At 39.3% G+C, this 72089-nt stretch overlaps 3 protein-coding genes and 1 long non-coding RNA gene across 4 annotated transcripts in view; 3 read left to right on the top strand and 1 right to left on the bottom strand.

Moving 5' to 3' along the window:
- The window catches only part of LOC124269181, a gene marked incomplete at its 5' end in the record, with an annotated part of 8433 nt that extends 3364 nt beyond the window's left edge, over positions 1–5069 (top strand). Inside the window, 3 exons of the mRNA XM_046704192.1 lie at positions 1352–1480; positions 4012–4203; positions 4870–5069. Coding sequence (XP_046560148.1) covers positions 1352–1480; positions 4012–4203; positions 4870–5069 — 521 coding nt within the window. The remainder of the gene's footprint in view (positions 1–1351; positions 1481–4011; positions 4204–4869) is intronic.
- Positions 5070–12301: 7232 nt separating this feature from the next.
- On the top strand, positions 12302–15390 carry LOC124269180 (multiple epidermal growth factor-like domains protein 10). Its single transcript, XM_046704191.1, has 6 exons — positions 12302–12307; positions 12469–12601; positions 12961–13098; positions 13279–13404; positions 14178–14292; positions 14483–15390. Exons 1-6 carry the CDS (start codon positions 12302–12304, stop codon positions 14745–14747), a joined length of 783 nt encoding a protein of 260 aa, XP_046560147.1. The 3' UTR covers positions 14748–15390.
- A 20615-nt stretch (positions 15391–36005) lies between these two features.
- Positions 36006–47311, top strand: LOC124269179 (platelet endothelial aggregation receptor 1-like). Its single transcript, XM_046704190.1, has 5 exons — positions 36006–36252; positions 39992–40189; positions 43922–44053; positions 44154–44300; positions 47097–47311. The coding sequence occupies exons 1-5, from the start codon at positions 36006–36008 to the stop codon at positions 47309–47311; spliced, it is 939 nt and encodes a 312-aa protein (XP_046560146.1).
- Positions 47312–54197: 6886 nt separating this feature from the next.
- On the bottom strand, positions 54198–55284 carry LOC124269178. Its single transcript, XR_006896451.1, has 2 exons — positions 54817–55284; positions 54198–54447 (listed from the first exon to the last, which is right to left on the bottom strand). It is a non-coding gene; the product is annotated as an uncharacterized LOC124269178 (long non-coding RNA).
- Between the last annotated feature and the right edge of the window lie 16805 nt (positions 55285–72089).

Here is a 72089-nt window from a genome sequence, read left to right as displayed (position 1 = left end):
GATCAAACAGATAACATCTTTACATTCTCCGTGTGAATATGAACACCTACATCACGTACTAGGACATTATACCTTGAACAAATTTAAGCACCCGTGGAAATGTTTACAAGTTGTATGGTTCGGCTAACATCAATGGTGTGCACCTACAGTAGGTTACCGTGCTTTTCATAACATTTACTATGGTTAACTTTGCATCCATTTCAGTTTACTGGACACAGTTGTCGGTAAATATAGCTTAAGGTTGTACATCACGACAGTTTATAGCTTTGTAATTATTCTGCTATGTATAGGAACATCGTAATCCATAACATGACATCTCCTGGATGTCGCTTGAACCACATACATCCTGGTTTAACTGGATTAGCACATCGTGATACATTATTGACTTAATAATGGATCCGGAAGGGTGTCGATAAACGCGGTTCACAGAGATTGTACCTTGGAAATGTAATACCTTTACCTCACACACCTGACTCTCTCTCTCTCTCTCTCTCGAGGAATTTCACTTCTTTGTTGTCAAAATGGCGGTTGGGAAGACACTGCTTGTATTAACAGTCGTGGGAGAGTTTTGGATACAGGTTATATTTGGTGAGTTGATAGTTTACTCAATTACTAATTACAAATGTGGTATGTAGTCTTCTTGCATTGTGTAAATTTATGTAACAAGATTGTTTTTGATCAAATGTCAAGAACAGAACCAGTTAATTGTGATGGCGATGTTTAAGCATTTTGAGCGTCATATTTTCACAGTCAGATCGGAAACCCACTAAAACTGAACTTCCTATGAGATTTTCAACTCTCTGTCACTGATTCATAGCAATGCGATATATGATACTATATTTCTGAAAAGTGACTTTTTCAAAATATATCCACTGTTCCTCAACACGAGCTTGTTGTTAAATTTGACTTCCTTGAGTGTGAATGATTCATGGTTTGGTTGTATGAAGGTATGTTTGTTTGCTGCAGCGTCAGGCGACAATCAAATAATTGTATTTAGGTGTACACTTTCTCAGCAGAGTGACGATTTTGGAACCAGTTGTCCGACTTCCATATTTGTGGTGGCTGGGTACAAAAGTTTTAGAATCTGTACAAAATTCTGCAGAAACAAACGAAGGTTTGACATAATATCATAATAAGGTTGAGGTATCTTAGTGATCTCATATCGTTCAATAATGGACAAATAATGTAATTGCTTCCAAGTCCGGTCCATAAATCTATTCAATTGAACCCTAATCTGGTTTGAAATATTGTATAACATTGTAGAAAAACACTTATTGACCATGAATGGAGTCGTCTCTCCTCTTTTTCACTCTTATATTGCCTTTATGCCTCTTCTCAGGGTTCTGTCCAGCAGGGAAGTTCGGAGATTCGTGTAACTACTCCTGCCACTGTGGACACTCATGTAACCAGACAACTGGAGTTTGTGGAGGTGGCTGTGATAAAGGCTGGGTGGGAGGACACGGAGGAACTTGTCAAAAAGGTACAGCAAATACTCATCAATTGGAAAGAATAAAGTCATGTTTTCTAAATATTAGGCACACTGTTTCAATAACAATATCCAACATGTACACTTTCTCAGTAAATACAATTTAACCTATATATATACTCCGAGACCTTGTGGGGGACTGCTGGACCCGATTCACCACATATGTAATCTTTATCTCATTACTACTTATATTATCCATAATATTTACGATCATTGTCATGTCAAAATATCAAAACACAATTACTAGCAGCAACATCTCTAAATGTTGCGAAATCGGGTATTTGAATTCATCGCCAAAGAATAAAAACACTCAATTTTCCGCCGAACCAGAAATCAAATTGCCATAAAGGACTAAATAATGACAAATTATACTTGGATCACTGAAAATCAGTGAACGAAACCAGGTGTTCACGAAAAGGTATCACTGAGCATTTCCTGCGATGCCATAACGCAGCTTTCTTCAGTGCATAGGTTACAATTCCTGTGTCATTCTCGACATAAGGCATGTTTGGAACTATGACCAAAGCCATTTTAGTGTCAAATAATATATACCTGCATGCATGCTTATATTACTGTACAACACCGAAGATAGAGAGATCACAGTTTTAATCCTCACAAGTTCAAATATCGCGTGTGTTTGGGGAAATATGAAAATCTCTTCGTTAGACAAGACTGAAACAAACAACACCTTGTGACAGTTATTTTTGATATTCAAAAACATACGCTTGCTCTGTACAGAGTTGTGAATATATGCAATACAAACACAGATTCCATACACATCGATTTAGAATACATCCCTTAGATATTTAGAACTGATGTGTGTTACAAACAAGAATGTATTTTGTCAGTAAAGTTAAACATACCTTGAATTTGACATTCGTCATTTTTAGCTAATTTACGTTCCAGCATTCGTAGCAAAGGCACTGTAAGTCCCCATGGTCCATAGTATGTTTATCTACCTTCAGTTGGCGGTGATCTATATCCCATTTTTACACTGTATTGTCCAAAAATAGTTTTCTACTTTTATTAAAGATATATGCTAACCTTTTTACCTCATTTTGTGATAATCTGCTAATTTTACTGTCCTTTGTTGACAGGGTTTTATATATTGTATGTATGTATTATGAATCTAGAGCTAGTTTTAGTCACAATATGGCTGAAATATCGCCGATGTGACTCACTCACTCCAGCACTCGATCATGTGAAACATATTCCGACCGGAAAGAGAAGTTAGTCTTATGTTTGGCAAAAGGCCAGTAGTACATCATGTTCAAATTAAGGCGTATATTCTAAACTGAGCGCACCTTGATATATGTTATACAAGTACATAGAGAATACTACACGAGGTCTCATTACATACGAATTATACGAGACGAGTGTCCTTCCTATGGTATCTCACCGAGCGAAAGCGAGGTCAGAAACCATAGGAAGGTCACGAGTTTCGTATAATTCGTATGTAATGAGACCGAGTGTGGTATTTTATTTATAACCCACGTCTTACATGCATTAAATTGACAAAATAGTGTATTTTTGTTATTGTTATGCCCACATGGGTACAATTTGTGAAGCCCATTTCTAGTGTCCCCCGCCGTGATGTTGCTGGAATATTGCTTAAAGCGGCGTAAAACCAAATTCAGTCAGTCAGTCAGTTATTGTTATGGTGTCAAACCGAAACCGGTTTCATAAAGAGGTTGCGGAAGAATTTTGTTCTGTAGTCACTTTTGCATGACGTCACACTGTATTGACGTCACTAAAACCATTCTCGTCTGTCCCCTTGGTAACCGACGTCACGATGCATGTCAGTTGTCATCGCCTCGTACAACCTCCTACAGTAAACTACTCCGTAGCACCATTTACTTGGTTTGCAGTTGCTTCACTCGGCTAACATCACAGGTGGAACCATTGCGTTTATGTTTTTCGACTGATATATAGTCTCATTTCGACTCACAATTAAACAGTGACACGGCAACGTTCGCAATGTTTACATTCCCACCATGCATATAATTTGAATAGTTTGTTATGAATTGACAAGTAGTTCCGTCACAACGTGACCTAATTGAGAGGTCATCGGTTATCCAATCAAATCGTTAGACTCTCAGGTCAAGTCGTTACGACACAGGTCAACGCGATACGACACTCGTGTGAAGTACGAGATAAGTATGCAACTACCCATACGTTGATCACGTGGGTAATAAATAATTTTATCTCACAAACGAATGGTTTTCTTGCGAAATATATAACACACCAATAGAGATAGCATAAAAAAGAGATTATCGTCATCATTCAGATAAGGAATTTTTCATTCAATGGTCTGATTGTAAAGCCCGTTTTGGGGTATTTCATATTCAATATTTCATTCTTATATTACCATTAAACATCTTCTGTTACACGGTGCTGTGTTAGCATGTGGTAGTTTCTGTTCCAGGGAATTTTGGAAATCAGGCAACACTCAAGTGCAAATCATGACAATAGCATTTACATTTTGTCAATATTTGGAGTAAATGTGATGTTTTGTTTTCCAACAGAAAACGTTGCCTACGGGAAGCATGCCGTTTCTGAACCTGGAGATCAAACTTCCTGGTCTGCAAGCAAAGATGTGGATGGGAACTGGGACCATTACTCCTGCTTCCACTCCAAACGTCAACCAAGTGTTTGGACGGTGGACCTGGGACAGCACTACAGGATACACGACGTCAGGATATATGTGTATCCAGGACGTATGCGATATAAGATTTTACTTCACTTTATTTAAAAGTACGGTCGTTGACCCTGTATTTAAATCGTTCGTTTGTTAAGACCCAGAGTCGTTTCTCATATGGGTGTAATGTGTCCTTGATAATAATGGAATTTTGCTTAAAACGGCGTGGAATCGTGGCACTCACTCCCAGCTAATATTCTTTTCAGGGCCATTCAGTATATAGTTTAAAGGTAACGGTTACAGAACGCTGATTTCTGGAATTGAGCATGGGATCATCCTTAAATCCATACATGTTCCATACGTAGGGATGAATGGGGTTCTCTGCTGACCATCTGCTGACAATGTGAATCATCCTTAAATCTATACATGTTCCATATGGGGTTCTCTGCTGTTGATTGGCTGATTATTCCATCCAATTCGAATGCAATATAAACTGGGCGGTTAGTCTCCTCTGAACTGAACCTCGCAGGTACGAAAGAACAAAATAAGGTTTGAAAAATACTGAACAACATTAGATACGCACCACACTAACATGAACCGACGATGCTCAGATATCATGGGTACATTTCAATCTGGCCGGGGATATTTCGTATTATATGGGTGGTGCGTTTCTAATGTTGTTCGGGATATCATTTGACCCTCACGCAATACGTTTTATATTGTCATTCATGGATCATCATTTTAGGTCCTTGGGGAATGAAAACCGCTGTCCTCTCTCTGAGTAACTCCAGCAGCTCCACATCTGGCGTACCTTGCTACATCTTCCCCCAAAACACTGCAACAGGCAACTCTGTGTACGATGTGATCTGTGATGGTAGGGGGCGATACTTCACCATTACACAGAGCCGGAGTCTCTGCAAGGTTGAGATCTATGGTATGGCCTGATCGTTTGGTCTTTGTTCAGCTTTTTCGATTCCTAATACGTCTGTGTCGTCACTCTGCTCTGAATACGGCCCCTTTCCCCCCTAAAACAGAGCTGCTTGTCATTTATTCCTGTATACATGATCTTGAACCAACATGTCAATTATTGTTACCTGTGATTCATTGACTGTTCACCTGAAAAAATGATACAACATTGGAAATTGCGTCTTCCATTTTGTCATTGCTTCGCCAAATTTGTTAGGTCTCTACACATATCTACCATAACAAAGTAGTGAAATGTAGACATGAAACCTTGTACTTGCAAGAGTAATGCTCGACATAAAAGGAAAATTTACTTTGAGCAAGTTTAGGTCATCCCGTTTGTGGAGAATATTTCTGCACTCAGTATGAAACAGATGGGACGGGGTCTTCTTTTTTGTTAACAGCCGTAAGCAACCCAACAATCTGCTCAAAAATATTGATGTCTCAATTGATGTCTCTAAATGTGGAGATTCTCGTTGTCATACTTGTGAAATTATAATTGAAGAGAGTTCAATTAACATTACACCCAGTGAGATATTTGTTGTTAAACAATTGTGACATTAATTGTGACACCAGAAATGCTACTGATGTCATTACATGATCTGAATGTAATGAGAAGTATATCGGGAAAACAGAACAAAAATTAAAAAATGAACAATCCCGAAATCACACTATTCCTCTCAGTGAACACTTAGATAAGTGTGGTAATGACAAGTTCAAGGTTTTCTCGGTGTATGTTTTACTCTTGAAAGAATCATATTTTATTCATAATTGTAATATGCTTCGGTAAAGGATCATAGGCGCCGACAGTACATTACCAGACGACAATGTACACTTTTTGCAGCCTCCTACAGTAAACTACCCCGTTGCATCCCGTTTCTTGGTTTGCAGTTGCTTCACTAGGCAGTTGCAAGCGTCCTCGTGCTTTAAGTATAATAGTTTAGGGCGAAAGTGTACTTTTTAATCACGATACATGGTGGTAGAGCGATATGTATTTTCTTAAATATGCGCCAAATTGAATGGCAAAACATGATTTCGTGCACATAATACTATGCTATTGTTGCTATACGCATTATGTCGTCATAAGTTCCTATGTGATGTCATATTCCTACAGAGTGTGTCAGTTACTGCATTAAATAAACGGCCTGAAGAAGGAGATACAGAATGTACCTGCTCAAAACGTACTTTGCCAAACTTATTTCAACTTCATCTTCTTTTATATATGTGACCATAGAGTATGTACATTTCGTGGAGTCATCGCTGATTTTCACAGCTGTTTTCGATTTACGTCAAAAGTAATGTTTCAGTGGAAAGTCAAGACTGGACATTTTTTCGTACGTTTCATATTTAGTACCATAAGAATTCTCTTAAAATCATATGATTTGTTTGACTTTTCACAATCACAGAAAAGAAGTTCAATTCTGTCCAAAAGATCATTCTTGTATTTTGTGCATCATTGTCGCATGTGACACATGAAGGAAACACATCATTCCTTGACCTATGGGTCTTTTGTCACTAAAAATGTACATCTTTACATGTAGTTTCAAAGGTGCAGGGCGATTCCTCAAAAGTGAAAGCAAATTCCTGAAGTTTTCTATATTGCCCCGGACGTTTTCCTTGATGACATCCATGTATAAGTCCGGAGCTATGATATTAAGACAAAGAGTGGGCATTTCCAAGGACTCCAACTTCATATGAATCTGAACTTTGGCTCGGAATGGCAAAGCCAGTCAAGGCAGTTTGTCAAAGAATTATGAACTAAACTGTCACGTGATTTGATGTAACCACCAATAACCCACTGATTCAAAAACCTTAACTAAACTTAGATTTATTAAAAATCTTTTTCTTTTTTTGACTTGGACTTAAAATAAAAAGATGGCGTTTGACAATAGACATGTGGTTATCATGATTAGTTTTGAAGGTCGATACAAGAGGAAAATATTTTTAGTATCTATGTCCTTATCTACTTTCGATCTCAGTTGTTGTCCCGTTTTTAAAACCTTGTTCATACTACCACTAATCAATTTGTCTAGATAGTTTTGATTAAGTCAAAAACGTTTTTAGTTCAGCAAGGCGATATATTTTAACATCATCATTAGAAACTATTGTACAAACTCTTCTTGCCAAACAGTACAGTGTGTCAAAAACACTGACGTGAATCTGTTTTCTTATAGAATATATCCGTAGCTATGTTACCCCTATTTCTATTTTAACTGTAAACGTCAAGAACGTTTAAACAGTAATCATGACTTTCCATAGTAAATTTCATTGAAGGATCAACAGTTAAGATTTTCATGAATAGTTTGAAGAAAGTTATTATCATTTTTGAGGCTGAAAACAGTCATCTAAAATCGCTTGGATTTTCAACTTGCTCTTTCATGTTGATCGTAATGTCTCTCCAACTTTAGAGAAGAATAACTTTTCCAAGTTGGCGCTACTTTCTTACCAATTGCTACGCCTTTATTTTGAGAGTAAAGACATCCGTCAAAATAAAACACATTATTTTCAATGACAAGACTAAAAGCGTCAATGATAAACTCATTTGAAAATCTATCTGGTATTTCATGACAGAATTTATCAAACCAATGTTTTACTGCTTTCTGTCCGAGATCTGTATCTATATTGCTATATAGATTAACCGTATCAAAACTAACCAGTTTCGAGTCCTCGGGTATTGTTTGTGGAAGTTATATACAAGGGTATAAGGATAAGATCAGTGAAAGAATAGTCTTTGCGTGTGACTTACGGGTCCTCCAACAATAGGTCTAAAGGGGATGTCTTCTGGGTTTTTAACAGAAATAACCGCTGAATGTTCATTAGAGATTTTAATTTGAATCATTTTACTTTTGTGTATTTTCGGAAGGCCATAAAAATACGCAACCTTAGCCTCAAAGTTAGTAAGGTAGTCTTCTCGCTCAGGAACTGATATGTCAGTGGCAAATCTAAAAATTTTGTTTAAAATTGTTTTTTCTTCTCTTGCGTTGGATTTGTTTTAGTATGCCTCATTATCAAGGATAGACACTATTTTGTCTTTGTAAAAGGCCTTATCCACAATGACAGTTGTGCCTCCTTTATCCGCCTCCTTAATAACTATATCACTATCATTTCGTCATGTAAAGCTTTGGACTCACCCTTTAAGTTGAGTTTAGGTTGTTTTACTCGTATGGGTACATTTTCAATCAATATTCCTCTAAATATTTGTCAGTTCCACGAGGTGGCACAAAGTTACATTTATTCTTTAGTAAGGATTGGGATTCCCTTGCATTGTCTATTTCTTCATCTGTTACAGTGATTTCCTCTTCTTTCTGTTCAAAGAATTCAGTTTAAGTTTACGGACAAAACGTTTAATGTCCGATCTCAACCCCAGCTCATTAGATTTAGGTGTTGGGGTGAATTTCAAACCTTTCTTAAACAATTTCACTTCACCATCACTCAAATCATGCGACGAAAGGTGGAATATTTTTGGGACGTTTATGTTATCCATGGAGGCCTGAAGAAGCAGGCACAGAATGCTCTTCTTGAAAACGTGTGCCAAACTTATTTGCACTTCAATTTGTTCAAAATATATACACATATATATTTATGCAGGGCGTTGGTGGTACATTTGCTGGGGCCAACAATATATCTCTCTTTGTAAGGATTTTTCTGTGGTTTTGGAATCTGATACGAAAGAGGAAAGGTCATGTTTTCAGGTTTAAGAATCCCGTTGAAAATTTCTTCCGCACTTGACATACTGGTCTTACATGTGACGTCATTTGACATGCCATTTATACCAAGTTCTTTGATTAAACAGTCATTAAAGTGGTACTTATATAAACCATGTGGTATGCCATGTGAGCTCCTGTCAATGAGAATTTGAATAGCAGATGGTTCTTAATAAGTGATTAGATATTAACGACTACTGCAAAAACCGTGCCTATTGGTTACTACAAAAGTCTGCATGTTCTCAAAGATCTATAAACTAGAACACATTCCACGTGCACCACGCCGGAACCATGCAGATAGGTGAGTGAGTGAGTAATATTCTAGCTGGGGACACCAGGAATGGGCTTCACACATTGTACCCATGTGGGGAATCGAACCTGGGTCTTCGGCGTGACGAACTCTATAACCACTAAGCTTCCCCACCGCCCCTCCATGCAGATAAGACAAAAATAATGTTTTGTATAAAGTCTTGGACTTGGGATGCATGTTAAATTTGAATTAATTAGGGATAGCTGTCAGCAGTGGATAAACAAACTTTATTCACGTCAGTGATATGTTCTTGTAAGAGCATATCCTTTATTGTGTCACGGGTCATTCAAGAAACTAACTTACAATTTTGGCTGCTCGTTTCAGTTATTTTAAACAAACTCTTTGTAATATACGCCTGTATTTCGTACAAGTGAGTGTTCAGCCGGCAACTATGTCAGAGGTTGCTGTCCACAATGCTTCTCTTTAACATCCGCTGATCATGCAGCTTATGGCCGTTGCTTTACTCGCATATACTCTGTATTTCGTAATGACAAATGATATTTTAGTATTATTTGTACCTCTTTTATTCTATTTTAAGTCTGCAGCCAAGGAACCTTTGGTGCAAACTGCAGCCATTTCTGTCAATGTTCTGATGGGCCCTGTGACAGAGTCAGTGGGATCTGTGCTGGTGACTGTAGGCCAGGGTGGCGGGGACAAAGCTGTTCTATAGGTGAGTGATATTTAGATTTGGTGAGAAACTATTGAATAGGCTTCGATACCTATGTGTCATGACGTATTGGGTAAACCTTTTGCCTCATCTTCAAAATTATTCTGCACAACCACTGGAACCACTTATAAATTGTATAATATTATGATATCCTCCTTTCTTAGAGTGTGACGAAGACCATTACGGAGTCAACTGTAACGAGACGTGTGGCAGCAGGAACTGTGCTACTGATACATCGTCATGTGACCGGCTTTCTGGGTCATGTGACACCGGGTGTCTCCCTGGATGGACTGCAGTAGACTGTACACAAGGTACACTGTAATCATGAGCCCCATGAGGACTATTTGCAGAATTTGTCTTCAGCATCGCATTGCCTGTCATAAAAGGTTACTAAATTGGACATCCTGTTTGCTGAAAGTCACTCTCATGTGTCGGTTGGGGAAGGGATTCTTGTGGTTGAGGGCAGTGATTCCAGGAATAGCATTCCTTTACTCAATGCATTTCTTGTGGTAGACTGCACCTTATTCTGTCAATCGGCTTGTCAAGCCCTGTGCATGAAATTAAGTCATTGCAGAAGTTATGTTGTCAAATTGTCGTTTCACTTCAAGTCTTGGCCCCTTTTATTCATATAACACAACTTTGAAATTTGTCTGTTATGGAATTTGCATAGTCTTATGCGCAGAAGGCGGTGGCTCATGGACCAGTCTGGTGGATTGATTAATTTCACTTAATCTAATGCTAAAGTATACCGTCACGGAATCATTGGTGCTGCCTGTTAAAGATGCACTTCCATAAAGCACTGGATTTGTGACACGCCGTGATGGGTTCAGAGCTGGGTTGGTGAAGCTTCTCTTTCTAAGAACTAAATAAAGAGCAGCTGGTATTGGATGAATGCTTTTCATGAGGACAGTATCTCAAAGACAACTTCTTATATTTGGAGCATATTTCTAGTGTTTCTTCAAATGATGGTGAACCACTCACATTAAACGCTTCACATCAAAGAGTAATGGTGAAAATACCCATTTGCCAAACACCCAAAATCCACCAAGGCCGGATATTGTATAATCGAAGTGGAAGAATATATACCAAACCCACTTCGATGTTACAAGTGTCAAAAGTTTGGCCATGGTACCCCGTCTTGTGGGGGCGAGCTAGCTAAGGCGCCAGGCTAGTGATCCAGCGAGCATGAGGCGTCGGGATCGAGCCCACCTGTGACCGAGTGTAAAAACCTTGGAGTCAACTTTGTGTGCAGACTGGCTAGTGTAAAGCACACAACCCTGTGCACTTAAAAGAACCCACGAATCTGTTGGTATATGACCAGATGGTGGCCACATGAATACGTGCAAACACCTAGTTGCGGGTACAGCAACGTGCAGTAAACTTGGACAAAGTGCTGTGACTAGGTGTCCCAGTCCACCCAGCTGTGAATGGGTACCTCATTAGGATGGGAAAGCCACAATAACTCGGTGGGCCTAGTGGCTGCAAGCGTTGTATACTCCCCAGGGAGTTGAGATTGATAATACGATGTGCCGTTGAGATTGACATCCAATGATCGAGGGAAAATACCAGCGCCTTGAGCAAGCACTAGTTGCGTGGATATGTGCGCTACATAAATATCCTATACTAATAATCACTTACTACCGATGTGGTGAGGCTACACGTGATGGATCAATATCGTCTAATATCTCTTAAATTCAACCTCGTCTTCAACAGCAGGTATGGCATACTCTCTTACCAAATCAGTCCAGTCTCACTCACTCAACTGTAAAAGTGTCTGTTTCATTATGTATCACCAATAGTTTCAGTTCTGATGAGAAGCAAGTGGCTTTGGGCTGGAAAAAGTAGATCCCCTCTACTTCAACCACCGAAAGCATAAATAATAACTCTCCAATTCAGTGGAATTTCAGACGATTAATGAACAATTTTCATGAAATTCAATTATTGGTACAGGATTTTAAACCAGCAGCAATATGTCTTCAAGAAACATACATCAAGCAAACAGATCAATGTGACTTTACATGTTTGAGCGTTGCTTCATCATATAGATACCTGTATATATATCTTTGAAATGTATTAGATGTTCTTGGGATAAATTCTACATAATTATTTGTTTAACATTTATACAAAATTAGACTTGTGTTAGAATGGGTATACATTATTGACTGCTCAAAATAGGAATTGTTGAGAATATTCAGAGGTTATATAAGCCTTGTTAATTGTAGTGGTAATCTTTAATTTTAAAAAGCATGGCGTTTTTGTGGCATCTGTATCTACTATAGGCGCCAGAGCTGGTCAATATATCGATAAGGCGTATGAATAAATAGAACTAACATGGCGTATCATGCGGACATTTTGCATTTCAAGATTAGGGCATCACAGATCCATCATCGCAAACGTTCTCGATGTGTTGTTGATAACAGCTGGAGAGAAAAACAATGACGAAATATATGTAAAGCTCAATAGACAATATGAGAAATATTTTATGTGATATGAACTTCAGTAACTTTACATTATATGTATTGAGCCATATTCGATGTCAGTATGTTGTATACAGTATACAACAGGTTTGTACCCCCACGTGATCTGACCTGATACGTTGAGACATTTCCCATTAGCGAAACTGAAACTTACATTTCCAACAATTATTATGTTATGTTTAGAAATATTTAGCAGCATCTTACTTATGTGTTGTTAGCCTAGGGCAGCCACCACTACGGACCCAACTGTACCAAACAATGTGTCTCCAGACACTGTCTGGGGAACTCTTCCTGTAACTCAACAGGGGCATGTGACAATGGGTGTAAGACAGGATGGACACTGACTGACTGCACAGGTAACGGTGTTTGTTAAATTGTGTCGTTTATGGTGGTGAAATGCATCAGAGTTTTGGTACCAATTCTAAATAATGTTGGTTCCTAGTATGGTGATCTACCCTCAGTTGTTGGCGACCTTTAGCCCGTGTTTTATATTGCATTGTCTGCTTTAATTAAAATGTTTTAGTTCCATATATCCATATCTGTGATACTCTAGTTATTTTACAGTCCGTCGATGACTGATTATTTACCTACTTGTATTTATTGTGTATGCCCAACATTTCTCGTCACTATATGACTAAAATATAGCGGATGTGACGTAAATTGTAACTCACTCACTCACTAAATAATGTTGCTTTTACATTTATACATGTTGCAGCTTGCGAATCCCATCTATATGGTTCGGATTGTACAAAGACTTGCGCCTCCAGACACTGTAAGGGGAAATCTTCCTGTAACTCAACAGGGGGATGTGACAATGGGTGTGAGACAGGATGGACACTGACTGATTGCACAGGTAATGAAACCATTATATAATAAGAAAACATATTTTGATAATTACATGAGTTAAATGTTGGAGTCGCGTTTGGCAATCACAATATTCTGGAGCATCAAAGATGTGTGATCAACGTTTGCAGAAGCAGCTATTCAGGTATATGTCTATTTTAAACCAAATGGACGATTCTTGACCTTCTAGTGTACAGTCTGGGTCATCCTGGAACCGAATGTAAAGATGAGTGTGCTGGTAATCACACATGTGACCGGAGGTCAGGCAATTGTCGCTCTGCTTGTTTGGAAGGAAGCACGGATCACGGGTGTCAAGGTCAGCAACACAGATTGCAGGGAAACACACTACATGTCAATTAACATACAAATTAGGTGAGGTGGGTTTAACGTCGTGCTTGAGAATATTTCGCTCATATGACGACGGGCATGCGTGTGTATGTGTATGTGCGGCTGCTTGTACTAGATGGTTTTATAGTGCTAGCCCACTGAGATACCATGCCGCAGTGAAGCATGAATACCCCACTAAGACACATTATACTGACTCCGAGCCGACCAGTCCTTGTTGTACCCAGTAATGCCGTGCGCCAGATAGGGTCCAACACGTACCATATTTTGACGTCTTTTGGTATGACGCGGATCGAACCCGCGACCTTTCGCTCTCCGGGCGGACGCTCTAACCACTACACCACGGAGGCGGTACAAATTAGGTATCTACAGATTCGGGTAAGTGTTTCATTTGGAAATAATATGCAGTAATATCCGTACCGGGTTTACTGGTCTATATCACAGTTAACCACGTTAATTTCCCTACTGCCTTGTCCTCCCTGAAATGCTGAAGCCCTAAATGAAGCAAGTCTGCATTTCCTCTGCTTCGTTTCTGAATCTTCCAACTCACTGGGGCTCCCTTTTCAATTTAAATGGGTGTATTTGCTACCATCAAAATTATATATATTCAAAGACTAAGCGTTAGACTTCGAGTTTACCTCCTTAATATCAAAAGCGGAATACGTCAGGTTGTTTGGAAAGTGTCAACGGCATTGGACTGTACTGAGTTGCCATGACGACGCTAAATGTTCATGTCTTTCGCAGAGTCTGTCGGAGATGAGGAAAAACTTATACCTGCAGTGACAGTGACTGCAATCGTTGTCGTAGTTGCAGCAGTTGTCGTCGGCGTCTTCATCAGGAGGAGGAGGAGGAGACAAAGGCAGTCCGTAATGTAGTTATTTTACTGATGTTCTGCCAACTTCAATACAGTTGCAATACACGTTGACAAAGAGGGCGAGGTAATACAATAAAACTATTTGTACTTATGCTGTTTAGATCTGATATGGAGAGCTATGATTCAATCTGGAGTTGCTTTTACAACTGACTGTTCACACGCCCATATGTTTCAGACCATCACTGCAGGAATCTGATTCCCATCACTACTACAACACAAGTCATCCGTCGAAAGTTCAAACCAAAACATCGAGAAACGACGGCGCAAGTGAGCTTGATACAATAACACATGATTATCTCAACGTTGAGGTACGTGACAGCCCATGGTGCGGAGAGACACGCTGCACTCACAACATCAGCAAGACAGAACTGGACGATGGTGTTTGTATGGAAGTCCCAGAAAGAGACATATACGAGCCAGCTGAACCACGAATCTCTTGACAGCACATCCCGTGCCATGGCTGGTGAATATAGTGAATTGGGCAAGTTTGAATAACGCTGGTGTGACATCACACTTGACGATATGGGGCTCATCCCTGCTAAGTGGAGGTATATATTTGAAACAGGATTATATATTATCTCAAATGATTAGCATACAGTGTATACAAGATGTAACCCCAATGTCATGGTATAATGATATCCACGTCTACATCATGGATAAAAAACTGAAAATACGTCAAGTCTACAAGCTACTTCCACACGAGACCAGAGTAACACTGAGCTATAACACGTCCAATTCTGGCCACCTTGACTTACAAATGCAATTCGCCTGAATCCATAAAATCCCAAGCACATGTACATTCAGTTACATAACAATTCGTTCGGTCAAGTGAATGCCTCTCACCTCAAGGGAAGATTCATTTTGCCAAGTATGCTCATCAATATATAAAAGTGTACATTACATTTTCATACATGTATCATCACCCATAACAGCGTGCACGTGTCTACATATGGCCATGTTGTATTTACACTGGGGTTAAGCTCCAAAATAGACTGTTTCTAAACATAATGTAACTGAACGTTTTAAGATTGGCATGCGAGGCTATCTGGATGACACAAGATTGGAGATGAACATATACCAGTATATATTCTGTCCCTCCCTCACTCCCTCCCCCCCTCTCTCTCTCTCTCTCTCTGGGTGTGTGTTAATAAATAATAACTACTCAGCATTTCGAAAAGCACACGTAAAGTCTCCAAATCATCATCATCATCGTCATCAGATTCCATCATGTACATAAGAAATCTTCACCCAAAGTAGAGTCGACTGCACTGTTTCATCACGAGCATGCGCACCCGCATCGCCATCAAAGTAGTTACCTGTTACCGGGTTAATGTAGAAAGTAGTAATGTAATGTAAATAACGTCACTTTCTGATCAAATGCAAATGCACCCCCTGTATTATCATATACATATAGTTGGAGTAAACGATTTAATCGTTCTATACACATTTGTACCTAAAGATTGTGTATGTAGTATGCTGAAGCATTGATGACATTTCACTAGATTAAGCTATGGTACATGTCTGATTATGATTTATCACAACCTCCTTTACGAATGTACACTTTACTTGCGATGTTTTCCTGTGTTATTATTGCAGACTTTACTACATATTAAAATACGGTTTCAAACTCTATCCTTCCTCTCATGTCTTAGTTGGCTGACCACCATCTCTGGGTATTTATGCAATTTTGTAAAACGTCTGTCTCTGCTATTTTCACAATAAAATGATGGTGCCTCCAATAACTGTCGATTATGTTTATTTAGTATATCTACACTAAAATGAACTGATGATGTTCAGCGACATTACAGCTTTAACTAAAGTCTTTGCTCAAACAGTTTTTTACCAGGTATGATCTGGGGCACCAATCCGTACATGGAACATCGTTAAAATGCGTGTCATTGCTGGTTGTCAAGTTGGCAAATAGGATTTGAACACTTTCTGCATCTTCGTCTAATACAACATATTATCATCTAATACATATAATTTAGCTGACTGAGTTTGGTTTTACGCCGCTTTTAGCAATATTCCAGCAATATCACGGCGGGGGACACCAGAAATGGGCTTCACTCATTGTACCCATGTGGGGAATCGAACCTGGGTGTTCGGTGTGAGGAGCGAACGCTTTAACTACTGGGCTACCCCACCGCTCCATGTCTGATGTGCAGCTAATGACTCTATAGAGTTATATGACTCTTTATATGACTCCCTGATTCCGCCTAGTTATGAATATTGGGATTCTCAACTGCATTCCAGTACACACCTTTCTCCGAACTAAATGCCAAAGGTCTGCTTTACTTCCAGTTCTGCGTCAGAGTTTACATAAATAACATCCCTCATTTGATGCGGTTTATATTGAGTACAATGTCCATATGCTACAAATATGTTAGGTTATTATTCATGTTTTTAAATGCCTCTGAATCATATGGAACACAAAAGTGGAAAGTTTCTGAAATGAATACAATTTACATGTACACACCTTTTTATAGGTACATGCATGTGTTTGCAAAGAAGAGTTGTAAACACATGTTTTAAAGCCTTATCGATCGCTCCAGCTCTCTGACGGGCGGTGTTAATCTTTCTCTATTAAGCTGATGTCAGTAGGAAAGTTTGTAGTAACATATTTGTGAATAGCCTATAGAGATAACACTGGACATTACACAACTTCCCAGAAGTACACAAAGGCCGGTGTGCTGATGGCCTACTTTCAACGTGTTAGTTTAGGTCTGCATGTAACGTGTATGTTTAATGCAGTGTCAAATGATACAATGATACAATTTTCTTAAAAAAACCCATATTTTAAGAGCAAGACACTTTGACTTAACCGTCAATATCTAATGAAAATTAACAATTTTAGGGTCAACGATACATATCACGATACGAAAACACGTATCGATATATTTATCGTTAGATAAAGTATCACGATTATCGATACTACGATATACCGTCACAGCTCTAATACTGACATAAGTAGTTGTACTGATGACGAGGAAGTATCTGTGTATTCATCCCGATAACCATCATCTCTGTATGTTTTCTGCAGCTCTACCTTGTCCGATTACGTTGGTTAAATCATGGCTCGTCATGCCGAAGACCCGGGTTCGATTCCCCACATGGGCACAATGTGTGAAGCCCATTTCTGGTGTCCCCCGCCGTGATATTGCTGGAATATTGCTAAAAGCGGCGTAAAACTAAACTCAGTCAGTCAGTCAGTGGTTAAATCACCGGAATTCTCACATGGTGGAACGTTCATCGAGCTTGTAACAGAGTTGTTGTGGGTATGTGACTGCGGTGTGACTCTATCTGGTTTGGGGAGGTCCGTTTGCTTAATGTCTTTCTTTAGTCTGATTATGTGTATTTGAAGGGACAGGTGTTATGTCTGGGTGTGTGTCTTCGGAGTAGCAGGTGATAAAGAAAAGGCTCTGTGTACAATCGTGAATTCCATGTTGTTGTGACCCCCACTTTGGCATAGGGGCTGAGTGTGTTAATAAATGACACATGTTACATTGTTTGGGGTTTTTTGAGGGTTTTTCTCTGAAGGGTGAACGAGACCTGTACCACATAACCCATCATATTGATGTGGGAAAGATCGGGGTTACAAATGATCTTCAGCAATTGTTATTGCAACTGTTTGTTGCATGAGACAACTGACGGCACCGGGTGGTTGAGGTATAGGTATAATGTTTACCCTGGCACTCTGCTCGACCGAGGCAGAAACTGAACTGAAGCTATATGATTGAGTAAAGAAAAACGTATGAAAACAATTTTGAATATTATGTCAATATTGTTAAGGATATGACTTACGTTCATTTTGGAAGCAATAATTGAGCACAAACGGCACATGATAGTTTCAACCACTGCAATGCTCTTATCGTGTACACTAACAAACATATCGGATATATCAAACGGCCTCTCTCCAATGAAAGCTCCAAAAACACGCTTCCAGTTTAACCTGCGTAACAATGTATTACAGTACTACGGTATAGTGTTGAATTGATAATATATTGGGTAGCATTGTCAAAACACAGTAATTTTGCCCATGTAGATACAGGCTTTATGTGACGCACTCCCAGGGCATATTGCTTCCTTGTTGTCCAACATGGCGGGTGTGTGGACACTGCTTCTGTTGGCGGTGGTGACGGAGTGGTGGGTACTGTTTATACTGGGTGAGTTTACTCCACTACTTATCGACTGATGCAATTTTTCTGTTTGCCATTTCTTCTTTTATATAACATCCCTGTCACTATTTAACTGATCAAATATCAGGAATGTTCCTCTTTTCTTCCTCCACTGATATTTACCATTGTCATCGCTAGTTGGTTACTTTCGGTCAGCTGATCTGACGGACACAGCCCTATGGTTGGAATGATGGAATGGAGTTCTTCCCCAAGCACTGTCGATTAAAATTTTGGCATAATAAAAAGATGAAACTTTATAGGTGACAAAATACATATGTGAATGGAATGGGACTGATAATGGATGTCAACCTCTATGGACAACTGAGAGCGTAAACGTTTGCGCTCTTTTATTTATGGCTATGACGTCTCAGCATTTGCGACCGCCTCCGTGGTGTATTGGTTAGATTGTCCGCCCGGTGAGCCAAAGGTCGATGGTTCGATCCCCGACCGCGTCACACCAAAAGACGTCAAAATATGGTACGTGTTGGACCCTATCTGGCGCACGGCATTAATGGGTACAACAAGGACTGGTCGGCTCGGAGTCAGTATAATGTGTCTGAGTGGGGTATTCATGCTTCACTGTGGCATGGTATCTCAGTGGGCTAGCACTATAAAACCATCTTAAGTCTGGGCTAGTACAAGCAACCGCACATACACATACACACGCATGCCCGTCGTCATATGAGCGAAATATTCTCAAGCACGACGTTAAACCCAATTTCACCTCACCTCACCTCTCAGCATTTGCGATACTATTAGTTATGTGACGTCATATTAGTGGCGTTCGGAGTGGAACTAAATCTTTAAAGATATTTTCAGTAGGCATGCCAACTTTATATTTAGAAGATAAAGCTACTCTGTTTTCAATTTTGCGGTCCTTTATCGTTGATTTAAGACCGCTAAATGTAATTTCAAAACCGAACACGTTAGGGTGAGGTGTTTAAATTGAACTTATAGCAGTCTTGTAAATGAATTTTAAGTTTCCTGAACAAAATTGTAAGCGATATTACACTATTGAAAAACGATAGTGGAAATTTCAAACTTGACGTAGGTAATACCACAACGGCTTTCATTCAATCGAAATATTCATTTAATCTGTGCATATTAATTGAATGCAATTTGAGGTAGTCACCCCTCTTGCTACAAATTCAACTAAAGGTGATAGCGGCCTTTGTCATTGAGGTTTACATCCCTTATCCTGTCCTAACCGGGGAAGATCTGGGCTCAATACTGCCAGCCAGCTTCAATCAGGCCAATAGCCCATAGACGCTCCGCACGTTGCCTAGAAAGGTAATGGATGAAATCAAGTAAATCACAACTGTATGATTGGCAGAAGCAATAGGATTACATTCAAATATGATCCACAAACATGTAGCGACCTGTCTGGGAAGTGTCACTCAATGTATGCGAGGAGTTCGTATTTAACTTTGGGATGGTAGAATGGAGAGATGATACTGTGTTCTCAATGACGAAGTACGAGAAGCTATCAAAACGTTTTGAGCCTAAAATACTTCTGATGTGACAATTTCAGCCGTTTCAGTAGGGGCAGAAATGATGAGATGTCACGTGACCGGAAACTAGAGACACGTGCATATTGTCGTAACTGGCGTTTGGGTGTTAGTAAACCCTACCGCAGTTACCTATTGCTTATGGTCGTTCCACATTGTCAGGGGAGATGTAAGCTCCAGCTCTGCACTCGCTTGGTCCATGGGGAATGCTCAGTCAAGGAGTGAGGGGGTCGGGCGACCTGACTCCTAACTAACTACATCACATTCATGTACTGGCATACATACATTCAAGGATAAACGCAACACCAAGTTCTATACTCACATCGGTTTACTGTCTCTCAGTCCATATCTCAAAGTACAAGTCCAACACAAGACAGAGCAGGCTCGTATCCTACGGGGAACTTAGTAAAGTGGATTGGCTTCTGAAATGTTGAGCTAGTACTCTCCGCACTCTCTGCACTCTCTCTCTCTTTTAGCGCCCAAACATGTCTTTTTAAATGAGACGAGCCTGACCTTATCTTATCACATATTTCAACATATCGTTTTGATTCGTTAATAACTGTATCTGTCCTTTCACTCATGTGTATTATAATTAGAGGGGTCTCGGACAGCACCGTTCAGTGACTCCCCTTTTCAGTGATTTGCTACTTCCGTCTCCGCCCTTTAACTCATGTATTTCGTAACCTTCCTCTTACGACCTTGTCGTGTCCTTGCCTCACGAAAGTTTTAGCCAAGTTCATATCTCAATATTTATCTTTCTCTTATTCCCGACTTTCTGTCTCCATTATGTGTTTAACCGTTCTTAGTCACGAGCCAAAGGTTATCAGTTCTGAGTCATATTGGTAATCGATATATACGGAATCTGCTGTAATTCTCATACTGCTTTAGGGATGCATTTTCACCTTATAACATCCTCCGCCTGTGGACAAGAGCTGCCCACAGTTCGGATGAATTAAACATGAGTTCCAGTCAGATACGTTCAAAGTTAAACACAATATATACTATCGAAGCAAAACAGGATCGGTAATTGCTGATAGAAAATGATAACCACTTTCAAAATTTTGAAATATTCGGGAAAACCGTAGATACTGTGTATGAAAAGACTGTCATGCCAAAGAATGATAAAATGATCCTATGTTACTTCGGGTAAATCCACAAAGCATATACATCAGACATATATTATTATGAGATGGATCGCACAACACTTCTTTAAAGTCAATCTTGAATATTAAAATGTCATTGCTATGGCCAAATATGGCACCACCGTTCACAAAAGGTTCACAAGTCTCTGGTCCCATGGAATATACTGGCTCTGGTCGACTTGAAAAGTCACAGTCAAATTCCGATTGGTTCTCGGTTTACACTGAACACTGTTAATGTCCGAACACACGGCCTGGGCGTATCGCACAGCATAGGTCTTTGCTTAGGCCTCGAAGTGAAAAGATGAAATGTTCTGCACACTGCAAGAGTGAGCACTGATGTTTCGCTGACAATGGACCGTGATGCTTGCGTGGGGAAACACCGTAGAGGTCCACCGTGCTGAACGCCAATGATGAACCTTCGTGGGCGGTGTAATGTTCAGCGCTGTACACTCGTACCACAACGTTCGTCAGTATCAGCCAGTTTAGAGCCAGATAATAGATGTAACGTGGACCTAACGACTGCGGGGAGGAACTTATCTGTTCTCCCGTCCGAATGGGGTCCGGCCAGTAATCTATAACACTTGAAACGAGAGTTAAACCACGACAAATACTTGTATTATAATATACATTGGATACGACAGTAGTACATGTTAAAACATGACACGCTCAAATAAATGTCAACCTGTGTACAGATTACAGTAGACAATAACAGCATTCTTCACTGCTTACTGCGTGTTGAATAACACTGGAATCCAATATGTAGCATAGTTAGTCGTCGATACCTCTGTAACATGGCATCAATAAATACGGATAAAATGTCATATACACCATGAATGACATCTGTAATACATATAATAAATTACAAAAATTAACAACTATTTGACACAACGTTCAATAAATGCTTTGCGGTTAAAAAGACAAGAACGAACAACATAGATACGCATGTGATGGACTGAAAGCATACCTTGAAACACGGATACAAATCGACTATAGAACAAGAATTGTGTTTGTGTTTTCACTTCTAAACATAGATATATTGATACAATGAACGACTAATAATAAAATTTATGACAAATATTAATTCAATATGAGACAATTTAATACAGTAGCAATGTAAAGAATTTATTTCCCGCAACCCGCGAAAATTATTCGGGTTATAGCATTATTTTTTGTGAAGAATTAGGACTGAAGAAAATATGAACAAAGAGAAACCCGATAGACGATCTACCAAAAAAACTAGTTTTCAAAGAGGAGGTACAGTAGAAACAATGTCTTCTAAGGAAGGCATGTCAGAATCTGTTGACCATGACGAGACAGCGGATAAGCAGCCTGAACGGTCTGCTGAGGCCGGAGCTGCTCGCGTTGAGGATGTTTGCGTCGTGGCAGGTATGAATCGTGTCGGAGTGGCCTGAGGCTGAGGACCGGCACCCAAAGTCTGAGCAACAGTATTGGGTCGGCGTGCTCTCAAATGTCTCCGAAGACATGTGTCCACCGTTAACGAAAGAGGGGCATTTGGGGCCGACACTGAAACGCGACCACCAGTATAGGGGGTGCCACAAGCGAGACAATACACATCCGGGCCGGGCAAAGACCAACGGGGCATAGTCCGGAAGCGAAGTGCACACTCCCCATGAATTGTTGCAAAACAACAAGGGAGGGTCTGAACCGATGCAATTTCCGTATCCTTAATTGCGGCCTTACACATGACACAATGCGACTGTTTCAGCCATCGTTCATACCTATCGCTCGTCTGTTCAACCACCGCAGATACTCGAGGGGCATTGAAGGCTACCGCACCCGAAGAGTTGTGCAAAATTAGACACCCTGGGAAGCCGAATTGAATCTCCAAATAATCAATTAGATTGGCAAAAGCCGTTTGGTAGATTGGTAGCGTTTCGCTGGCACGCATAATCCACGTGTCCATGTTACGAAACGGATTTTTGCGGGACAAGGCCGTTTGGGCACATGCCACAAAAAGATTGGACGCACGGAAATACTCTGTGAGGATTGTCACCTGTTCCAACATGACATCATCCATTATCGTTAACTCAATCAAGTAAGGCAGCAAACCTGCCATATACAATACCACCCGCCAAAAGGGGAGGGACTGGAAATATCTTAGACAAAAAATAGTTGTCCGATTCCTAGGGGTTTCAGCTATACGGGCTGAATTAACCCTCAGAGAATCCTTAAGGACATCGCTAACCGCTTCGACCTTATTAAATGCCAACCATTGGAAAAGGTTTGCATCATTGAATGATTGCATGATAAAAAGAATAGCTAAAAGAAATAAAACAGAAAAAAGACAGTTAGACTGAATAAAAAATTTGACTAAATATACAATACCAAGAAAACTTGGGAATAAGCCAAGTAGACGATACAAATTTCCACAAGAAAAATATAAATGCAATAAAAATAAAAGAAAAGTGTTACCGAATATGAACCAAAGTCCGATGCTTGAGAAGCGGGGCCGAATGAATTATGATCATGGTCTTATATACCTATGGAAGGGTATGATTTGACAAGAGGGTGTCAACAGTTGCAATCAATTCTTTGTTACGAGCCGAAATGTTTCAAGACGTTTACATGATTACAGGCATCTAGTAAGATAACGGTTGAAGTCATCTGCACACTGCGCCCAGCTGCGACCGTTATCTTCGGCAACTGGCGGAGAAACAAAAGACTGTCAAGTGTCAAATGATAACTTGGTCCAGCCGTATGACTCAAGTGACCCGCAAAGGAAAGGCAACTCCGCAATGTTGTAACACCATAAACACACCTGTAGTAGTTGGAAGGAATCGTTTTAATTAAAACGCTTGTAACCAACCGATAGCAATTTTCACAGAAACGTAGATAGATTGAGTTGGTGTTTGAACTTGCAAGTTAGGACTATCAAACAGTAAGTAATATGTAAAGAAAACACGTTGAATACGAAAGTTAGTCCAAGCATTTGCAGCTGACAACGTGAGGTCACGAGGGCAAAGATAAAATTGTGAGACAATAATCTCATGACAAACAAATGAATTCGTCAAATATAAAACTAAAGACGTAACCGGTCTATTGTACTTTTTTGCTTTGCGAAGAAGTAAAATAAACACCAAAAATACTGTGGATATAATCAGGAAAACATCCATTAAAATAGTTGATTTAATCAAAGACATAAACGAAAGTTGGGGATAGTTCGGAGGGGTGGTTGTTTGGTATGCTTTCCAGTTTGTCAAACCATTAGTCGGGGAACCCGCTGTAAGTAACGTTAATGCAAAAAATAAGCGTCGAACCCTCTACCATAAATATAGAACCATTATTAATAACAAGAGGGACAAACCTGCGGCAAAACTAGCCGTTAAATGAGAATGGAAGGGAATCCATCCAACTATCTTCAATTAAATTAGCCGAAATCACTTGTGCCTTTTTCATACGTTGGGAAATAAGGCGTAAATCAACTTGAAACTTTTTGTCCTTTTTTCGAATGTTATCGAAAACTTTATCATCGATTAATAAATGTGGAATTTTGAAAGCTGCATCTTCAAAAAGAGGCTATAAAGTTTCGAAAAGTTTCAGTGCGAATGAATTAAAAAATTCCGATAAGACTAGAAAATTGGGCGGATATAATTTTAAAGTTGTTGATTTTTTCTCACAGTTATGAATTCTCATGTCTATGTCGAATTAACTAATTGTTGTATTCCCAGATACATTTCATCAATTTCCTGTCGAATTGTCGTCAAAAATGTCAGACGATCTAGCAACATTTTCATAAAAATGAAAATACTTTTTTTCTACATCTTGTACCTGTTCGGCGACCTGAAAAATGTCCCTATGATTCGTTTCAATACCTGTAAGAGCGGAAGAAATACGGTCATTGGTTTTAGCTATAAATGACGACATCTGACGAACTTGCACTTATACAACACGAGAAGTATTAATTATATGCATTGATAATTGTTTGACATACTGCGCCAGTCGTTCTACATCTTCGACTGTAGCAGTACCAAAAAATAAACGACTAATGGATCCGATAAATGGAAGAATTGCCCGTCTCGTGCGTGAATCCTTTTGAAAAGTATTAATATGCGGTATTAATACTTTAATGTCCTTACTGACATTCGTCCAATATTCGAACAATTCTTGTACGCTTTCTTTATATATCCATCTATAGCATTCACAGAATAACAATATAACGCGTGCCTTTTACAAAACTGTTGGTACTCTTGTCTATTGCCCATTTCAGACAAATCTGGCAATTTATACTTGAATACATGGATCCATTTATTCTGTGAAATGTCGATACGTGACGTATTGATAAATACAACTCCCCATGGAAGTCGTAATTCTGTATGGACAGAATTGACTTGATTCTGGATGCTGGCAAGCGCCATCAGCGTGAACAAGACCCAAACTGGTCGAAGGAGACTCCTGGATTCTAAAATTCAAAGATCATAATTTATGAACATAAATAGAAACTTGAAATAAAAGCATATACATCATCAATAACCTAATAAAATGTTTCCATCACTGTGAAACTCCATTCATATGGCGTCTTCTCATGTAAATTAAATCTGACTGTATTATAATATAATAACAATTGTCACAAGTAGGTAATGGTAAATTCACACTTGCATTCGTGCGAATAAACAACATTCAACAACAGTAGTAAATTTTGATCAACCGGTTTCATCAGAAGGGTTCTCATCACGGAACATATTTGTATCGGTACGGTATAACCATTGAACACTGAATTCTCTTGACTGCCTTTCGAGTCATGTACTTGTAGTTCATTATGCATCATCGTATCTTTCACTGTATTTCAATGAACATCACTGTATTTGTAAGTATATCGTATCACCCTGTGATGTATTGTCAGATCCCTTAGATCGTAGATCATTTCATTTTCTCTTATATACACGTGTAGCAAAACGCTTTGTAATGGTCTGCGAAATATGTACAACGTCCCTTATGGACAGCGCGACCTGTAACCTTCCCGTAGAAGTAGTAGGAATATGTACAACCTGAACCAAACATTTTGGTCAGTAACCCGGGAATGTATTCTTCCAGTTGTAGTACGAAACGTGACCCAAACCTTCGCAGCGTTTGGTCACTAACCCGTGCATATGAATGTATTTTTCAATATCAACCAACACGTGACTGTATGCAGTCGAAGTATTCCGAATATGCACAACTGGACATTTGACAATACACATTTCAACATATATGCACGATTCTACATCCTTGTAACCTTGTGACAATTGAATCATATAACATTATTAAAAAATGATCTATAGCATGTATCGATATGAGCTGTGCTCCATGCATATAGCATCATATATTAATAATTCTGAATTACAACACATGCAAACATCAATATAAGACGTCTCCAACATGAAATCTGCAGTGCCTGAACTAAAAAAAAAACAACGAAATCTAACAATTAAGATAACCAACTATAAAACCTGAGTAAAAATAGACTGACATCATTAACGTTTGCGCCTTTTCTTTTTTCTTTAATGACTTCTGAATCATGTAATTTCGAATCAACCCCTGAGGGATATTCGATTCGGGTTCCCATGTAGCTTCTTGTACAGTAAAATTTTCCCAATGAATTTTATAATATTTCTCTCCATTGACGATTTTATGCGCCAAAATTCGTTTCACTATAAAAACGTCATCATCTTCCAAGTCAAATGTAGGCTGTTGTGCCTGGGAGGGGGTTAACTGCTGGGACGCCTGGGTTCTCTCTGTTCGTCCGTATCAGACACCTCCTGCTGCGACATAACAACTGGTGTGCCGTCCCCGCCAGCTGGACTGGGATCAGTTAAATTATATAATCATTGGGGTTCACAACTTGTTTAAGCCTGTTTGCGTGGTCCGGCACTTTAAGTTGTTTGTGAGTATCACAACGACGTAACTGGTAGGTAAAATGGGGCAATTCATCAATAATGTAAAAAGGTCCTTGGAAAACTTGGCCTAGCTTTTTACATTTACCCACAGTACGTGCCGTTAAATGGAGCCAAACTTTATCTCCGAGTTAAAAAATTGGGTTTGAAGTCTTTTGGTCATAATAATACTTCGCTTTCTCATGCGCTTGTTGTAAGTTAGCACGTGCTACCTGTCTGGTAACCTCGATATGATGGATGATGACATCAAGACGTTGCTTTATTGTGTGTAGAGGTTGAAGTGACTATAATTCAACATCAATGGGTACCGAACATTCTTGTCCAAACAGGAAAAAATAGGGAGAAAATCCAGTACTTTGCGTTGCCGGGCTAGTGTTATATGCAAACATAACACTAGGGAGAACATCATCCCAATTGTCTTGGTTCTCATTGATAAACATACGTAATGTCTGCCACATAAATGAATTGAGTCTTTCACAAACTCCATTGGTTTGTTGGTGATAGCTGCTCGTTTTCAGTGCCTTGATCCCCAATATAAAACATACCGCATTAAAAAATTTGCTGGTAAATGAACTACCGTTATCAGTCAATAACACTCTGGGAATTCCATAAACACATATATACATATGTACTTGGAATAAAATGTCTTGGCTACCTCTGCAGCGTCCAACGAAGAAATAAGAATAGCCACACTCCATCGTGAAAATGCACAAGTTAACAAAAACACATACCGATGACCTGCTTTGGTGATTGGCAATGGTCCTAAGAAATCAACTTGAACACGGTCAAACAATTTCCCTGGAACTGGTAATGGTTGCAAAGGGGCTGGTCTCTTGTGAAAATCACGTTTATTGATTTGACAAGCAGTACATGACAGAATATACTGTTTTATGTCAATCAGCATATGATTCCAATAGTATTTCTGTCGAACAACATTGAATGTTCTGTCAATACCGACATGTCCTGCTAATAAACTGTCATGGTATGATTGTAACACCTGTTTTACTAATGACTTGGGTATCACTAATTGACGAATAAGCCTGTCTTTCCTGTGCCCAGATCCTGGCGGTGCATACAGATGATACAATATGCCATTGTCAAGAATGAAATCCTGGCTTGTAACAATAATATTCTTGTGGTCTTGTCAGTTACAAATGTTAAGAATTTTAAACAATCAATCAACGGCTGTAATTCAGGGTCAGCATATTGTTTCTCTGCTATGGAGCAATCTCCTACAGGGTCGGTATTGACACGGAGAGGGTACGGCAATCGTGACAAAAAATCCGCATTACCCAAGTTTTTACCTGGTCGGTACTGAACTGTGAAAGTAAAATCACTCAACAAAAGTGACCAGCGGCTCAATCGAGCAGAGCGGTCCTTATTGTCCTTCAAATACTGTAGAGCTCTATGATCCGTTATTACAGTAAACGGAGCGTGCGTCAAATACACTTTGAAATGTTTAATACCTGACACAACTGCTAAACATTCTTTTTCAGTGATTCCATAGTTTTTCTCTGCTTTAGACAGAGCACGACCACTGTAAGCAATTACTACATCTCTGTTACTGTCATCCTTTTGACCAAATAAATATCCTAGCGCCTCATCACTAGCATCTGTGTATAGAATAAATGGTTTGTCAAAATCTGAAAATCCTAAAATTGGTGGTTTGAGTAGAGCCGATTTTAGAGTTTGAAATGAACACTCCTGTGCATCCGTCCAAACAAATTTAGTATCCCTTTGCAGCAATGAATGTAAGGGCGATGCTATCTTGGTAAAAACCTTGAATGAAGCGGCGGTACAACCCTGCCATTCCAAACAAACTTTTAACTTCTTTGGACTTTGTAGGTGTTGGAAAAGATGCTATCACGCTAGTTTTCTCAGGGTCAACTTGGACACCCTTATTTGAAAAGATGTGCCCCAAATAAAAAACTGACTGTTTAGCAAACTGGCATTTTGATGGTTTTGCTTTCAAGTTTGCTTTGCGTAAACACAAAAATACTTCCTCTAGATCAACTAAATGAGTCTCAAAATCTGGCGAGAAACACAACACATCGTCGAAATAACACATTGTTTTACGCCAATTGAGTGTTCGAAAAACATCATTGATCAGTCTTTGAAAAGTTGCTGGGGCTGAGGCCAGACCAAAGGCCATACAATTAAAGTGATAGGTTCCGCTCGCTGTCACAAATGCACTTTTGGGCTTACTTTCTTCATTTAAACCTATTTGCCAATATCCTGCAGCCAAATCAATCGTTGTGTAATATTTTGCGTGTGCCGTGCCTAAAACATCGAGAACATCTTCTAATCTTGGCATTGGGAAAACTACAGGGCGGGAGCATGAATTCACAACTCTGAAGTCTATCGCCATTCTCCATGATGGAGGCGAACCCTTAGCAATTTTCTTGGGCACCATTACAACTGGAGAGGCCCACGGGCTATCATGGTCTGGTTCACATATACCTAGGTCCACTAATTCTTGAAATTGACGATCTATCTCTGCATGCATAGCAGGATTAATACGGTAAAAACGTTGCCTAACCGGGGGCGCATCTCCTGTATCAATATCATGCTGGATAGTATCATTTAGTCCAATTTCTGACAGATCAATAACAAAACAATCACGATACTCTGCTAACAGGTGTCCTAGCCTAACTTGTTGCTCCTGTGACAGAGTGGTTGCAGATATATTAATATTCAAGTCACGTAATCTCGCGTCTACTTCTGACTGAGAGAGGGGTGATTCTGAATCGTATGAGGGTTGTGACTGCATAGGCATAATTTCATCTGATAATACAGAAGTGAAATTAGCAACTTCGTGGCCTTTTGGAATGTCCACAGCATGATCGTTAGTGTTAATGATTTGGTACACCGTTTTCCCTGGATTTGCTGAAACGAGGCAGCGAGCTCCCAAAACTTGATGTGTTTCTGCCAATAGGGGATTGGTTCACATATGCCTGTCTGGTCAGACGGGGAACAACTCATGGAAACGGGGAAAATAATTTCAGACTGTGGGGGAATTGTAATATCTACCAACGAGTGAACCGGAATATATTCTGGTTGTGTTGACATTAGTTGATAAGGGGGTTTGCTGCTATTTGCCCATACAAAAACTACTGTTAACCCGTTCTGAAGGGTTAAAGTGCACGATTAACAATTCAAGATAGCACTTTTCTGTATCAAAAAATCAATTCCTAAAAACGTAAGTGATGCTAAATCTGCAACTACTTGGAAACATTGTGTCATCAGAAAATCACCAATAGTTATAGGAAGTTCCACTTGTCCTATCACTGGCACTATGGTTGAGCCTATCCCCTGAAGAGATGACACATCGGATTTCTGAATAGGGAACTCTTTCCACAGACCTGAGTCATTGAACACTCCAAGAGTTAAAACACTAATAGCAGCACCCGAATCTACTATTGACGAAACTACCTGATCTCCCCAAAAAGACATGAATTCTATGCCTATTGTCATTGTTAGGAGTGACATATAAAACAGGAGCATGAGGCTGGTTATAACCTGATAAAATAGGAATTGGCGACTCCTTCGAGTGCAAATATGGGAGGCCAAAAATTTGCTGTATACAGTGAGAACATTGCTTGTGCAGTCGTGAATTTAATTGCTAACCACGCTGTGATATCCCTTCCTGGACTCGAGCATTACAGACTCGTGGGAAATGTCCTACCTTCTGACAATAGTGACACTTTGAATTTCGTGCTGGACACCGGTCAAAATGAGATAAGTCATACTCACCTCCACAGCGATAACACTGGCGTGCCCGTGTCATGGTTCTTCCTTGGGTGTAGTCTGGCCGAGTAGACTGGGGTGGACGTCGGTGCTGATTGTGTTGGTCCGGTTACGACTGTTGCTGAAACTGAGGTTGTGGCGGCTGCCATGGACGAGCTGTTTGTCTTATAGGGTGTCTAGGGAATTGAGAGCGCTGATTCTTGCGATACTAAAAAGTACTGACTAGTTATGTTGGTTGAGCGAGTTTCCCCGCAAGAGAAGGAATTTGCTCTCTCAAAGTATCTATTGCGAGCTTCATATTCGTACTTTCTGCAGACTGCGGAATGACTGACCAGGCCAATCTCGCAAATGAAACTGCCTCATGAAGCACAGTTGGCTGTTTCATTAAAACATGTCGCCTAGTGTTGTCAGCCAATCCCCGGACAAAAGCGTCCATTAAGTCCGTGTCTGATTTTTCTAACAGGCTGGCTGTTTCGGTCAAGTCCGCTAAATAAATATCTATAGTTTCCGTAAGTGAGAGCTTTCGACTCACAAAAGTTTCCAAAAGGGCCCAACGGCCAGTGGGATGGACATACTTGTCCTTGAACAATTTCTCAATCTCATCAAAACGGACAATTTCTTCCTCTGCCGATTCCCTCAGTTCTTTGTACCATAGATACGCTGCGTCCTTAAAAAAAGTGGGAAAACTTCAATTTTCTGCGCATCAGTCCACCTTTTAAAGTTACCGAAATGAGCAAAACGGTCAAGCCACTCGGCAGCATGAGACGTGTCTCTACCTGTAAAATGTTCTGGCATTAAAGTGGAATCGCCCATATTGAAGTCAGGTGCAGAATAAGAACTGTTGTCCGATGACAAATCTAAAGAGGAAAATGACAATTCTAAATCCTCCTGAGAAAGAAATAGGGAGAGGTCCGTAGGAGCAGAAGGAGGGGGAATGGGAGGGTGAAACGTCGGTTGTGTTATGCCAAGGCGGGCCTGATTAGTAAAAATGTTAGAAGTGATGGGACGAGATTGGACCGGACTGTCGTATGACGTAGATGTATCTGAATCGTGTGAACGAGGCATTACAAGTCCAAATAGCTTGAGGCAAAACTACAGATAACATATCCCCGCTGCGAAAAAGGGAACCAACGGTCAAACGTCAACGCAATGGAATAAAAGTGTAGGATCGACCATAAGAAAAACAGCAAAAGGGATCGTCTTAAACATTTTGTTCAGGAAAAAAACCCGCAGACTCCTCCATGTCGTAACTGGCGTTTGGGTGTTAGTAAACCCTACCGCAGTTACCTATTGCTTATGGTCGTTCCACATTGTCAGGGGAGATGTAAGCTCCAGCTCTGCACTCGCTTGGTCCATGGGGAATGTTCAGTCAAGCAGTGAGGGGTCGGGCGACCTGACTCCTAACTAACTACATCACATTCATGTACTGGCATACATACATTCAAGGATAAACGCAACACCAAGCTCTATACTCACATCGGTTTACTGTCTCTCAGTCCATATCTCAAAGTACAAGTCCAACACAAGACAGAGGAGGCTCGTATCCTACGGGGAACTTAGTAAAGTGGATTGGCTTCTGAAATGTTGAGCTAGTACTCTCCGCACTCTCTGCACTCTCTCTCTTTTAGCGCCCAAACATGTCTTTTTAAATGAGACGAGCCTGACCTTATCTTATCACATATTTCAACATATCGTTTTGATTCGTTAATAACTGTATCTGTCCTTTCACTCATGGGTATTATAATTAGAGGGTCTCGGACAGCACCGTTCAGTGACTCCCATTTTTCAGTGATTTGCTACTTCCGTCTCCGCCCTTTAACTCATGTATTTCGTAACCTACCTCTTACGACCTTGTCGTGTCCTTGCCTCACGAAAGTTTTAGCCAAGTTCTTATCTCCATGTTTATCTTTCTCTTATTCCCGACTTTCTGTCTCCATTATGTGTTTAACCGTTCTTAGTCATGAGCCAAAGGTTATCAGTTCTGAGTCATATTGGTAATCGATATACGGAATCTGCTGTAATTCTCAAACTGCTTTAGGGATGCATTTTCACCTTATAACAATATCGATATTATGCTTATGTAAATGATATAAACCATTCTTCAATATCATACAGTTATTTTATCATGCACATATCAGAAGTATCTAAGGCTCAAAACATTTTGATAGCCCCTCGTACACAAGTGGTTGTTTTGCATTCAAACATTTGAATCAATGTTTCGTGAAAATTCATTCAACATTTCGTGAACAGCAGCAGCAACAGCAGCAGCAGCAGCAACAACAACAACAACAACAACAAATATGCTTTAATCAAGTGCTCACAATATGTAGTTTGTTGGGCGTTGTTTTATACAGTGTAAACTACCAACATAGACTGTTGAGTAAACTTGCACAGGTCTCTAAGGTAATAATTCATAGTTTAAATGTTAATTTCTAAAATAATACGTAACAGACTGGCGTCCTCTATCCACTTTTCTAGACTTGCCTCTTAAAGGATAGAATTACTACATATCCATGGGTCTAGCATTCAGTACAGCCAAGTAGCAAGGCCAGTTGTTGATGTCCAACTGTGCCTGTCAGTTAAACGCACTGGGATTGAAGTAGCATTAACCAGTTGCATTATTGGTGTGATTCCACTCGACGTTACACATTCACCATCCATGTCACAACATTGGCGTTTCCAGACCATTAAACATATAAGTCGGAACCATATATGCTTCATCCATTACACGCAAAACTTTATTTATTTTCAAAGTATGATACATACTGGAGACCACATTTGTAAACAAACTGGCGTATAAGGAAATCTGTCGTTATTTTTCGTCGAGCTTGCTGTATATTTTAGTCGAAATACGTATAGCGAGCTACAAATACGTATAGCGAGCTAAAGCGAGGTCTCTTTGAGTTCGTTATAACCGTTGTATACCGAGTATAGTTTGACCAAAACAAATTTTAACATTCAACTTATCACAATGTAATCCTGAAAGCCTACTTGTTTTAAAAACCCTCCATGTTGTGGTTAGTTTCTGAGAAAGGATTGGCCAGTTCATCAACGTGGTTGAGGATTAAAACCATTCGGAGACTAAATATTTCAGCTATGTCAGAGAAATTAGGACTCCGTCATCACGGCCGTAGGTCGTCCATGGTCTTCCAGGTCTTGGATGATCCTTGACTTCATCGGCGAACGTCATGTACTTCGTCACTACGTCGACTAAAAACCGCGTGGTTACTGTTCAAATTAACACACAGATGTTCCATCATCCCTGCACCATGCTTGCCATTGACTTGACATCGTGTATTTCCTGAAAGTCTACGTCTTGGCATGTCATAAAAAAGGTTAAAATTAGTACATCATTTAAATCAGTTCGAAAGAAAGTAAGATACTTTATGGATAACAACTCATTCATTATATATGATGCGAAGATTCGGTATAGATGCTTATACCGTTGTCAAGCAACAGGATAAAGATCTACGGTATAAGGAGCCTGTTTTGACCAAGACTGTACAAAAATACCCTTAGATTTAGGCGGTGAATTAATGCTCATGTGTATATGTAGTTTGGGGTGCCTGATGTGTCATTATGTGTATCCGAAGGTAAAACTGCAAGTGAAGTGTACACTGGTATTCTACAGGGACATCTCCATCAGTTTTTATCGTGACAGATCGGTATTCCATCTAGACAGAGATCCAGTACAGAGGGCGAAGCATTGTCATCAGTGTTTCTACAGCAAAATGTTAGACATCTGAAGTGGTGATCATGAGATATTGGATATTGCAAAATATGATTGAAGCATGTATTAAGGAATTGTTGCCGGTTGTCTTTGGTGGACAAACCTACCTTCCAAAAGAACCACGGAAAAATAATTCGTCGAATTGATTGTGATCTTAACTACTAACACTTCTCCTGTCAGGGTCCTGTCCACCAGGGAAGTTTGGAGATTCTTGTAGCTACAGCTGCCACTGTGGACAGTCCTGTAACCAGACAACTGGAGTTTGTGGAGGTGGCTGTGATGAAGGCTGGGTTGGAGGACGTGGTGGAACCTGTCAAAAAAGGTCTGGTGATATTTGGAAACAGTATTCTAAGAATTGTATTTCTCTAAACTGGCCAGATATATTGAAAAGTGTTTTGATTGTGACTTACAAGTATATCATCGTGTACGTGTTGCTATGACAACACAGATATCGTACCCAAATGCAACGTTGCCGGCACCTCACATCCCTAGCCCAACATGGACAATTCAGTAGATGTGTACAGGTTCATGACATTCCCCGAAATAGGGAAAGGCTCGGATCCCAACAGCACGCAGTCGCCTCATCACTGTGTTCCTGCTGATGCAGTGATCAAAAGCTGTTGATGCTGGTGATGGCATCGTGAGCATGCGGTTGCGCAGATTGAAAATGCGCAGGCGAAGGCCATTTTGCAGGGTGGTCATTCTCAGTCTTCCACTTCTGGGACACGTCTGGCTGACGCGTCTCATTAGTGTGATGTGGTCTGCCTTGTACAGCTGAACGCTCTGGCAATATGGCTGCTCGAAGCCGACATCTGCGACTTTCTCACTCTGCTGCTGTATCTCTTGGCATTTTGATGTATTCTTTTACACCACTAAAAATCTCAATTGATTGTCTTCATACGTTGGCGCATAACATGCACGTGCGATTCAACAAATTATTCCACTCAGAGCACCATAATTGATATACGTGGTGTTTTGGCAACATGTACATCATATTTGTGTATCAACTGTCACAATCAAGACACTTTTGAATTATTCGATTTGGAAAATAATACCAAAACACTATGGGTCGACTTTCTTTTGTACATCAGTGTATTTCACGGTTTTAAAGAAATAGCGAAAACAATGTATGTTATGAGAGAAAGACACAGGCACAACTTTAACCACTGCTTCTAGGCCTAAACCCACGTGACTAGGGGATATCAAATGGTTGTATTTACGAGATGTAGCGTGGTGGAGAGGGGAATAAGGATATTCGGCATATCAAAACAACAGCATATTTGGAAGTGTGGGGTTGTTGTGGCCATATGGACGCCGTATAGGCCTCGAGAGACAAGATCCAAACAATCAACATATTGTTGATGGTTTTGCTGATACTGAAAATAAGTAAGGTGTATTAGGTTGTGGACAATTGGATATTACGATTACATTTAAAACCTTTTGCGGATGTAATTAAAATACGTGTTGTTTTTGGATGACATATATCACTGTTGGGTGTGTGGGTAATGTTTGAGAACATTCGATCATGTGATGTTTCTTTTCAAACAGGGAACATTGCCTACAAGAAACGTACTACATCTTCTCAGATCTATAAGTCTGACTGGTCTGCAGACAAAGCTGTAGATGGGAACCGGAACCAGAAGTTGGCACATGACTCCTGCTTCCGAGCCTTAGACCACCCAAGTGTGTGGACAGTGGACCTGGGACAGCAGTACAGGATACATGACGTCAGGATATACAACCGGGATGGGTGTATGTATCCTTCTCATTTCTCAACATTTCATCTTTACATTAGCAAATTGCTAAATAAGTCTGAAATCAGGTATACAACACACGACTGTTCTTTCACCAAAGGATTGACTGGTAATACCATCAGTTCGAAAAGCAAACTCTTTGAATCAGAATTACGGAATCGGGCATATGTTTTCACTGACGAATGAGCGGGGTTGCAGGCAAGGTGATCCAATATCACCATATTTGTTTCTTTTTGTGGCTGCAATCCTTGGATGTATGGTGGTTGCAATCCTTGAATGTATGATAAGACAAAATAATGATATAAAGGGTATTGTAATTGATGTTCAGGAATATAAGTTAGGACAATATGCTGATGATACTGAATTATTTTTGGATGGCTCAGATGAAAGTTTGTATGCTGCTATTGATACCATTAATATTTTTTACAATATGTCAGGATTAAGGATAAATATAGATATGACTAAAGCAATCCGGATAGGCTCAAATGCAGGTAGCAGTGATATAATTTGTCAAGATTTGAATATAGAATGGCAAAGAAAGGATTTGAAGTTTTGGGTATTAAATTCACACCTGATTTCAATGACTCAGGTGTAATCAACACAAGAAAAGACTTGGAGAAATTAATAGATTATTCGCAACATGGCGAAAAAAGACATTTGGCAAAATCCCTGTATTTAAAACATTGGCTCTTTCAACATTGGTTCACATTTTCAAATATTTAACGAACCCAATTGATGAATATATTTTACTTTTCTTGAGAGAGTATTTTCATATTTATTTGGAATGACAAAAATGACAAAATTAAACGGAACACATTAAAAAAGATTATACAGAAGGGGTTTACGCATGACAGATATTAAAACCTTTGTTAATGTCATGATCTTATCTACACTCACACTTTTTTTGAGGAATACAAATATGAGTAATCCATGTAATTTTCCATGAAATGATATATTAAAATATGGAGCAAATTTTCAGAAAATTGTTGAAATTGATAATCCTTTTTGGAAAGATGCTTTAATGGCATTGGGATTATACTGTAATGAACATACCATAGAAGCAGACAACATTGAAGGAATTTTATAACAACCCTTATGGTTGAATAATAATTCCAAAAACCCAAATCACTTTATTAGGCATTGTAGTGCAAGGGCTTGTGTAATTCCGTGGGGATTACGTGTCAATTGTTGGAACCAATACTAATTGCAATCACTATTGTGTATGGATTCAGAAAAAAACCGTGGTTCCCTTTTTTCTGTTTGTTATAAGTGTCATTGTGGGGTGATTGAATATGAGTTCCCAAAATTGCTTGCGACATTTCGAGACAAAACTGTTTTCATAACATTGTCACAACATAGTCATGTAGCATATCAAAAGATAGCTTATGATGCATGATATGGAAGTAAACATATAATACGGTGATAATTTCAGTTTGGTGACATAAAATATGACCTAAATTAATCAAATATTGTCTTTCGGTCATCGGACACCAACATTGTAAGTATTGGCCTATATTAATGGAAACCATTTATTCAATTAATGTATTCTCCCATTTCATAAAATATACTACCATGACACACTTATGTAGTAATAATACTACCCAGGTAAGGTTAATGTGACTATCATATAGTCATGCACAAGTGTCAAACCAGGGCTACCAGTACAGTCAGAATTGATACACTGACACCCATGTCTGGGTAATTAAATGACATAAAACCAAATATGCAGTCCATGTAAACTGTATGTATTAATAAAGGAGTGACAAATTAAAGTGTAGTGAACGGATAACTACATATTACAAGTGTGGTTTGCACGTACAATATATAATGTGTACTAGTATATTTATTTTAATTTTTACAAGGATTTAGCATTGTTAAGTAACTAGCATTGTCAATCAACCCGTCATTAACCCGTAAGAACATGATATGCTGTTGAAATAATCGCTTCGAAATTATTTGATATACAAACACAAGCATGAATTCTACGCATATTTTTTCTTAATAAGGAAACGAGAAGGGCCCTATCTCTCTCTCTCTCTCTCTCTCTCCTCTCTTCACCATCTATCTATCTATCTATCACACACACACACACACACACACACACACACACACACACACACACACACACACACACACACACACACACACACTTCTTGGATAAATATTCATCTTTAATTGAAGTTTAACAACTTTATTGGATTATAATTCCTTTATGCTATCTGTTGATGTAACATTCTTGTTGGACCCAATGAACTTTGGTCATGCATTTGTACATTTATTGCTTTGCTTTAATCCTTGTATTCAATTATGGGAACAAATAAAAATAATTTTAAACAAACCAGAACTCTACGAATCAACATAACGGAATCTGGCATATGTTCTCACTGAAGAATGGATACGTTAATACCGGGTAGTAAAACCAGTCCAACTCTTCCCTCTCCATCCACTGTCCATCTTCCGTCGTCGTTCGGCAAAGTCCGGCAGTCGTCGTCGGCCAGTGTAATTACATTTATCGTCAGAGAATTGGTGACCAGTTAATTTGATTCCCGAGTCCTTAGTCTGTTGAAGCGTTTCTCGTAGATTTAGGGATATAGTATTTGTGTCCCGCTATTACTGTTGAGTTCCATAACTCTCGGGTGTTAACTGGGCCGTGGGGGTAGCCTAGTAGTTAAAGCGTTTGCTCGTTAAGCCGAAGACCTGGGTTCGATTCCCCACATGCGTACAATGAGTGAAGCCCATTTCTGGTGTCCACCTTCGTGATATTGCTGGAATAAGATATTGTCGAAGTGGTGATGTAGCTGTTTTCTATTTATTACTGTCATACATTTACTTAGCTAATCTGATTGTGTATTTACTCTGACTTAGTTCATCCATGATCCCTGATCTTCTGTATTGCCATCTTTTTATAGATTTGATCAGATTATTTCCATGCCTCCATACGTGAATTATTGATTACCGAGTCCTGAAGGACCGTTTTCTTGTCAGTCTCATACCACTTAATTTGAACAATCAGAATGGCATAGACAACAGTTATATGTAACTGCTTGACCTTTACCATTGACTTCTGTCACGATGTAACGTAGACGTCGTTCGCGTTTTGTAACACAAAGGTGTTCTGTGTTCTTATATAGAGCTTCTACATTTCTTTCTTGATTTTACTTAAAACGACACGATGAAATTATGAAAGCGATCATAGCAAAGAAGGTGAATACCTTTACTATATTTAACATCTTCCAGAGGTTTCTCGAGGTTCCTGTTACGATTATTTCAGGTGTTCGAGATGCTTTCAAAGTCGTTTTGACTTACACTCTGAATAAAGTACTACCCCACCTCTGCCCTGTTTGACTTTCTGTCTGAAAATAGTAACGACCACGCCTGTGCCCTCCACTGAATCTGAACCGAAACTCTATGATACACTTAGAACTCTGTTTTACAATGAACACACAGACACCACCTCCAAAGGATCAAGGCAGTGGGAGGTCTGGTGTTGCAATCGTTCATAACGTTATACAAGCGTATTCCCAGTGTCCACCATGGTGTGTGTGTTTGTTACCTTTACGCACCTGTGAACAATTTGTTATAGAAATCATAGAATTTCTTTAGCCCGTCTTTCATAATCATTCACAATAAAATACATATTCAATAAAAAACTTATGCTAAATAAATAAACGTAATAATGATGATAGCCTAAAGATACAACTCCACCTACCAGAAGCATACATCCATCATTATTTTAGATGTTTGGAAAATCCAATCCGCTCTCCTCTCTCTGAGTAACTCCAGCAATTCCACATCTGGCGTACCCTGCTACACCTTCCCCAGCAACACTGCAACAGGCAACTCTGTGTACGATGTCATCTGTGATGGAAGGGGGCGATACTTTACCATCACACACAGCTGGGCGGAGCTGAATCTCTGCGAGGTGGAGATCTATGGTATGGACAGACTCTTTTGTCATTAATCACCGTTACAAATGCACCAACCACATTTGTCTTATGTTACGGTTAATAAATTGCCGTGACAAAAGGTTTAAGAGTCCCCTTTGAACCAGCAAAAATAGAACACAGACAAGTCTAAAATATTCAATAATATATTGAGCAAATAATGAGCAAACTACAATGAATGACAATACAGATTTCTAGTACAATGCAATTGAGTCACAAATCTAAAATATTGGGTCACAAATATAAATATTAACTCACCAGAGTCTTGACATTTACAGTGAGAGCAGATATACTGATTGAAGGTTGTTTACAATGAGAGTAGACGAATAGACGGTCTTGAAATGTTGACAGACATACTAGACGACAGTAGGCAGATGATGGCAGACAGATGTACACAACTGCAGTGATATGAAACGTCTGATGTGATTCCGTGTGTTAGTCCTGCCGCACAACGCAACAACCAGCCTTTATATAGCCCTTACACAGTTCTCGAGCATTCTAGCAAAACTAAGCAGCATCATTATCCACTCAGAATGTCATCGAAATTCGTCGAACATGCGACAGGGAGTCAAAACAAAAATACGCCAAAGGAGGCAACTCTGTTTACAGGCGACATTAGAAATTCTTAGTAAATATGCCTCATTTTCAGGCTTAAAAATAAATTTTCAGGCTTAAAAATAAATGTAAACAAAACACAGGTATTATGGATAGGCTCAGAAAAAAAACTCTAAAAGAAAATTTTGCAGAAACTGGAATTTAGACTGGAAGAGGGACTCGTTTACACTATTAGGAATTGTATTTACTCACAACATCGCAGAAAAGGTTGAACGCAACTATAAAGATAAACTTAAGACTCTCAAAATACGAGGGACAGTCAAAAAGTAGTCGGCCTGACCTAGTAAATGATACAAATGCAGCTGTTTTTATGTTTTATTTTTCTACATATTATCTGTCAACCTCAAGCAAATTGGTTTTGCTACGTTCCAGCCTTACGATCCCCATTTTGTTTGAAATTTTATCTTGGTACACCCCAAAAGCGCAAAATCTGCAATAAATGCACCACAAACTTCAGGTAACAAAATATGCAGGAAACATTTTGTGTGTTTGAGATAGGTAGACGTCCGCTAGAATCAAACTTAGATATTAAAGTGCATAAAAAAGCAATTTGAAAGTACAATCGCTTGTTAAAGTGATTCCCCCTTCATGTTTACTGAAACAGCTTGTTTTGGAGACACTACCCACCCCTTTCAGACGACGAAATCATAAGGACATAACATATTCTAATGTTTTCACTTTTTCACACATGATGCTAAAGGTTCAAAGTAAATACTGAATGGTCACACAAGTGTCAACTCTCAGTATATTGTAAACAGGGCCAACTTGAATATCTGGACACAATGTTTTTGATAAACTAAATGGGGGCGTCCTATAAAAGAAACAGCCCCCGACTAAATATGAATCAAGCAATCCAAAGCTTTGACTCTTGATTATGACGGGAAGTCATACAATACTATACTAACATCTTTTATATGACATTATCTGAGGGCATACCATTATCCAAGAGGTACTAAATGACGGATCGTTTTTCATTTTCTGCATTTTTTCTAGAAATATTATACCCCAATGTGTTATGATGACTAATATCTCGTTAATCCACATATGTGAAATTTTTTATACGGCTTTGCTAATGATTCCTACAAACTAAAATGGAAGCTTTTCAAACATTGGACATCGAGAATATAGTTAAGCCGAATACTTTTTGACCGATCCTCGTATCAATTGATCAATGGCTAGCAAGAGACCTTAGGTAGAAATACCATATTGAAAAGTTTACTTTTACCGCAACTTAATCATTTATTTGTAACTCTACCCAACCCAAATGATCAAATGATTAAAGAAATTGACAGCTTTATACAAACATGCGAAACACACATACTTGAATCAGTAATAACACAGGAAACAAATCACTTTTCGAAAGACACTTTGAAATCATGGGGTAAATTCGTAACCAGAAAAGCAGAAAATGCAAAAAATGCACGTGATATTTTATCCCAACCCTTATGGTTAAATGACAATATTAAAATAGATGGAAAACCAATCAATTATAAACAAAGGGATTACTTATATAAACGACATGTTTGACGCCCAATGTAACTTTTTAACGGTGGAACAATTAAAAAAATCGTTTGGGTGCAAAACTAACTTCCTAGAGCGTCAAGGAATAGTGGAATCAATTAAATACTACTGCAAATCCATAAACTTTCATATTGAAGAGAAAATCCAAGCTCCGATCTTGCCCTATCTTTTACGAAATATAGTAGGAAACCCAAAAGGATGTAGAGATATCTATGACATACTCATAAATGGTAAATCTAGAAAACCTTTAACATATCGAAACAAGTGGCAACAAGAACTTAATGAGTCTATTGACGATAACATATGGGAAACGATAGAAAAAACAACCTTTAAATCGTATAATAGTGTAAAACACTCGTGGTTTCAATACAGTATACTGCATAGGTTTCTGCCAACAAATGATTTGCTAACAAAAATGAAATATAAAGATTCCAACACATGCACATTTTGCAAATCCGAGAAAGAATCAATTCTATTTTGTGACTGTAAAGTCATAAAAACTATTTGGAAGAAAATAGAAGAATGGATATTCGAAAAAACAGGGTCAAATATTATCTTTTCAAAGAAAAATATTATTCCAAGATATTGTGAAAAGAGAAACCATGTTCTGAATTTGATAATAACAGTAGTGAAATATAATATATACAAAATGAAACAAAGAGATAAAACACCAAATTTGAACTACATTATAGAAGACGTAAAGACAACATATTATGCTGAACGTTTTAATGCCTATTCAAATTGCAAATATGACAGCTTCACAAAATTTTGGTTACTATGTCACAATCTGTTCTGTTAATCTAGCGCTATATATAATGTACTGCTGTTATATTTTCAAGTACCTATTCATTTCCACCTGAATGCACATTTGCCTGTAAATCGACTTTGTATATATTTGCGAATCGTGTTTATACCAACCCGTTATGTAATGAACTGTATGACCTGGATGTATGGAGAATCACAAATAAAAAATTTAAAAAAACCTCTGGAGCGCTATCAGAAAGGCGTACCGCTAAAATTGCTATTGCCATTGAACATACATGATGCAAGATGTGAGCCGCACCAACTCTCATAACTTTAAACTTTGTGACCCGTAATAACTATCACTTAATCAATGATTTTACGAATTACAAAAAACACACTCTCACAACACTTCCTCAAATGCTTCGTAAATTCTTCGGAGATGACAACCGTTTGTCAGTTACTATAGACAGCAATATCTTGAAACATGATTTCAACTACAGTAACAATAAAGTGTCGACTTCAATTTAAGAAATCTTTTACACTTTTTCAAGGTTCAGAAATTAGTATGATCCTATAACCATATCCATGTTATCGTGATTGCATACCCAGTTGCTGCCGAAAAGAAATAATTCCTATTTCTTCATATAATGAAAGTCAACCGTTTCTGTAGATTCTACAGGGAGTGCAACACGTACACCACACGGGGATGTAAATAGATATAACAATGAGATCTCGTTTACTGGTATTGTTTTCCTACAAAATATAATGTTTTGTCCAAGTAATGCTAATGTATAATAATGGGTCAACGAAGAAGCGGAGTAAACTCTTTGATTCTGTTTTAAGTTTGCAGTCAAGGATCCTTTGGTACAGACTGCAGCCATTTCTGCCATTGTTCTGATGGACCCTGTGATGGAGTCAGTGGGATCTGTGCTGGTGACTGTAGGCCAGGGTGGCGGGGACAAAACTGTTCTATAGGTGAGGATCTAACCATACCTAGTGTTGATATGACAAAGAGACACCTCTAAAAAGTGTGGATATATCCGTTCCATAATTAACGAGCGCCTTTCGTCTACAGAGTGTGATAAAGACCATTACGGAGTCAACTGTAACGAGACATGTGGCAGCAGGAACTGTGCTACTAATACATCGTCATGTGACCGGCTTTCTGGGTCATGTGACACCGGGTGTCTCCCTGGATGGACTGCAGTGGACTGTACACAGGGTAAACCATAACCATAGAATATGAAAATAGCGTTATGAAATCATGTAGATTCTGGTATGGTTGATGTGCTGAATTATGCATGTATCTGTACACGACCATTGGCAACTATGTCAGTATGTACCATTGTCTCTAGCTCTTCACTGAGATCTTTTTTCAGAAACTTGCTTTTTAATATCACGATGGCCACTTTACTCTAAAATATACTCTCCCAAAAAGAAACGCATATAGGAATTTCAACTGTATTGTTATGTTTATTTTGAAACATCTTGTAGGCTTTATGAGTCAATGAAATAAAGCGAAATTGAACACTAGGAATGCAGACTTATCCGCCTTTGGCACCAACTCGAGGAAAGTCAGTTTGAGTGTCACATGGAGACGTGTGGTGGCGCTGAAGTCAATACCTCGTGTGACCACCGTGGGCATCCAGAACTGCACGGTCTCGCCTCGGCATCGAACGAATAAGTCTCAGAATCTCGTGTTGCCCAATCGCAGCCCACTCTGCCTGTAGTGCCTTTGCGAGTTGCTGAAGTGTCTGGGGCTGAGGGTTACGGCGTCGCACCCGTCTGTCCAGGGCATTCCAGATGTTCGATCGGGTTTAAGTCCGGTAATCTTGAGGGCCAGGGGAGCACATTGATGTCGTGGTTCTGGAGGAAGTCTCTAGTGTGATGTGCTGTGCTGGGGCCTGGCATTGCTCTGTTGAAACAACTCCTTCTGGCGATCAATGATTGGAAGGAGGTGTGGGCGTAGGATTTCGTCACAGTACCGTTGAGCTGTCAGGGTTGCCCTGGATCATCACCAAATCACTTCTCCTACGGAAGGTGATCGCTCCCACATCACAACACTGCACCGGCCGAATCTGTCGACCTGGGGAACGCAAGCGTCGGCGAAACGTTCACGTCGACGCCTGTACACCCGCATTCTTCCATCGCGTCGTTCCCATAGAAATCGTGATTCATCACGCTGAACCAGATTCTACGCCAATTCGGTAGGTTCCAGGCCTGAACGTTGGTGCACCATTGAACTCGATGTTGACGATGTTGTTGTCGAAGCACAGGGCCCAAAATAAGGTCTTCTGGCGTAAACCAGCCTCTCTCAACCTGTTCCTGACGGTCTGTGCCGAAAGCCTCCTCAATCCGGGTATTTGTCGAGCGGTACTGGTCGCCGTAGCTGTTCGATGACGCAGGTGATGTACCCGGATGTAGCGATCCTGCGCCGCAGTGGTCGCTCGAGGTCGCCCACTACGAGGGGCATCTGCTGCCGAATTCGGCCGGCGATATCTCTCCAGAGCTTTGGTGAACATTCATGCGTCGGGCAACTGCATCGTTGAGACTGGCCAGCTTCAAGCAAACCAATGGCGATATGACGGTTGGCTTCACTTAGACGTGGCATTTTGCGTTCGTCAACAATATTCCAAATACAGTGAATAATCGACAGACAGCGATCAACCTTTTTATACCCGTCATTGAGACTATCTGATCCCCAACTTTCACGTGCATTGCATGTGATTGTGTATTCTGGACACTACACGCGGAAATTGAAAATCATGCTGTTAAATACGGTATTTTACGGATGGTGCGTTTTGTTGTGATGTTTCAAAACATAAACACCATAGGACTCATAAATAGGAGCAAAACCTTTGTAAAATGAATCACGTTTTAATTCATTGCTACATGAAATTGCTATTTTCATGAAGCGTTTCTTTTGAGAGTATACATTTTGCCTGTGCAATTCCTCTACCAATGGATCTGTATTCCAGTACAATTCGTATCAACGACGATCAGTTCGTCACTATAATACATGCAGCTTTCACAATATTGTCAACTCACTCTTTCCATGTCAATATCGTGTATTCTTTTACAGAATGTTCCTCACGGACCTATGGACAAAACTGCAGCAAGCAATGTACTGACAGGAACTGTGCAGGAACTCGCCATGTGATCATGTGACAGGATCATGTGTGCCCGGATGTAAAGCAGGGTGGATTGGTATAGACTGTTTTGAAGGTACGGGCTTAAAGCACACACATATACATAGTAGTCCGAGTGTGCACCAGGTGTGGATGGGTTTGGAGGGTAAAGATCACATACACATGGTATTCTGAATGTGCGCAATTAAAGTACGTGCGGCTGAGGACATTAGGTTACTGTGAGCCCAGTTATTGACATGCAGTGACAACATGATAAGCCAAGTATCCTTTGCAAGGGCAAAGTTTGACTATTGCTCTATTACTTTACTGAATAGCCTTGGCTTCCTCTGTGTCATCAATTAAAGAAAATGCTCAAAATTATTCAGAAACCTAATTGAAATCGTAAAAACATTACGATGCCTTAAAGAGGTTCTGATAAGCTGCGTATCTGCGTAAATTACACATATATTTATGTAAAAAACTCAATTTCTATTAAGTCTATTGCGTGCAAGGACTCTTGAATTTTTGTAAATGCCTCAATATATTTGATCTTACATGCGTACACATAGGAATGTCTAAATAAAATAACTGAGGTATACTGAGAGGTTCTACTTCAGCACATGAACTTGGTAACTTGCAGTCTTTCTTATCGTTTCTCATTTTACAGATCAATATAAATAACAAATACGTAAACCAACATTTAAACTTTATTATATTTTGACAATTAATGACAAAATACCCAAATTGATTGAATTTGGAGTGAGGTGTGTACAATGTGTTTGGTTTGTCAAAGGGCAGTTAGGATACCCAATTGAGAGATGAACACAAGCGAGTACATAACTCAATGACCCAAAAGTTATCTGTAGGACTGCGGCCTTTCTGCTGCACAGAATGTCATCAGGACCATTACGGAGTCAACTGTAACGAGACGTGTGGCAACAGGAACTGTGCAGCTAATACATCGTCATGTGACCGGCATACTGGGTCATGTGACAACGGGTGTCGCCCCCTGGATGGACTGCGATGGACTGTACACAGGGTAAACCCTAAACATAAACAATTACTGTATCAGGATATGTTTGACCGTTGTTTTACCATAGCCTAATTGAGATATAGACCCCTCGGACATGTGGTTAATCATGTGCCTATCATCTCGGACCGTTGTGACTCTGGGGCGACCTGGTCGACGTCCATATTCCACGGACCAATTGGCTTGAAATCTCTGCCACAATATAGCAGTAGCACTTATGACTCACATTAAAGCAGATTCCGAAAATAAGCAAGTGTAAAAAACCCGCCTCATTTTAAGGTGCGATTTGAAAAGCTACCTGAACAGTGAAGGACAGTGAAAAGCATCAATGCATGTGTATTGTCCTCCACTTCCCATGGATAGAGCGACTTGCACGTGCAAATCATTTACATTAAGTGGCAGGTGGGTTTCCATGTTGACAATATGAATAAACAATGTGCCATTTGAAACAGAATGTATCTGACGTTAAATAACGTAATACTGACATTTCAACGACCTGATGTGTTTTTCCATGCTGTTGAGAAAGTTTGCAAAACATTTAGTTGTACATATTTCAAACAAATACGAAGATTTTACAACTTTTAAGAAATAGTGTTACCAATAGCTTGACCCTTCTTTGATGAAGCAACACTCACTATAACGAGAAGCAATCAGCGCATTATGGAGAAAATGCTGTAGCACGCTCATCATTTTGATGATTTCTCGACATCAACGACGACATGCCGAATCGTTGCTTTGTCGTCAATTGCTCCTAGGGATTCGGGCGATGGTGTCCCCATGCACAGATTTCCACAGGACCCCGCAGTTCGTGCTAAATGGGTTATGTTTGTGAGTGCGAAGCGAGCGTTGTGGAAGCCTGAAACGATATCTTACTTGTGTTCAGATCGCTTCACGGAAGTTAAAGAATCAAAACTACTTACTAGTTGTAGTAAAATATGCATATGATTGATGACCATAAAGATTTTCTATGACACAACTTGTAACATAACGATTTCTTCCTCGGAAGTGAGGTTGTGGTCGAAGTAACAATAATATTGTAAGTAGTATTATATTGACACCCACCTCGCTGCCACGAGAGAAATTGTTATGATATACGCTATGTCATGCAAAAATCCTATTGGCCATCAATAAAATACATATTTTACTACCAGTAGAAAGTAGTTTTGATTTTATAATTCGGTGAAAACAAACCTAAATACCATTTATCCTCAGACTGGCGGATGTTCCCGATAGGGCGCCGCCATTTTAAAAATAAAAAATCTGTTAGAATTAATGAGATTATAGTTTGTTTTCATCAAGTTAGAAAATCAAGACTACTTTCTACTCGTTGTTAAATATGTATTGGAATCATAACCAAACGGATTTTGCATGACACAACTTATAACATAACGATTTCTTCCACGGAAGCAAGGTGGGGTCGAAGTCACAATACTGCGCGATAAATTTCTTGCTACATTCCATGGTTAATGTCCACTCACCAGTATGTAGATACTAGTCAATGTGCGTCTTTATATTTGGTCTTATAATCCTAATTAGTTTATTATCACACTTGTATGAATTTTGAAACCAAATAAAAGCAGACGATCTGCTGATACTTATAATGAATTTATAACAGAACTGTAATATCTAGACATTTTATAGTTTGCCAATGTGAATCATAATTCGCACACACACCCTAGTGCATGTTGTCTGTCTCATTACACTTCACGGCGAAAACAATGATTCTGTTGAATGCTACGACAAATGAATAAAACAAAATGCAAATAATGAAATTAAAACAGATTAAAGTTATAGGAACAATATCAGGCCATTACCTTGTTCGAGGAATGTATCCATCAATATCCACAAAACTGTTCCAAATGATGTGTCTTTTAACAGTTTAATATACGAAAAGGTGATAAATCTTTTCAGGTATTGGTGTATAGTCTCATTAGTCACCCAAGATAGCACACCTGGCAAATCTAATTGCATAATGTCCGCCTTTCTTTAAAAAGTGTAATTTAGTTAGCCAATAATGGGCAATCAATCAATGTATTGCCGGTTAATCCTTTGAAGAAGGACGTTGTTTTACGCAGACACCGACACGACAGAGTGTATTCAGTATAGATTAGTAAATCTACATACATAAACACTACCTTTTGACAATTCCGCTGTGTAAGATAAAAAGTAATTAATCAATCAGCGTGTTATCGGTTAATCCTTTGATCGATGTTTATAATGTTGAATATTTACTCCAGACACAAGAAATGCCAAATGGGAACCTTTGTCGGGTAATCTAAGTGTGTTACCACTAATTATACCTGTTGTAAATTCATTAACTGACCATCAAGTGAATGATGACAAATAACATGTGTAGGTTTATACCACCTAACACGGGTTACAACGAGGGAGTATTAATTGCTGTATTGCATGTGAAAACTTATGGGCCGACACTGTTTTGAGAATACAAACAGATTTTTACATGACATGATTAAATATCGAGGTAAAACAACACAGAAATGGGATAAATTTGGATCAGTCATTATACAAATAGGGCCTAACGACACCAATCGATTTTGACAGAATCGTCTATGAAAACAAGTTGTAACTTGGAAACTAGGCAAAGCAGGAGACAAAATTAAATGACAGTAGATTGTGAGAACATATAGCTTTCATTTTCCACAACAATTGTCACGATTTCAGGTTTATACAAGCCTGTAAACACGATAATTTACCCCTAAAACGTAGATGAATTCTGCATCGGCTCTCAAAGCTATTCCTCATATGACGTCACAGAGGCGCGCCGCTCTGATTGGTTGAAATTTCGTTCGCGGGTGAGAATTGTGCACTGTTGTCAAAAAGGTCGATTTAAGTCAATTAAAGGTCGAAATGAGTAGTTTTAATGACGGGGTTTCATTTATAACGATGCCAGTTAGTGATTTACGTATTTGTACCCCTAGGGTTTATGTGACCTTTAAAAGTAGAAAACTATTTTTGGACAATACAGGTAGATCTTCATACTAGGGACCATATTACATGACTTCGATGTTTAGTTTAATACCTGGAGAAAACACGACGAGGATTTATATGACCCTTAATCTGACAGCTTATATTAATATACAATATGAGTAATGTATCAAATTCATTGGATATAAGATCATCGTAAAATCTAGAATATGACATCAATCAAAAGGAATCACTATTTGTGCTCCCCGATCTAAGTTTATAAAAACATCAGAATTCCTGTTCGGTTTGGCAAAATGAAAAAAAAGATTGATTTGGGTTTGAATGAGTCACTGTGTTGGGTTTAACGCCTCCTTGAACAGTATTCCAGTTATATCACATCATTTCAGTTCAATGAAAGTGAACAGGTGTCGTACCCGTTAAACTATCACCAAATTCTGGGGACCTTGTTCGGCTCCTTAAACGACTGGTCCAACCGTGCCTCGGATTTAGTCAAGAACGCTAACTTAATTAGCAGCAGGTGTTTCGATCAATAATAGTGAAATGTTCAATTTCTTACCACTGATTTACCGACTTCAGCGGAAATTTGTGAGACCATTGTAACCGCCTCTGTTTCTTATTTCGATGTAAGCATATAGATTAAATGTGACAAAACGATCCTTTGGTGGCACACTATAACTTGACTTGCCTGTGTACGTGTTTGTGATTGGTGCAAGCAGGGGCAGCACCTTCTCGTCTGCGTTTGGCACATTACTATTTGACAGAGGTTCATAAACAAAGGAGACCTGCTGTGGACTTTTATGGACACTTTACAGAGTCGATCAACCATTTTGTGTATTTGATATCATATTATTCATGCTACGTGAATTGATAACTATTTTGATGATGTTGACACCATCAATGTTGTTTCATTATGTCAGGAAGAAGGTGTAACACTATTACAACAGTCGAAAGTGGTATGCAACAGCATCTCAAAAGCACGTGGAATTGAACCAGGTCGTAGAATGCAAAGACGATCTCCTCTTCTGTAATCAATATCTGACTGGACGTGTTTCGAACTCCAAAATAGCTTATTATATTATTATGCTGACACGTTCACATGCTTCACGTGAATTATATGCTTGGAAAAAAGAGAAACTTGTATTTGGTAATTCATACATTTTGTTTTCTCTCTATAATGTGATGCTGATCGTTACTGCGTCAACTGTGTGAACGTGAAATATTCGCACATATTCATGATTCCTTTTTAACATTATATGAACATACTGCATTAAACATTTCCCGAATCTTAACTAAGAAATGTTTGAATTGTGGTCGGTTCGGTTCAGGGACATGTTGTAATATAAAATTGAATCAGATTTAAACCTTACAGAATTCTCAAGCTGTTACATTATCCTCATCCTCCAAACTGTGGACAACAATACATTCACTGTTCTGATTCACAACATAGCTTACTATGATGCTCTCGATTAATGTCTTTTGACAATATAAGCACACAGGCAGCTTCTGTGCCATTAGTCCTGTTCTGATTGTAGGAGCAAACAATTTTGGATGGTAATATATCTTTGGTTTGTCAGTTTACGTTATAACAAAAAACTATTTTGATCTAGATGTAGGTTTATGTTGTACAAATAAAGATAATCACAGTCAACAACTCCCATGTGTTTTGTATAGGTGCAGGAGCATCTCAGTCTATATTTATGAAGGTCACACTCACATGTTCAACAGTAATCTTATCTTGGCAAACTTTAACGTAAGATAGTCTGGCATCTATACATATACCAATGACCATTGAATACACACTTATCCGTTTGAAACTGACACCATATTAATATATATATCGCAAGTGTAAATTGAATGATCGTATCCGAGACGAAAATTCTTAGCACGTATTCTTAGCACATGTTCAAGATGTAACCTTTGAAGATAAATACTGAAAGCCTGCACCTCCAGACACTGTAGAGGGAGCTCTTCCTGTAACTCAACTGGAGACTGTGACAGTGGATGTGAGACTGGGTGGACACTGAACGACTGTACAGGTGAAGATGGTAGGTCGTCAGTGGAGTGAGATGGTGAGGTGCAATGTCAGTTTTAACAGTATTTCAAAAACCAGGATCATGGCCGTCTGGCACAACAAAGGATCACCACTCTGCAGGGACATTTACCTGTCGTTAGACTAGTGGACTAAGTGTGTCTATAAAGCACATGACGGCACGTTATGTTCAAGCCTGTTAGTCTACGTCCGGGAGTTAACTGTGACAATACATGTCCCTTGACTTTGTGTCAGGAACTCGTCTTGAAACACAAGGGACTGTAACAGTGAGTGTTAGACAGGATTTACCATACACGACTGTATAGGTAATAGTGGTAAACAGTCATGAGCACAACCCACATGTGGACATTCCTGGAATGTTCAGGTCACAACATTGACACATCGCGACTATACTGTGTCCTCAGAAATAACCTATAACATTAACAATTTACAAACTATCAATCATACAAAAATAATTATAATGTTGAAAAGATGAAAAGTGACATTGCTTCTCGTGTATTCAGAAGAGGCAAGGATTCCTCAAGGCGCCGGATATAACGCTATTCATCTGGCTGTTGCTGTGGCAGTTGCATTCGTAGTTGGTGCTGTCATCGCTTCTGTTGTCTCGTGGAGAAGGAAGAGGTAAATGAGTGACTTTAGTCACGTTATATATTTAAAGAAATAGTAAAGTGAGTTAAGATTTTAAGTCACATCGGCAATATTTCAGCCATATCGTGACTAAAAACAAGTTAAATTTTATAGCAAATATTGGTAAATTATAAAAAGCCTATCAATGAAGGACAGTAAAACAACTAGAATATCCCAGTTATGAAAATGAAACTAGTATGTACTCTAAAGTATTGTAGTTACAGAAGAGAATACAACATAAACACAGGCTATAGACTGCCAACAGCTCACAGTACTAGGGACTAGTACATCTGTTTCCCTGCATGGACCCTAACTGGATTTATAAAGAAATGTTGAAACAAAATTGAAAAGTAGTATGCCCCTTTCATCCAAAGATAGACTTATACCTAATATGAACATGGTTCAACTTGAGATAATGCAGGTTTGTTTTTTAAATACGTAAGCTTTGAATACGCTTACATTCCAGACGACCTAACAAAACATCTGACCAATCACAGAACAGCGATGACGTTGGCCCTGACGCTAGGACATATGACGCTCTCCATGCTGAGTCTTCACAAGACGAATATATGACAGGAGAGACATATTTCACCATTGCGTCTGTCAACACAGATTCAGAATCCCTTGCCGCAACATCACAGGATGTGCCCGAATCTGTCGGAACACAGATATATGAAACCATTCCCCACACATCTCTTGAAATTGCTCATTCATGATAGGGAAACCTAACTGATTTCATGAGTGACACACTTTAAGGTTTTAATAGTTCTACCTGTACGTATACTATGAAAATGTTCCCGGTTTACTTTGATAAATTTGGAAGAATTTCTCTATTTCTGGATTTCGGTTTTGTTAGGCCCATTTATTCATCAGAATTACAGACATAGATAATTGCACAGATACTATGAAGTATGTAAATTCAGTCATTGTTTTGGTTGTATAAGACGTATATTTAGATTTAAATACAGCTTATGTTGATGCTAATATCATATCATATTCAATCAAGGTTTAGTTTGATACTGGTGTTTTCAGAATTTCGGGATGGTCGCATATGTGTTGACCTAAACAGTGCTAATACCGGATATTGAAAAAGCTTTTGTATTGATTTTCAACTTTTATACCCTCGTATGTATGTTTATAACTATTTACCATCCCATCCTTTCAAGATCTCGATGTATGCATTTGCTATATTTGTTTCAATTCATGATTTCACTCATATCTTATTGGGTGTATATTTGCGCTTCATACAGATGACCAGAATAACGTTGTGTTGGTTTGTCAGTCAGATCTAAATACTTTACTGCTACATAATACAATTATATATTCACCAACGCTTAAAATATCTTTTCATTGAAGATTTGGCTGTGCATGCATGAAAACTGTGTAATAATGGTGCACGCAAGTATATATGTCATCGATAAGCTCCATTCCATGATGGGAATGTTTTGCAAGGAAGGGTCACTGGACAACACACTGGTACCCGTTTGAATCCGTTCACCGTCAACAAATCGTTGGCACTTACCACAACCCCAAAACATCCTATAGATGTCATCGTCGTCAGAAGCTAACACCTTTCTCTCTAATACAACTGACCGCCTCCGTGGTGTAGTGGTTAGAGCGTCCGCCCGGAGAGCCTAAAGGTCGCGGGTTCGATCCCGACCGCGTCACACCAAAAGACGTTAAAATATGGTACTTGTTGGTCCCTGCCTGGCGCTCGGCATTAATGGGTACAACAAGGACTGGCCGGCTCGGAGTCAGTATAATGTGTCTGAGTGGGGTATTCATGCTTCACTGAGGCTTGGTATCTCAGTGGGCTAGCTTTATTAAACCAGCTTAAGTCTGGGCTAGTACAAGCAGCTGCACATACACATACACACGCATGCACGTCGTCATATGAGCGAAATATTCTCCAGCGCGACGTTAAACCCAATTTCACCTCACCTCACCTCTAACACACCTGGGAGACTATAGTGGGGACGTGTGCGTCAGCGTTATACAGGCCACTGACTACGTGAGCTGAAAATGACCATTCACTGCAATATTGTATGAACGTGTGATGCGGTGTATATATGTATAGGGCTAGTGCACTGATGAAAGGAATAAACGACGGACTACCAATGCGAATAAAAATGAACGTTTCACTTGGACGATGGTTTGCAATTAAATATTAGTTGAATATTATCATTTTGCTATATAGTATTTCATTCAAAAAATAGATATAGGAGTGAAAGCTTGGGTTTGCCAGCCCAACATATTCACAAACATTAACTGCTGTGTTGCTATCTAATTTTACGTTTGCATATAAGCCACTCTATCTATTTACGCGCAACAAAGTTACAAAGTGAGATGTTAATCTTGAGTTATGTTGAGAGTTTAAAGGAGAAGCACCAATGACACATTAACATTGAACCTCTACAATTAAAGGATTTTTAAAAAGGTCACTTCGCATTGTTTATTTTCGCTCTTAATGAACCCTTTGGTATATATAATATTCACAAAATACAGTTAAAAAACGGTAATATTTCATTATACAGCTTGTATTTGGAATCTGAAACGCACCTCCCTCGAAAGCATTTCGCGATTACTCAAGATAATGAGGTAGATGGTCACGTGATCGCGTGACGTCATACCGGAGAGTCAACACACCGAGCCTGTTCGCTCACTAAGGTCTGCTTCTAGTTTAGCAAATCCACGAAGTCAAACCTGGATTTGGATGGCATACTAGATACAGATAACATCACAAACATACAACTATTCCGACAGGAATATTGATGACAGTTGACAACATTCAGCCGTGGGACGATCCCGATCCCGACTGAATAGACCTACTGCAGACTGGTATGCAAGTCACATGCCTATGAAATGTTCATGGAAAACCTATTAGATACTGAATAATTTTTTCCGCGGTCACGGTAAATTTTGCAGTCATGATAACGGCAATGTTCGATCAATGTGTTGAGTCTTCCGGTATACATCGGTATGGGAAGGTAAACACTGAAATAGTTACGTTCGAAGTTCATGAATTTATGAAGGTTATTGAGTAACTTTCAGCTCTATTTCATAAAATGTGTCTTCTGCTAAATTTATCCGTAAAGGTTTTAGTATGGTGATAATCTTTCCTATGAAATACGTACCGTTACGGAAGTCGATAAGTTCGATCTCACTACTGTATGGTAGAGAAGTACCCTAAATTCGTTAGTGTATGTTTTCAGAGAAGTCGGTGTATCGTCTCTGGTATGGTGCATCAAACATCACTTTTATTACATTTTTCAATATCCATACACGTAAAGCATCAGTTATATGTCGTGATACTTAATCTGCAAAATGTACATAAAATGTGAAATGATAAAGACCTGTAACCTCCTTAAAACAGCTGATAATCGATATAATAAATAAATATAGATGCAAAAAATCGAACTGACAAATCCTTATCTTTCTCTTTAACTGTCAGCTAGTAAATAATATGTTTCATTGTGTTCTAGTAGTAATGTGTGAACTGTGATCAGTCCCAAAGAAAGACCAGCGATCAAATCAAGAAACCAGCACACAAAAAATTAAAGCAAATAATTTATTTGCATACAAACTGTTTACGACAATATAATGAATACAGTGTGAACACCAACATCATGAAGGAACACGCTTGTGTGTAAATTAACTGGATCGACTGGTAAAGCCAAAGAAAACAAGATTGCTCTCCAATAACACCATGTGACACAGTGGTGACTGCAATTTGGTAACATTTACCATCTGAACAAGTCCCAGGATTCAAACAGACGAATAAAATAGACCTTTAAGACATCAGGCACAACTGGATTCAGTTCACACCCTAGACACAAATACATGATGTCATTTTATATCTTGATGTCACTGAATTCACCAGTTCCTGTTTACTAGTTATAAAATGAAAGTTTCTGGCAGAATATCCTGGAGAAATAGGCTGTTGTGTCCTGCAAGTCTGTAGGAATGAAACATGTTTCTTCTCTCGAGAATGGCCCTGAGTAGGAATTCCACATACTCTGTGAATAAATCTTACATTGAATTAGAGACATTTTGTAACACAATTTCAGTATATTTTGTTTTGGAAACCATAATAATAATAAAAACAAATGCCTTTGCAAACAAGACTTAGTGTTGACTCATTAGTTAGGGCAAAACATGCAGTAATAGGAAAAGTTTGTTTTTCAAATGGAGTGCACCAGATCAACAAAATATTAATGTTTGTCTGAATTATATTTACCACGTGTTGGTTTCTTGTTCACTGGCTTGGCCTCTTGGTTTAGGGCCTAGGGGTAGCTGATTGCCCACTTGGGTTCTACCCTTGGTCACTTTTGGGGTATTTAGGCTGTTTACATTGATGTGAAATGCTGTCATGTACATTCTAAAAATAGCAAAAAGTAGCCTTTTTACATTTGCCCAAAACAAAACCCACAAAGAAATATATTATCTGAATGGACATATTTCCCTGATTTCCCATTTTGAAAGTGGGTTAAAAGTTACCTATCTATCAATCAATCAATCAATCTTTATTTCAGTACTTTAAAAGGCCACAGGCCTGTAGTACATTTAGAGCTTACATGGAGTAGATAGAAATCATTTATAAATTCTTTTCTGTAACAATATACTTTTCTTAAATCCATAGCGAAATAGATGTACATTGCCAGATTCTGTAATATTGATGTGGTAGTATCTGTTAATAGTGAAATTAATGTTCTTACACTTGGATGCTTATAATAGTATGGCTTTAGGTATTTTGTTCGTAGACACGTATAACAGGACAGATTAGAAGGAAATGTAGTTCATCCTCAACAGTACTCATATTACATAACTGACATATTCTGATTTCTCTTTGTATACCTGCATACCTGCCAGTTTCAATAAATAATTCATGGGAAGAGCAACGAAAACGAGAGAGAGCTATACGGAACTTCTTTACGCCGATTTTTGCTAAATAGTCTTCAAAACGTATGTCCGATTTCCATTGGTTATAGTATAAACATTTTGTGGATAGAAGTAGTGATTCCGACCAAGACTGGAAATAGATATCTTTTCATTCTTTGTAATGTAAATGATATGATAAAATTGGTATGCAACTGAACATTGTGATCACACCACACGTAACCATAACCAGTTTTGTACAACAACTCCCTAATATCACTCACCCAATTCCTTTTCCCATTTTCGTCATACAATTTCATCATATCATAACATTTTTCGGAAACCTATCTATACAGCTGCCATGATGTTTTTACAGGGTCCATAAATACCTAAGTTTTATGCCAGTGCAGAGCAGTCATTTTCATTTTATTTATTGTACTTTGCCTACTTCCATCCCGCACATCCACTGAGTCACATGCATTCACTGGCCCTATCATGTAAACGTTGTAGTGATCAAGTTGAGGACACACACACACACACACACACACACACACACACACACACACACACACGCACGCACGCACGCACGCACGCACGCACACGCACATGCACAGAAGACTGAGAGAGAGAGTTGCTTTAATAATACACAAGTCTTTAGATTTGAATTAAAGACAGCTAACTATTGCTGTGTTCTGAGGTGAGATAGAAGATTGTTCCAGAGATGAGGGCTAGCCGTCTCGAGTAACCTGTCACATATTTTTTCTGTCCTAGTCACAAGAATTGTAAAAAGACACTGATCATTTGATCGGACGGAATGTGCAGGAGTATAACGGTGGAACAGACCACCGAGGTACTAGGAGCTAGACCGTGGATAGGTTTGGAACCCAGGGCAGAGTTATATATTTTACCTGGTACTGGACGGGAAGCTAATGAAGTGAGTAAAACGGGGGTAATGTGGTCCGATTTCTTTCACTGAGAGATCACTCTGGCTACGGTATTCTGTACCTTCTGAAGCTTGTGTATAAGATGATTCGGAGAGAACCACAAGAAGTGCATTACAGTAGTCAAATGCCCGAATAAGAAATACCGTAATCTTGACGTCCAGGTATCTTTGAATCATCCTGATGCTGCGAATGTGGTAGTACGCCCTTCTGCAGATGTTATTGATATGTGGCTCCTTGGACAGTGAGGAATCAAAAATAACTTCCAAATTACGCATCTTAGGCTTTGGCTGATTCTCACACTGACCAATGCCGATTTAAGAAAGGGCGAGACCGGTTTGGAGGCTCTTAGGGTGGAAAGCTATAAGTTCTGTTTCATCGTCATTCAGTTTGAGGTAGTGTGATGGCATCCAGTGTTTGATGCAACTAACACACTCTTCAATGGCGACAAATAAAGAAGAACCAAGGGTTTAAAAAGATAAGTAAATCTGAGTGTCATCAGCATATAAATACAGTCCAAGGTTGAAGGATCTGACTGTGTCACCAAGACGAGATGCGTATATGGTAAAAGCAGAGGCCCAAGAATCGATCCTTGGGTACTGCGTGCAAAGCCAGACCCTTAGGACTGGAGATGTAACAAACAAATGTAGGACATATGTGTGGACTCAAACCACTGAAGACCACTAATACATCCTGGTGTCAAGTGTGTGCTGTGACCACACGATCAAACAACGTTGAGGTGAATGGTAAACATTCAACTGGTCGATCAATTTGAAGAGTACATGGACTAAACTTCTTCTGGAGTTGAGTTACAATTAACTCCATTTGTTAACCCCGACATCACCCCCCCATACACACCACCACACACACACACACAGACACCCCACAACTTTCAGTTTCCGAGTTACAAGCACTTTGAACATAATATTCACAATTGCCACTGAATCAAATCCGCCATGAATGCCCTGTTATGGATTTTACGAGTGTCTGAACTGAATACATTTTAAATATATACATCCTCGTATACAGGTCCATGTATGAATATTTCATGATGTTATGAAAGATATGTAGTAATGCTTTGTCGATTGCTCTAACTATATCACTTTGGTTATTTTTCCTCTATGTCTGATGTCAATAGAACTTTTTGTAATGACATAGCTCGCCCTCTGTGAACAGTCTAATAGTATGAGGTGAACACTGATCCGTGTTCCCAGTCGTCCACAATGGCGATATGAAAACTGTTTTGGTGTCCTGTTCACTCAAATGGTATTTATATAGCGATGGACTGTGTAGCTGGTTGTAATTGCCGGCACGTATTTTGCAGATTTATAGTGTCAGGCCACTGACATGACAAGACGCAGTTAAATGTGGATACGTACCCTCTTACACGCATTACACCAGTTCCGACACGACCACACCTGGTTTATCCTCTTAATGCCTAGCATCAGGCAGGGTAACAACAAGTACCATCATTTCATGCATTTTACTTATGACATGCATAGGATATATGCCTTTTGTCCGATAAAATATCAAAACTTAGAAGTGTAAGAAATTTATGCACATTTTGAGAGTCAAGTTGCATTTTTTTCTAGAGTAATTCTTTGTTTTAAATCTTAGGGACGGGTCGAATTTTGGGGTGTTCACGTCTAGTCGGACATTTAAGGAGATTGGATTTCATGTGTAGGTGTAAGACCTGGACAATGGTGTTTACTTTAAGTGACTAATATGTATAGCAGGGTACGTGATGACAAAGTTGGGGCACCAAAAAGGTGAGGGAGAACAAAATATTTAGCAAATGGACTAGGATGTGTTACGATGTGTAGGGCTGATCGTTGTGGTAGAAGTCTGGTTGTTAATGGCTGTGGGGAGCGGTACTTCCAGGCTGTTGTTGTTGTAAAGGTGAAGAGTTGACGTGGTTCATTTATGACGGCCGTGGATTGAGCGCAGAGGTAATAAAGAAATTTTACTGTACCATGAATACCCGAACAGCAAATGATAACGACGAATGAATGAAAGCTGAACATTAGCTATTGAAAGGTACCACTAAAGATTTACAATACGTTATGTAGTACTCATGAGAGGGCACAGATAACCGTAAACACACGAACGACAGCTACAAGTGCTAGATAATACCACCAATACGTGAAATGAAAGTTACAAAAATATTCTCATGATTAAAGTTTGCCATTATACAGCCAGAGAATATATAACGACGGGCAACTATTCTCTTGCAATGAATATGAACACACTGGACGATGCCGACCACCGGACACTGACGGACGGTGCCGAAAGGTGGACAATTACATGAGAGGAAACGCTTCGGTCGCTAGACCGTGACGACGGGTGCTCAGTACAACCCGCTGACAAAGAGCTATGTATGCAAAGCTCGCTTACTGACAACAATGTATATTTTGACGGTGAGCAACATTAGATGTACCTTGTAGCAGGTTTCCCAGCTGTATAGGCAAGTGCAAATAACTTCCTGGTTGTCCAACATGGCGAGTGTGGATATTAACTGTCTTCGTGGTCACGTCGGCTTGCTGGGTGCAGTTTTACAGTTGGCGAGTGACACGCCATGCTTCATTGGTTGATTACATTTGTTCTCCATGATCGTTATGGCGCTTCCCCCATATTATGCTTCATGGTAGAAACACTGAACACAGTGGATAAATTACTTTACTTGCTTAAAGGTTGTTGATACATACAATTTTAATGTATGAAAAGTATATGAAATTGTATCATACCTTCATGTAAAATACTTCAATTTCATTGGTCAATGACGCTTTAACAGTTTCCGTGTCACCCCTCCGAGGGAGGGTGACAACTGGGAAAAATATTACCTGCTGCGACGGTAACCGCCAAACTCTCCGACGAGAAGCTGTATCGCTAACAATCGTATGACATCATAATATGAAGCATGCACTGCACTGAGTTCGAAAACCGTTCGATTAGCTAGTTTTGAGTTCACTATGTACACTATACTTTTACTGACATTAACTGCTTTATTTAAACTATTTTTTATACATTGCATCGTTCGCACACACAACTTTAACATTATCAACCAATTTATAGCAGTTTTAAGCTTTTAAAAATCCAGTCGAGGCCGATGCTGCAGCTTAAGCAGCTCTTGACAAGCCGTTATCTCCGCTGCTGATCCCGTACGAGTGACTTCAAACCCACTATCAAAGTTAGCCGGGGCCTTACGTCATATAGTCGGTAGCGAGTTTATCGATCTTCAAAATAAAATAAAATGATATTCTGTACATTTAACATTTTGCAGCAGTGTTATCGCTCGCCTACCGGCTCGGGTAACACTGCTACAAACATGCGTACATCAGACAGTATTATCCTCGAGAGAAGCATATAACTTCTCAGAGTAACACCAAAATAACACACAATCCTGAAAAAACATAAGCTAAAACGTTCAAGGTTGTATGAGCTCGACAGAAAGCCACACAATATGGTTCTTAGTCAAATTACAAGGGTGGATTCAGAAAAGTTCTAAAGTTTATTTGAATGTTTATGACATTTTAACTTACAAGTCATGTTTGTAAACGTTTTAAACAAGGCAATTCTTTAAACTGAAAAAGTACCAAGTTAAAACAAAGAATTGCATCGGGCGTAACTTTTGTCACCAGTCATCAAGGTCAGGGGAATTCCCTCAACAGGTCTATGAATGTTAGAAAATAGAAGAAAAGTCTGGGCAAGGCTCGCACAACGCTAGGTATAGTGATCTTGGAAGAGTGATCATAATCGATTGTTCCACAGAAGTTCTGAAGTGTAAACACCATAGGCTTGAACCCTTCAACTTCTTGAGGAGAGTCTTTAGTCCCTCAGAGCTTGTGCATAGATCTAAATACAAAACAGATATCAAGTATGTCCTTCTATGCATGTCGTATATAACGGCATTATTTGTTAACATTTGTTGGTGTATCTGAATTAAGTAAGTTTCAATCAATAACGCTTTCAACGTTAAAATGTACCCTGTAAACCAATGCGCTAGATGTGTTTCATCACCACGAATACATATTGCCTTCGTTATTCCTCATAAATCGAGAAGGTTTACACCATTTGAGCTGATTCCTCATGTGAACAAAGTACTTATAGAGCTTTGTCGTTATTATTCCCTGACGTTTACCTTCCAAATAGCCTTGTCTTATTTCTGGGATTATTAAACCTAATTTTGAACACCGTGATTTCAGTTATGCTGCTATCAACATGAAGTATCCATTTGTCACAATATAAGTCCAGTGAAAGTTTTCTCAAGGTATTCAGCCACACTTTAGGATGGCCCAATCAGCAATGTTCATTCCTACACCATATGCCATATCTCACTAAAGATACACATTCTAGTACGTTTTCGGTTGTCTCTTCCGAGATTCGAACCCGCACGCTTGTCAGAGTGGTACACACAATAAGTGATCCAGACTACCAGTCTTGCTTGTATAATCATGCTATAAAGGATATTGTAATGTACAACGACATCTTCTATAACTTCCTTGTTTGGGTTGAGTTGAGTTGAGTTGACGGCATTATCTCAGCCATATAGCGACGAGACCAAGTCTGCATACATGGACATTTTTAAAGTACTAAGCTTAAATGAGTTTGTTTTGGGTTTTTTGTTTTTTCAGAAACATATTCATTTCATTACGCGGCGGTGGGGTAGCCTAGTGGTTAAAGCGTTGGCTCGTCACGCCGAAGACCCGGGTTCGATTCCCCACATGGGCACAATGTGTTAAGCCCATTTCTGGTGTCCCCGCCGTGATATTGCTTGAATATTGCTAAAAGCGGCGTAAAACTAAACTTAGTCAGTCAGTCATTCATTACATTATTATTTACAAATGGAAAAAAATCAACACAATTATAAACAACCAATCCGTCATTCACAGCGCTTACTTAAAATTTATGATACAGATCAATCTCTCTCAAGTAGTTCACAATGACAGGCCGTTCACGCGAGAATACATATCTTTTAGATTTATCGTCTCATAATGAGAATCCCTTGCATTTGGAATGTCCACACAGTCAAGCAAAATATGCTTGATGGTGAACACTCTGTCGCATGGGATACACAACGGAGGTCCATCTCCATCCTTTTGAGCAGATAGTCATGAGTAAATCGACTGTTGCCAATACGACATCGTCGTAAAACTACCACATCACGTCTTGACTGTCAACCCAAGTAGGTATTATCAATTGATGGTTTCAATTCATGAAGTTTATTTCTTCCTATTTGGCCGTTCCACCTTTCTTGCATAAGCCCCGACTTTGATAGTGGGTTTGAAGTCACTGTACGGGATCAGCAGCGGAGATAACGGCTTGTCAAGAGCTGCTTAAGCTGCAGCATCGGCCTTTGTGTTACCTGATATATCGACGTCACCCGGCAACCAGCATGAAGATGGCTTTGGCCTCAACAGTGAAAATGGAACTATTGTCGGGAATTCGGGAGGATCTTGGATCCAATGACTGTGGCACTGGCTTTTGGGTCGGTCTGTGAAAATTGATCTATGGGTATTCTACTTGGAACGTAACTTGCTGTATTCCTGTTGGAACACCAAAGCATTGTAGATTCGGAAACATGTTTTCCTAGAGAGGGTTGTATGCTGCATTGGATTGATTTGAACGTAATTTAGTGATCCCACCGACTCCTTGTCTTAAATGTGAAACTGAGGGCTTTGTGCTGCCCAAGACCAGTCACTTCCCACTCGCAGTTGCTAAAATGTGATTCTAAAAGAAAATATCTGCATGAAATGTCGATTGTGCAATGAATTTACAGAGACTGTCCAACACCTTGTCAGTGGTGTAAAATCTGTAAAACATAATAAATATACTGCAGTGAAAGTTTAATGCAGCGTTGCTCCAGGGGAGGTTCATTAGCCTCCACATAAAGGTGTCTACTGGAGAGGTCCTAAAGGCTCCGAGACAGACCCTAAGGCCTTGGTGGTGGATAGAATCTAATTTTTTCTAAATTGCTTTTGCAGGCTCCACCATAGACGATGGAGCCATAATCTAGTTTAGAATTAGATATCTGTACAAGTGAAAGGAGGGTAGTCTGATCCCCCAACACTGTATTTTAGGGACGACTTTTAGGAAATCAAGAGCCTTCAGGCACTTTGTTTCATATATTTTATGTGTGTCAAGAGTGTCAAGTGGCGGTCAAATATGAGTCCCAGGAATTTGGTCTCTTCTACTATCTTGATGGGGGTACCATCCAAGGATAGGTTTGGATCCTTGTGCGGTTTTTATTTACGGCAAAAGTGAATACAATTACTTTGGATTTTGGAAACTTTTAAAACCATTTTCATTGGCCCATTTTGAATTTTGTTATGGCATAGTTGTAGCTGTTATTCTATTATGTGCATATTCTTTACAACGGCATGAAATATTGAAATCATCCACGAAAAGGACCCATCAATACAACTGTTCAAAACGTTAGTGAGGCTGTTAATTTTGAAGATAAAAAATTAGTGTGACAGACAGGCTGTGTAGCAACCAAAAACATTTCGGACTTAGGCGATTTTATTACATAGTGCGTTGTTATTACATAGTGGGCTGCTACTGGTGTAACGCAGTTTGTAATAACCCGTTATGTAATAAAATCGCCTAAGTCCGAAAATGTTTCTGGACTTAGAAAATTTTATTACATAGTGCGTTGTTATTACATAGTGGGTTGCTACATGAAGGACGCCCTGATCTTGGTGTAAATAATCAGACAGTGTGGAACCCACTCTTTACATGAAATTGTCTCTTATTTAAAAACTGGGATATGAACTGGAGGTAATCTGCCCTCAATCCAAATTCATGCAAATCTCTTAAGATACCATGTTTCCACGTTGTATCATTTCCAAGTCGAAAAGATAGATACAGTATGTTGTTTGTTGACAATGGAAGTTTATATAAATGATTCAAGACGCACCAGATGGCCTTTGGTACTTCGGTTCTTTCGGAAACCACATTGGAAGTCACTGAGGAGGTTATTGGTCTCCAAGTACCAGATTAATCGATCGTTGACCATGCGCTCCGTGGTTTTACAAAACACAGCTAGTTAGTGATATAGGACGTTATTTGAGGGACTAGTATGATGGAAATTTTCCGGTTGTCCAAATGTCATCAAATATATTGAGTAGTGTTTCTAAACATGAATCAGGGAGGTGTTTCAAGAAGCTGATAAATCGGCTCCGCAGTGTCGTGAGCCTGACACAGGGCAGTACGTAATTCATGGAGAGAAAAGGTATCATCATATTCATCACCATTATGAGAGTTAAAATTGATTGATTTCTTTTCTTGTTGGGTTTCTGTATTTCTGGAACTGGGGATTATAATTTGATGAGGAGGAGTGGTTTATGCCAAAGTTTTGCAAAGTTTCTTTACAATTTTACATATATTTGTTAAAAGAGAGTCACTATCTTTGATATGTCGAACACCAGATTTTGATCCTTTTGCCCTTAATCTTTTTGAATCATGTTCCACATCTTGGACATGGGTGTACGGGAGTTGATTTTGGATACATATTTCCTCCATGACCGGCGTTTAGTTTGTTTAAAGGTACGTCTTGCCCCTGGCATTTGTCATTTTAACAGCATTCAGGTTATGCAGAGTAGGATAATGTCGAAAAATATTTTTCTGCCTTCTCCCTCCTTTTTCTAGCTTGTTTGCAGTTTGTATCAGATGCATAGATCATTATTTGAGAGAGAGTCTTCAATGACCTTTCCCTTAGTGTTTGTAACAGTACTCTTCGCCATAGAAGGTCATGGCCGTTATACATGGCTTCGGGAGTTGATCATACAAGTTCTGACAGTTGAGGAAGGAGGGAAGATAGAGCGAACATAGTGTAAACCCTATGTTCAGAGTCATGCAGACAACAACAGATTGTAGGTTGGTGTTAAGTGGAACAGGGCCATGGTGGATGCCCTGCCTCACCAGGATAGAAGTGCCTCCTGTAGCTTTGACACCTGGAGGAGAAAGGAGTGGTAGGAACTGTACCGACAGATGTCAGATTGATCTGTAATTAGAGTGTGTAATACAGATGCGTGGTATTTTAATTCCAAGATTTGTATTTAATGAATTAGCAGAGTCAACTGAAGGCGGGAAAAAGGCGTTATCGAATTCATATATCTCACAGAAAAGGATATTTGTATGAAAACACGTATTTCCTGTCGTCATTTTAGAAAGGTTAAACGAGATCTGTACCACATTATCCATCATATTGATGTGGCAAAGATACCCTAAACCAGCGAAGATCAGGGGTGACAAGTGATCTTAAGCAACTCCTGTTTTAACTGCTTGTTGCATGAGACGACTCACGGGACAGGGTGGTCAGACTCAGTCAAGTGGTTGAGAGGCATTGGTATGTGCTTTCTTAACCTTGGCACTCTGCTCGCGCAGAAACTGAATTGAAACTATGTGATTGAGTGAAGGAAAGCCCATGTAAGTAATTTAGATATTACCTTGATATCGTTAAGGATATTACTTATGTTCATTTGTATTTGCATGGATATTGGAAGCAATAGTTGGGCACAAAGAGGCACACGCCTGTTTCAACCACTGTGATGCTCTTATCGTGTACAGTAACAAACATATTGAATGCATCAATCGGTCTCTCTCCGATGTAAGCTCCAAAAACACACTTCCAGTTTAACCCGCGTAACAATGTATTACAGTACTTCGGAATAGTGTTGAATTGATAATATATCAATTACAGATGTCAAAACACAGTAACTGCCCCTGTGTAGATACAGGCTTTATATGACTCATTCCTGGGTATATTGCTTCCTTGTTGTCCAACATGGCGGATGTGGGAGGACACTGCTTCTGTGGATGGTGGTGACAGAGTGTTGGATACTGTTTATACTGGGTGAGTTTACACCATTAAAATATTGACTAATGCAATATTTTTTGTTTTCCATACAGCCATGTACCATCATCACTGTCACTATTTAACCGATCTCATATCAGGAATGCATGATTTGTCTCAGGTGACGATTTGAGATATTACATCCAACACTGAATGTAATTCCCCGTACGTAGCATTACCTGTCCTTCCAATCCCCTTGGCATGGCGTTGATAAAACAGCACTAATGCAACACAAATTATGTAATATTCATTCGATAGTATATAAACTAGCTCTTCGTCATATATGAGATTTGACAAGGAATAACATATATATCACTTTAAAGATATGTCCACTCTACCGCCGTTATTATGCAGAAGTAATTGAAATGCAGGGTGTGCACTTTTTGAATCAATGTTTCGAACATTGATTTTCAGGCATGCATTCGTATGTTTTCATAGTTACTTTTGCTTTATTTGTACCCAACTGATAGCGCCCGGGGAAAATGTTATCTGATGTTTATAATGGTTATTGCCTGTATTAAGGTATAGATATGTAGTAGATAGCATAGCAGGGTTTTGGTTTTTGAAATGAAATGAAGTGTTTGGTATACCATTGAATGTCATCGTATGAGTGGAACGAATATCAAAATATGAAAAAGTGGTCCATCTGATTCTTTTTAAGCAGCCACCATGGCTTCAATAAGGTTAACTCGAACAACAGCAACAACAACAACAAATATGCTCAAGTCAAGTGCCCACAAGTGGTTGTTTGTTATGCGTTGTTTTATACAGTGTGAACTACCAACATAGGTTGTTGAGTAGACTTGCACAAGTTCTAACGTAAAATTCATAGTTTAAAATGATAATTTCTCTACAAAAAATAAATAACAGGCTCTCGTTTCCGAGCCATTAAACATATAACTCGCAAACATTTATTATCCATTCATTTCACGCGAACTTTATATATATTTCTTTCAAAGTGTGATATATACTGTAGATCACATTGATAAATAAACTGACGTGTATAATGAAATCAGTTATTTATTTTCAGTCTATTTTCAGCTTCTTGATGTACATTTTGTCGAAATACGTAGAGGAGGGTGAAGCTTATAACAAACTTAAATTAGAGGTTCCTAAATTAGAGTTCGTTATAACCGTAGCTTGCTGTATATAGTTTGTCAGCGAAATAATTGAGAATGTTTCTTATCTAACATGTCACAAATGTAATTCTGTAAGCCTACTAGCCTCAGAAACCTTCCATGATGTGGTTAGTTTCTGAGAAAGCGATTTTTCACTAATTCAACATCATGGATGAAGATTTCGGAGACTCAAATATTTCAGCTAGCCAGCGCAGTGATACAGGACACCGTCACGTCATCACGGTCATTGGTCGTCCATGGTCTTCCGTGGTTTTCTTGAACTATCCCTTACTCATCGGTGAACAGTCGACTAAAAAAGCGTGTGGTTAGTGTCCAGTTTCTACACCGATGTTGAGTCAGGACATCACTGCGTCATGCATGCCACTAACTTGACATCGTGTATTTTCTGAAAGTCTACATCTGGCATATCAGAAATAAATAATGTCTGAGTACGGTCATCTTTAAATCAGTTCAGAAAACGGTAGTGCACAAAATTACACCTATGAAAATTATACCCAAAATGTGTCTTAGTCCTTTCGCAGTATTTGAACATGTGACCCATAGCTTTTGAGATATTGTGTGCTGCATGGGTTTTACGCATTCCAGTATGATGTATGATCGTCTGTTCTGACCGAAATTGTAAAAACTACCTGTGGGATATTAATGGACATGTGAAAATGTAGGTTGGGGTGTCTGTGTTGGGTGCCACACCATAATGTGTATTTAAAGGTATCAAGTGTAGACTGGATATTCTTACAGAATATCCCAAATCTGCAGAAAAACGATCTTTCCCAGTGTATGTCCGGTGCAGCACTGGAAGCACTGGAAGCAATCATATTAGGTAACTGTTTGCTGTTTATGTAGCTTTGAGGTATAGTAGTCTTTGGTGGATCGATCCTACCTACCAAAACAGCGCCGCTGGTAACAATTCCGTCAAGTTGATTTCAGATCTTAATCCACTAACACTTCCTCCTGTCAGGGTCCTGTCCGCAGGGAAGTCTTGAGATTCGTGTATCTACTCCTGCCACTGCAGGACAGTCCTAAAATCCAGACAACCGGAGTTTGTGGAGGTGACTGCGTGATAGAGGCCGGGCTGAGGACCTGGGGAACCCGCCGTGCTGTATGGTGTTTCTGAGATTTTGCGGAAACAATTAGAAACATTACTCTGAATTGTAATACCTTGTGACCATTTTCTAGATGCGTACATGTTGCCACCACAGATAACGTACGCCAGAGGCCATTCCTAGCCTAACCTTAGACGATTCCACGGATGCTGACAGGTTCGGCGATATTCCCCGAAATGGCGAGAGTAATGGATGCCCATTGCGCAACCGTCCACCACTGTGTTTACGTGTAATCGAACGCTGCTGATACTGATGATGTCCTTTTTACAAATCCGGTTGGGCCGATGGAGTAGTGCGGTGAAGGTCGCCTGCAGGGAGGCTACGCTCGTTCTTCCACGTCTGAACTTCAGATGTCTGGCCAGTCTGATTTGACTGTCTCATTAGGTGTCGTATGTATTTGGTCTGCCCCAGCAAACCGTTCATAAGACCGTTCGTATCAATCATATCGGGCGTCATTTCAAAAGCTCAATAACACCTGCTACTGATATTCTTGGCACTTCTTTGATATGTGCCTTTAACAGGTGCGTTACCAATCTCAATCGACTGTGTTCTAATTTGTTGCGGCATATTCAAATGCACGCAGATTCAACAAAATATTCCACCTACAAAGCACCAGGTGATATGGGTGTTTTGGCATCAAGTATTATTATTATTATTATAGGATATTTATATATCGCACATATCCACGGAACTAGTGTATGTCATATGCTGGCATTTCCCCTCGACTGGCTTGATGTCAACCAATAATTATTATCAATCTCAACTCCTGGGGAGTATACAACTCGTGCAGCCACTTTAGGTACCGTGTTGTATTTCTATCCTAACGATACCAATTCAGCGCTAAGGACGGGTAATGGACAGTACTTCGTCCAAGTTTACTGCACGTTGCTGTACCCTGGCCAACTAGGTGTTTGCAATCGCATTCATGTGGCCACCATCTGGCTGTATCTACCAACGTATTCGTGGGTTCTTTTGGCGCACAGGGCCAGGAACTGTACAATTAGGGCTGTGACAACACTGACCGAGTCAGCACAATAAAGCTGACTTGCTAAGTTTTCACACCTGGTCATGTGGCTCGATCCTGACACTTCAACTTACTCCTGTACCAGTCACTCATGTAATACCACCATCAAACAATTTTCAAAATATTTGCTTTGAAATAAATAAATAAAAACACCGTGGTGTGTAAGTTATTTTGTACATCAGTATTACACGAAGAAATACTCAAGACATAAATGTATAAGGTTGCAAGAGAAGAAACAGACACCAACCTTTAACTATAGCCCGTATACCTACGGACTATGGGTTTAGACAGGCTTTCATATATGATTTAGCTGCGGATATATGAAAGGTGAATAAGGATAATAGACATATAAAACAAAAATATATTTGGAACTGCGCTGATTTGGCCATAGGTGACATGTGGATGCCGTATAGATCTCGAGCGACAAGATCCAAAGAATCAACATATTGTTAAATTGTTTTGCTGGTACAGAAAATGTGTCAGGCGTTCTAGTTTGTGAACAATTCGAATACATACCACATTTAAAACCATTATGGATATATACATGTTGTTTTCGGGGACATTTATCATATTGGTAGCATGGTACTTTTTGGAATATCTGATCATGCGTGATATATCTTTCAAGCAAACAGAAAAACATTGCCTACATGAAACATGCCAACAACCTCTGATCCCAATCTATCAAACTACGCGCATGAAGCTGTAGATGGGAAATCGCACCGTGGAGATGACACATGGCCCGCTTCCACTCTATAAGTTATCCAAGGCGTGGACAGTGGACCTGGGACAGCAGTACAGGATAATATGACGTCAGGATATACAACCGGGTGATGTATATCCAGTCGTTTCTAACACTCTTCATCTCTCTACATTAGCAAAATTCAAAAAGCGATGTATACAAAACATGATTTAATACCTTTTAGATTAACAGTTGTACCTACGAGAGAGCTACTTTATGGATCGATGTACACTTTATTGTGATGATGCTGCAGATCCTTACACACCCTTATCAAGCAAATGATGGGCGATCTACACTGAAACGTCGTATCTATTGCAATGCCAGAAGTTGTCTTATCCATAAAAGCGGTTCCTCTTGGATCATGCAAGTTTCAAATACCACTTAAAGACGTTATTGCGCTGTTGAAATACAAGGTCGATTGAAAGTTATGGTTTCATCTCAGTCTGGAAAAATGCAAACTCTCTCGAAACCAAATAACAAAGCAAACCTGAACTTTTCTTTAATCAGGCTTTTACATTCTCCTGGATATCCAGGGCAGGTTTCCTGTTCACGTAC

Source organism: Haliotis rubra, unplaced genomic scaffold (assembly GCF_003918875.1).
Source record: "Haliotis rubra isolate DU_JTF1 unplaced genomic scaffold, ASM391887v1 Scf1427, whole genome shotgun sequence".
Lineage (NCBI taxonomy): Eukaryota > Metazoa > Mollusca > Gastropoda > Lepetellida > Haliotidae > Haliotis > Haliotis rubra.
The sequence above is the reverse complement of the archived record's forward strand: the minus strand, read 5'-3'. Positions and strand labels throughout refer to the sequence as shown.

Bases quoted from the DNA above. Each gene is read 5' to 3' on its own strand.
- LOC124269180 (XM_046704191.1), top strand. The intron at 13,099-13,278 runs GTAATGAAACCA...TTGACCTTCTAG, and splicing joins GACACTGACTGATTGCACAG to TGTACAGTCTGGGTCATCCT. The intron at 14,293-14,482 runs GCAGTCCGTAAT...CATATGTTTCAG, and splicing joins AGGAGGAGGAGGAGACAAAG to ACCATCACTGCAGGAATCTG.
- LOC124269179 (XM_046704190.1), top strand. From the start codon at position 36,006: ATGTTTGAGAACATTCGATCATGTGATGTTTCTTTTCAAACAGGGAAC. The intron at 36,253-39,991 runs GTATGTATCCTT...TCATTATTTTAG, and splicing joins GATATACAACCGGGATGGGT to ATGTTTGGAAAATCCAATCC. The intron at 44,301-47,096 runs GTAAACCATAAC...TCTGCTGCACAG, and splicing joins TGCAGTGGACTGTACACAGG to AATGTCATCAGGACCATTAC.